Source organism: Homarus americanus, unplaced genomic scaffold, assembly GCF_018991925.1.
Source record: "Homarus americanus isolate GMGI-L3 unplaced genomic scaffold, GMGI_Hamer_2.0 scaffold20465, whole genome shotgun sequence".
NCBI classification, from domain to species: Eukaryota; Metazoa; Arthropoda; class Malacostraca; order Decapoda; family Nephropidae; genus Homarus; species Homarus americanus.
Window position 1 is genome coordinate 5894344 of NW_024756914.1, and position 60459 is coordinate 5954802.

Here is a 60459-nt window from a genome sequence, read left to right on the forward strand (position 1 = left end):
CTCACTCCGAAAAAGTTTGCCCTCACAGTTTTCTGGACTTGCGGCTTCTTCAATCTTGATCTGTGACCCCTTGTGGGGCGAGAGTTCGCCAGCTCCAAGTAAGGACACTCGAGAGAGTAGTGCCCGTTGAGATGCTTATACACCTCAATTAGGTCACCCCTTGCCCGTCTGTAGTATAAGCGTGGCGAGTTCAGGCGCTCCAATCTCTCAGGGTAGCTGAGGTGCTGAAGTGCAGGCAACAGTCTGGTGGCCCTCCTTCGAACATTTTCAACCAACTGACAGTCCCTAGCATATCTCGGGGACCAAACAGGGTGACAGTACTCCAGATGGGGAAGCATTTCACTCTTGAAGACCCAATAATTTATTTGACTGATTTACCTTCTCGCAATGGCCCGAGAACTTCAGCTCATTGTCAACATCTCACATTCAGTCTCTGCCTTCATCTGGCCACCCTATTTCTGTAATTACCCCCCTCATCCCTAATTATGACATAATTATATATCTCTTGAACATTTTGCTCATATTAGCACTTATTCATTTGCTTCCCAGTTTGTGTAACGTTTTTAACATTCGCATGGTAAATATTATAAACTCAATTATGCAGCTTGTCTGCGTGATAGTGTGGACCAATACTTATAGTAGTTCACAGGGAGACTTTTCAAATACTTAGGTGAACAATCTCATTACAACAGCCTTCCCAGTCTAAAGTGACTGGATGGGTTTAAGGTTTCAATAGATCATTGGCATTTGCAGTCTTTTTTCATTCAGTGATGACGTTCCTGTCTGATTTTCTTCGGACGCAAACCTCTTTTGGCTCTTCACCTTATGTTACCTGTATGTATTATCTGTATAAGTAAGGTCTGGCCGAAAGGCGAAGTGGCCAGGAATCACCAAAACAAATCCACTTTACTTTTATCCTCTTCACCATTGATCAGCTCGTGTGCCGCTTGGGCGATCGGTCACGTCTCTGTTACTATTCTATGAGCCTTATTGTGAATGTTTCTACTAATGAAATAACTTATAATTACTATTGATGTTGATAGTACTTTAAATATACTTAATAATCTATAATAAACTGATAAAGGGATGAAATAAACACAACTGCGCATTGAGACATTCACCTACCTCCTACTCCCTCTCTCGCCATTGGCCAGTTCAAACAGGGAGACAGTCGAGTGAGGAAGTGTTATTGAAGTATTAACAATGGATCACAACAGGTAGATTAATTCAACTTAATTCTTATATATTTATTAATTTCCAGGCCTTATATTGAACGTTGAACTAAACTGATAGTATAAGTGAAGTGAGGAAGACTTGTAGGGCCACAGTTCTTTGTTCCTACTTTAACTTATCTTTCAATGTTTCTCTGGATGATTAAATACGAGTTTATTAATAACTTTTATTTATATAAAGTTGAGGTTTTGTCTTCCTTTTATTTACGTAAAATTGAGACGCGTGATAATTAATTTAAGCTATGTTCATGAACTCGATGACCCCAACTCCATTTCACAAGACTATCGTAATTTTTAAAGGTTGATTTATTTTTTATTTATCGTTTCTGTTATCAACCTGTTTGGAAGTAGGAATTATGTTTTTCCGATTGTTTTTGATGTGTTTTGAACGAATTTGACCTTCATTTCAACTAACGTTCCATAAATCACTACTATTTAGCTAACCCTTATCCAACGGTCCAACTAATTACCCAATTGTAGCCAAATATAGCCGGAATGAAGTCAAATAATGGTCCTAGATGAATAAATCGGACTGCCAATCACTTCTCGATTATTATTTGGTGTCATAAAGTAAAAAAAAATTGGTAAACTTAATTTAATCTGAGTTGTGTTGTGTTAGGTTAGGTTAGATTAGAATAGAATAGATTAGGTTAGGTTAGGTTAGGTTAGGTACATGCACTTGATCTATTAACTCAGATTAAATTAAGTTTACCAATTTTTTTTTACTTCGTGACACCAAATACTAGTCGAGGTTAGGTTAGGTTAGGTACATGCACTCGATCTATTAACTCAGATTAAATTAAGTTTACCAATTTTTTGTGACTTTGTGACACCAAATACTAGTCGAGAATAGATTGGCAGTCCGATTTATTCATCTAGGACCATTATTTGACTTCATTGCGGCTACATTTGGCTACATTTGGGAACATTTGGGTAATTAGTTGGACCCTTATCCAACGGTAATGGGGGACCCCAGTGGGAAACAAGGGTTTTGTATGGGGGGGGGGGGATCCCAAGAAGTATAATAATTTACGATAAAAATGGTTCGAATTATCCATAACCTAAACCTAACCTATCCACCTGTGTGCTTACCTTAATTAGACTCAGAAGACTCGGAGTTGGGGGTCAGTGGGGTCCTCTTCGTCATCCACCGGTGTACAAAGGTGTTTTTCACCTTTGTATCTACAAGGATGCTTACACTTCGTGCACGTAACGTAGAGGATATTTTGCCATGACCGGCTAAGTTCCTGCTAACTATTTTACCGTGAGCGAGGAAGTTAGGTAAGGTTAGGTAGACTTCTTTGGTTGGTTGGTTGGTTAGGTCAGGTACTGTTAGGTTCTAGGAAATGTTGCCCTTTATAATATGAACATCTGAGGTAAAAATGAAGTCGAACAACTTCTAGTTAGGTGTGTTTATAGCTACACAAAGATTGACTCACGGCAAAATAAATTCCAAATGCTGCCAGAATCACTGTCACATGTCATTCTAGCGTTGTTTGCCAGTAACAGATGATTAGCCAATAGGAGCGCATTCATGGTAATATAGCATTAGTAGGAACTTAGCTGATCACAGCAAAATATCCACACTTATATGTCTTTACTGTAATAATTGATGTAAAATCTAGCAATGGTTTGGAAGTAATTCATATCACAGCCATTGCACAAGGTAGAGTAGACATCTTGGAACTTAATTCAAATTCAAGCGGGTAGCGGCCGGGACCTGTACCGAGCTGTGATTGGTTGATCCAAAATCATACCCACCAATCAACGTCCAAAGAACAACTGCGGATGTGTCAGACTAATGCATGTGTAGTGCAGCATAGTAGCAAACAAATGAACACAGGAGCTCTAGGGCGGTGGTAACATAAACAAGAACTTAGAAAAAAATACTTGCGATGATTTCCAATAATTTATTGCAATTTTCTCTGAAAGTAATCATTTGTGGATGAAATGCTACAGAAGAAACGAGTCTTAGAACTGCCTAAACTCCTGATTCTAAAACTAAACCCTAAAAATGTTCATTGATGCTTTTCTAGTCTATCTCCCTATATAAGAATCATTATAGAGTTCTGTGCTTGGAAACTTCTATATATTAGCCACAGGTACTCACAGATGACATTCTGGAAGAGTCTGTTAAGTCTCTAACTCCAGCATTACGTTTAGTACAACTGCAGTACAGTATATGACTTGTGGCGGACATTGGATAGCTACGTGCTCTGTGGGCAAGTTTCTCTGCCTGATCTAATTTATTTTATTTTATTTTTTCTCAAATTTATCTCTACTGTTTCTCATCTGATAACATGTAGTGGTAGACTGTTCCAGCAGTTGACAACGTGGTGATGACCATTCCAGCTGTTGACAACATGTGGCAAATTGCTTCGCCCGTTGACAACGTATGACGGTAGAATTCCAGCTGTTGACAACTGTTACATTGGGATTTTTCCGGTTAAAGGAAATTTTTTCTCTGAATTTCCAGAAAATGCAGCCGATTTTCATCTCTCAAACCCGGAAAAAATTCCCCCATCCCGGGAATTTTCCGGGTATCAGGAAAAATTTATCGGAATTTTCTGGAAAATATGCCCCTCGGAAAATCGTTCCCAAGGCCGGAATTTTCTGGAAAATTCCGGCTTTGGGAACAATTTTCCGAGAATTTAAATTCCGGCTATCAGAGATTTCTGGGTTTGAGGGATTCCTGCTAATGGGGATAGTACTGTATCATATCGTCAATCATAACCAGTAGCTACATCAATAAATGCTGTTTTCATATACAGGTATTATTTTATTAGTACTATCTATATACAGTATGTATAATTTTATATGCATTAAAATGTGTAGCAATGAAAAATGCAACTACTGTACAGTATATGTAAAGTTTGCACATGTCTTGCATTTCTTGAACTAATGAAAATTATTATTGTATATACCGGGTATATATTATGTGACTTGTTTAGTACAGTACTGTAAGTTTGGCTGCTCCTGCATTATATTGTTATGAGTGTGCTGTAGAATATACTTGAGTGATTTTACTTTGAGGAAATTTAATGGAATTTCATACAGCTTGAACCTTTTTCAGGTATAAACAACGAGGATTGCAGTTTAATTCTGCTATAGACTCTCGGGCATTACGGGCTGTGCAGTACCAAGAGGGACGCAGAACTCGGCGCTACGATGCCATCGCTTACCGTCGTCAGTTGGACAACTTGGATCGTGTGGTGGACACGGAGGAATCTCTTCGAAATACAAGTGTTTTGTCAAAACAAAATTTTGGTAATAAACCAAAAAAGACAAAGAAAGAACTTCCACGTAAGTACAGTAGGCAAAAGAAACTCAGACTTAGATAAACTCTGAGGTAGAGATTACTATTTTGTAATGTACTTTTCACCCTATAGCAAAGTCTGGGTTACAGAGGAGCAAACAATGTCGACTAATAGATGTGATGTAAAACATGAGTGCACAGGCATCCCCCAATCTATGATATTCTGCTTTGATGGTGGTGATGTATTAAGACCACCCCCTATCTACAGTGTAAACAATCCGCATGAACATTTGTCATCATCTGGCCAAAGCACTTTACAGTCACAAAACATATGTAGCAAAAATAACTCGTCACAAAAGCAGGGTACAATGTGAATGTTAGTGATGTCCTCCATGTTTGGAAAAAAAAGGGGGGGGGGGACACCGATAATTGTTCATTTACATGATCGCGGTTATGTGGCATCACCATAGAACATACCTTGGTACGTACTGTAGTGCACCCGGTGGTCGCTTGGTGGCGCATATATTGACAATAACAAACATGATGTGAGCAGTGACGCCCTCTATCATTGTATTTACGTGATCTTTGTTTGCTCTGTTTTTGTGACTGAAGTGAGCAGTTTTCTTAATGATATGAGTGTTGTTTAATTGTTTTATGTGTACACTATTATTAGTTTTTGTTTGTTTTGGTGATACATGTTATGGAAGGGTTACACGTCTTTTTGCAATTTCACCATAATTCTCGTATTATATACTAGGTTCTTTTGATACCAGATTGATAAAACATCGTAAAATAATCAGCTCCCGGAAAAAAAAAATCCAACAATCAACCCCAGAGGAGTCATTGCATGATATTGAATTGCTGGTCCTTGTTTACAAAGCACGAACAGCTGGTTGTCCCAACACCCTCACCACGTTAACAGCGCTCTCCATCTCTTATGTTTACCACAACCTCTGCCTTCAGCACTTTGTGATATTGTAGTGTACCGTATTATGCATCTGCATATTCCATGGTACAGTAGAAGTCCAAAAATCCAGACTGCTTGGGGATTAGGTCGGTCCGGATTTTCGGATTTTCCGGATTCTCAGGCAGTACTTTTAAAATTCAAATTTAAGGAAGAATAAAGAAGAGATGAACAGGTACATTTTGATAGTTTATTCATTAGCAAATATAGCATGCTTCATTTATCAAAACGAGCAGTTTTAAAGAAAAAGCTGTGAATTCTAGAATTTTATTCTGCCTTTTTTATATTATAAATTGTAGACTTTCCAATGTCGTATGTTTCCATTAGAACAGTACTTCTCACACCACGTTCTAGTTTCTTAATTATTTCAAGTTTGTCACTCAATTTCAACGTGTTCTTCTTTCTCTTCACACACCGAAGTTTATCTACTTTAGGAGCCATTATTATGGGCTTGTACAGTACTCTGTAAATGGAAAGAGTAGGACTCAAAATTACATACGTTGTCACAGTTTGATTGCTCGTTTTAAAGTGGCGACTGTGCATGGTCGCTTGTTGTCGCTGTGCAGCTGTGGCGCTCATGCATGTGCACGTACGGTACACACAAAAGCCAGCTTAAAAAAAATTGAGTTTTCGAAGTCCGGATTCTCAGGTGGTCCGGATTTCTGGCATCCGGATTTTTGGACTTTTACTGTATATTCATTAATCAGTTGTCTACCGTACTTTACGGCATACAAGATGCACTTTTTTTGCTTATGAAAAATGGGTAAAAAAATATCAACCTATACAGTATGTGAAGTTGCTGCCCTTCATAAGCTAATGTGACCCCCCCGTTGCTGTCTCCAGTAGGATAAATTCTACCTAACCCAACTCCAGAATAAAAAATATGTTATTGCTTATTTAAACAAATTATTTTTAATTAAATAATATTTTAAATATTAAAGGTTAATCTATAACTACTCTGTACTGTACTGATGATGACAACCTGAGACCATTAACGTCCGTACGGCAGACACCCAACTCTTCAAGGGTAATGCAGCTGTAACCATTTCTGAATTCTTACAAGCATCTATGTACAAAGAAATGCATATTCCCTTTGTGCTTGCCCTTAGGACAATTATTTCTTTTACCTGTATTTTGTGTGTGTGTGTCCTAATTGAGGTTAAGTTTGAAAAAATTGGCTTATTTCTTTTTAATACAGTAGTATATATATATATATATATATATATATATATATATATATATATATATATATATATATATATATATATATATATATATATATATATATATATATATATATATATATGCTGATAACCACAAGGAAAGAAGAAAACACGGTTCCCTGCTTAATTCATTCTTCAGGGGTGAGTACAGACTAGTATATATATATATATACACACACACATATACATATACATACACATACATATACCTGACGGCCATGGTCGTATAAAATATTTTTCACATGTATTTTTGGGTCCCGACGTTTAGTCGTATTGTGACTCCGTACGATAGCTTGGGCTGGGCCACCTCTTGGTGTACAGCATCCACGTCGTAGCCCGCTCAGTTGGTGTTTGGCCGCCGTTGTTAGTGATCGCGCTCTGTACTGACAAAATATTTGTTTGTAATTCGCTTTAAAATGGCTGGCAAGCATAAAAGTGAGAGTTATCGTGGTGCTGAGAAGAAAAAGAGTGCTATAACGAACAAGGTTCTAGAACCGATTAGATTCGTTATAGCATACCCCACTGTATATACACTCGCACTCTACTGTACTGTATTAAAAAGACATGAGGCCATTTCTTTAAAACTTAACCTTAATTAGGTTACATTAATTTTGGGAGACTAGTTTTGATTGGTGCCTTTGTACTGTTTAAGCATTAGAAATTTAGAATATATATCATTGTAAAATGTGTACAGTACTATACAGCCTTTTTTTTTTTTTTTTTTTTTTTGGGGGGGTAATGAAAAATACATCATTACTTATTTATGGTTGTTTTTACTTTTAGTGGAGCGTTATGAAAACCTTTTGAAGTGGAAGGAGGCAAGAAAGAAGAATCTTGCCAAGGAAAAGAAAAGACGTCAGCCAACATTTAAGACTGGAGTGTTTCAACCAGATGCACCAAAATTTTTGGTGTCTTCAGACATTGACATGGTAACAACTTCGGTATTTTGGTTTGAACTGTGGAGTGACTTATTATAATTACTGCATTCTAACCTTTTGTAGGATTTTACTTCATTACCTACATTTTAAAAGATCAGAATCCCATTGAAATATTGCACGGCCGTCAGCAAAGGCGGGAAATATGACTGCGAACAACTTCGTATTTCCCACCTCTGCTGACGGCTTGAACGGCCTTCCCTGCTGTAGCTATGCTGAAGATCTCACCCTGTCTATAGATTATAATTCATGATTAACTAATCTACAAACCTTTGAATTCTGGAGAGAAAAAAAAATATGCATAATCCCCACATTTGTCTCATGGTATAATTTACCGGAAAATGCCTTTTTAATTGGTTTTATGGAAAATTATATACACTGATCAATATTCTCTCTTAAAAGAATGATAAAAGTTAGGGGTGTGGCTCAGGATAGAGTACTGCACAATGCATGGGTTGGTTTATGTTGAAGTTCAGGGAACCAATGAATTAACATTCCCCACAGTGTCCTAAACCCAGTAGACCCAGCCCTTGCCACCCACAGTCTTGTCAACCATGGGAGAATTTTAGAACATTTCCTCTGTGTTTGACAATCGATAACTTTTTTCGGTTATGCTAAGAAGAATGAATCAAGATAAATATTTGAGACCTTTACTTAGGAGGGAAATATCATTTAGTGGGACAAGGCATGAGTGAGAAAAAAATAATTGTTTGTATGGGTGTAATCCAGGGTTGTCATGATTTAAATCAAATGATTTAAATCAGAATAAAAAAATCACGATTTAAATCGAAATGATTTTTTTTACTAATAACTGTTTTATCTTTTTATTCTACATGATTGAAAAGTATATGCAATGCAGCAGGCTAATAACATTATTTGGATTTACATAATTATGTACTGTACTATAGTCTGTTCTCTCCAGTTTTGCGAAACTTTGATCATATCATAAGGTCTCATTATTAATGTATATATTTACATGAAATATATTGTTAACTAAGATAATAAATACTATTGAAATTCAGAAGAACTGTAGTATTCTCTTCTTCCGGCATTATATATCAGTCAATAAGGAGCAAGGGGATGTAAATTTTTGCAAAGCTAGAGTGAACAGGCTGTAGGCACTAGTTTATCAAGATGATTAAAATGCTAAGACCAGGATATGTTCCACCTTATAGACATCGAATTGGAGGGTCTCTTTTGGATCAAGCCTACGATTCAGTGATTAAGAATTATTCAGAAGAACTTAGTGGGAAAACAGTTTGCATGGCCATGGATGGATGGAGTAATGTCCATAATGAGCCTATAGTATGTATAACTAACAGCGGACAACTGTATTTATCTTGTTGACTCTATAGACACAGAATCAAGACACACAGCTGAATGTCTGTTGAAATTAGCTGAATGTGCTACAAAAAAGTGTGAAGACAAATTTGGATGCACAGTAAGCTGTGTAACAGATAATGCTGCTAATATGACAAAAATGAGAAGTGAATTCGGACAAGATAAATCCATTATAACATATGGTTGCTCTGCACACCTGTTAAATTTGCTTTCACAAGACCTGCAAATCAAGAACATTAAGGAGCACTTTACTGAAATCATTAAGTACTTCAGAAATCATCACATCCCAGGATCTTTGTATAGAAGAGCAGGAAGAACAATGCTAGTAATGCCATCAGACACACGATGGAACACAGTGACAGATTCTATTGAATCTTATTTAAAGAACTGGGAGACCCTTGTCAAAGTGTGCAAAGAAAATAGTGAAGACATTGATAAGAAAATTGAAAGGAAAGTAATAAGGCATTAAAAAGAACTGCAGAATACTATTTAGAGAGACTTAAGCCTATTGCTGTGGCATTGGACTGTGTCCAGAGAGAACATACCCTATTAAGTGATGCTGTAGAAATCTGGGTAAAACTGAAAACTGGTATTATGGAGTATTTAACAGATAAGAAGGGTATGGATAATTTTGAAAAAAGAGTCAAAGTAGCATTGACACCTGCCCATTTTCTAGCTAATGTGATAGATCCAAGGTATCAGGGCAGACATCTGACTCCTGAGCAGCGAGCCATTGCAGAACAGTATGTGTGCGAGTCTCTTCCATATTTCCTTTCAACATTAATGTCCTTCCATGGAATAAGTGCACCATTTAAAGAGGTCTATTTTGGTAAAGTAGTTGTAAAATCTCTCACCCCTTGCTTGGTGGCAGTATTTTGCAAATATGACAGAAAATGTAATGGATGTTCCTAGGCAATTATTTACAGCTGTTGCATCATCAGCAGGGGTTGAGAGAATTTTTTCCACATTTGATTTTGTACACGCAAAGGTAAGAAATCGCCTAGGACAGGAAAAGGCATCTAAGCTTGTCACAGTACATAAGCATTTCAATGTTCAACTAAGCTAATTTAAATGTTTTGAACTATTTTTGTTGTTTACAGAATGAGAATATTGTGTTGACGAAGTTATTACTGGTAATTCTTAATACACTATAATCCTACAAATGTAAGAAAATAAACTTGTTACCAGTATTATTATTTTTTACAAAATGAGAATATTATTCTGTTGACTTGAAGTTAAGTTATTAATTTTTGAAACACTGTAATCCTATCAGAGCATTTATGTTAAATTTCATTATTACTTTTGGATTTGTGCACTCAAATGTAAGATATGTTACCAGTTTTCTTTTATTTTACAAAAAGAATATTATTGTTAAATTCCATTGGTACATCTACTGCATAAATATCTTAATGCCAATTTTCTGTTTATTATCCTGAATAAGCTTTGCTTGAAAAATGCTGTTTTATGGTTTAAAATACTATTTTAATGCAATTAGTAAAAAAATTGATTTAAATTAAAAAATCCGATTTAAATCAAATAAATCGATATATATATTTTTTTTAATCATGATTTTTTCCAACCCTGGTGTAATCAAATGACATTAAACATTCCACAAAAACTAATTAATGGTCTCAAAATCAAGTCTAAACCCTGAAAGATAATGAAGGATGTGTTGGGGACAATGGTTAGTTTTTATCAGGAAGCAGAGGTTTTCTCTGTAGAACTATTGATCATCACACATTGTATCTGAATATTGTTTTTCTCTTTTCACAAGGGGGCATCGGTGACCGAGACTCCGGGAAAGAAGCCGACTTTTAAATTCCTCGTGAGTTCGTCTAGAAAAGCTGGAAGAACTCCTGGGAGTTCGATGCGAAAGGTTCCCATATTTCACACTGGGGTCACGCCAGGAACGTCAATGCAGCGGATACCAAAGTTCCACTCTGGGGTTACACCTGGTGTATCAGGTCCAAAGGTATCCCGATCCCACACAAGTGTTACCCCCAATGAGATGCAGAAGAGAGATAGGCTTCTGAAGTTAGAAAGGAATCAGGAAAACATAGGAGGTCTACGAACCCGAGCATCATTAAGGAGGGCAGTCAAGTCTGGTAATGGTTATTTATTAATTTTTTATATTATTATTTCCCAGTGTAAGGAGACAATCTAGTTGTATAAATACAGTAATATTTCTGTTAGCCGGAATCCCTCAAACCCGGAATTCCCCGATGGCTGGAAATTAAATTTTCTCTGAAAATCATTCCCGAAGTCGGAATTTTCCTGAAAATTCTTGCTTTCGGAACAATTTTCCAGAAAATTCAGATAAAATTTTCCTGGTACCTGAAAAATTCCAGAGATGGGGAAGTTTTTCCGGGTTTGAGAGATGAAAATCAGGTGCATTTTCCGGAAATTCCAAGAAAATTTTTACAGTAGCTTGAAAATTCCGGGGATGTGGGGAGACTTTTCTGGGTTCAAAAGATGATGTAATGCGCAATTTCTGAAACTTCCCAGGAATTTTTTTAGTTTTTACGACCTGGAAAATTTCTGGGATGAGTTTTTTCTTCTCGGCTTTGAGAGTCGTCTTGTTACCCGGAAATCTCTCATTTCCGGAAGTAACTCTGCACCAATTGTTCCAGCTAACGGAGATACATGTACTGTATCACTATAACTTGATGTTTGAAATGATTATTTCTTAGCTTCCCTTTTGTAAAATTACTCCAACCAGGCATATATTTCTCCCTTTAGAATTAACGCTGTTCATGTTCGGGAGAAAGTGTTATATGTATACTGTATGTCATGATCGAGGAAGGAGTACACTGTACTGAGTGGGAACGGCAGGAATGAAACAACATTTTAATTAAAACATCTTCATTAACATTTTACTGTACGTATTTAAGATATTTATCGCTCGTATTTCACGGCTTCTTTTTGGTGGTGCTGAGAATAACGGCTGTTTGATGTTTTCAACCTCATATTTCATTGTTGGCTTCATTATTTTATTACCTTTATCTTTAGGTAATAAGTTTATTAATGAAGCAAGGTCAGGATAAAGTCTGTAACTGGAACATCTCTTCAAACATGATCATGGTGATTACAGATGTTTGAATAACTATGCTCATAAAATACAGTACTGTAGTTATCCACAGTGGCTGCTTTGGCTTCATTGGGGTTTACTTAGGGGGCTCCTCAAATATTTGGTACTAGAATCCTACAGAGGTTCCTCGTGCACTTGGCACCACCAGTCCTACGAAAGTTCCTCGTGCACTTGGCACCACCAGTCCTACAGAGGTTCCTTGTGCACTTGGCACCACCAGTCCTACGAAAGTTCCTCGTGCACTTGGCACCACCAGTCCTACAGAGGTTTCTTGTGCACTTGGCACCACCAGTCCTACGAAAGTTCCTCGTGCACTTGGCACCACCAGTCCTACAGAGGTTCCTCGTGCACTTGGCACCACCAGTCCTACGAAAGTTCCTCGTGCACTTGGCACCACCAGTCCTACAGAGGTTCCTTGAGCACTTGGCACCACCAGTCCTACAGAGGTTCCTTGTGCACTTGGCACCACCAGTCCTACGAAAGTTCCTCGTGCACTTGGCACCACCAGTCCTACAAAGGTTCCTCATGCACTTGGCACCACCAGTCCTACAGAGGTTCCTCGTGCACTTGGCACCACCAGTCCTACAAAGGTTCCTCGTGCACTTGGCATCACCAGTCCTACAGAGGTTCCCCGTGCACTTGGCACCACCAGTTCTACAGAGGTTCCTCAGATACTTGTACCAGAATCATTTGGATGTATGAGATACATCTTGATTTTTCCCACCAAGTTTCAAATATCTTGTAGCTGCTGTGAGTTATAATGTCATGTCACCAGTAGTAATACTTCGCCCTCAAAAATATCAAGCCTGCTCAGTTACTCCATAAACACCCTGGTGAAAGGATGTTCATCTGGATGCAAATTTGGCAGTTGTGAGTTATTCCCCTGTGTCTGGTAAAGGGAAATGTGGCAACAGGGGAAAAATAGATTCATATTGGTGGAAGTAGTGGTGTAGAGGTTAACTAGAGTATAAAAACCTCTCCGCACAGGGAGATGTAGTGGCCCAAACTATTAAACAGTACCGATACTTCTAAGGAATTGTAAATAAACTGCAGCAATTTCATGTTTTATGGCTTTAACATTATGATGTGTTTAGATAATTTGTAAGGACGACCCCCCTCCCCACACACACACACACACACACACACACACACACAAAACAGGCTGGGATACACAAAGAGACCTAGCTTAGGACTGAAAGGTTTAACCCTTGGATGGAATGGATTATAAGGAAGTTGGTTGATGGACTTAGCCCCCCCCCCCAATGGTACCATAATCAACTAACTACCACTTTTACAGTACTTGTCATGGTAAAGTACAGTACAAAGCACCAACAGGGGGGACTTATGTGATCAAATTGCCATATATCCAAAACCGCGCGCACGAGAATAAAATGTTCACAGTAGTGGCAGACAAAAGACTGAAGGGCCCAAAGTAACTTTGTCTTGCTGGGTAACAGAAGTCACTTGGAACTAAATGGATTGATGCCTGACAATACCAGTATGGCTGATCTAGGTGAAGGAGTGTGTGCTTCTTGGCTTTGATGGCAACTTCTAAAAATCTCTTGGGAAGTATGGCTATTCATGTACTGGGTTTATAACCTGGGACTTAGAGCTATAATATTGTGCAGTACTGGAGTTACCTAGGTCTTGGCTGAACTAATAATTAGGATTTAAAGAAAAATCCTACATTTATATTTAATTACGAAGGGATAATATGTACTTACTTCACAGTATATTGTGCATGACACCATACATTGTATAAAGGAAATCACAGATAAAGGAATAATCAGTAATTGATAACTTATATTACAGAATACAAAGAAACTGAGGTAAAGAAGTCACTTCGAAGTCGGGTAACCAGACGGAAGAAAGTTGTAGATGAGGATGATCTAGGGGTGAAACCTCTTCCAGCTTCACCAGCGGCTTCCCAAGCCCCTCTACCATTAAGTCATGAAGAAGCAGCACCTGGGGTACCTTCCTTTGCACCTAATAACTTTGCATTTCAATTTGATGTAAGTAATAGGTAACAAAAGCTAATTATTTTTATTGTGCGAGTGTGCAGGAGGTTACTGAAATGTGGGTTCAACCTTTTCTGGTGGATGGCTGGAATGTGTGTTGGGATTATTTCCAAAATGTAGACTGTAGAGTGATGAGTTTTGTATATCCTTACAGCACACAGTACCACTCATTTATACTTAAGGTTGTCTTGCTGGTGAGAAATTGGGGTTAGGTCCCAGGCATCACAGAAACTATCTGTTCTGGAAATTTTAATCCATTTTATACTATATGGGGCATATAGAGCCACTTTCCTGATTTTCCGTTTACTGTGGATTCCACAAGAATACGATAGAGGCTTCCAAGATAACGGCGACCTTGAAATGGGTTTGGTGAGGGTAGGAAATTGTGTATTTTGATGCATGATGCTGCCACACTGAGTGTGGCGGCATGAGGGAGGAAAGGGTACGAAATCCCCGGTCCACGTAGCCAGTTTTCAGCCAAGGCGAGCTCTGGGTCAATCATTCTGTCTATTGTCTCAAGCTCCTGCTCTGCTGGCGTAAACACAGTGCCCATACTTTTTGCACAGATTTTGTTGATTTTTGGCGGCACCATGAGCTCAGTGATGATAATGAGGGTGAAGCTCTGGCTATCACTAGGAAGCATCAGAGGCACCCAGAGAAGTGAAAATCGACCATTAGGAAGCAGAAAAGAAACAGTGGCCAGGCCTACATCACCAAGAAAGACCGCTATGTCACAACTCGCAGTGTGGGTGATCCATGCACCTGCCAAGACCAGTGCTTCTCCAAGAATGGCCGTGATAATATTCAGGTCATTTTTGACAATTACTGGGGCCTGCAGAAATATGGTGCTCAGGCTGCTTATCTTTATTCTAGTGTGAGTGCTGAGTCTGTGAAGAGAAGCCGAGTGAGGGACTGGTTGTAGAGGTGTGTCGCATTTGTTTTTCTAAGTAATCATGGTGTGTCTGAAAAGCATGTTCGAGTTGCTTTGGACAAAGGAACTGCAACCGGGACTGTGCGAAGTGACCAGAGAGGGCACAAAGCCCCAGGAAATAAGGTGTCTGGGAACAGGTGCCTGCTCGTGAACGAACACATCGATAAGTTGTGTATACTGTGTCTCCATTATTCACGTGCAAAGAGCCCTCACCAGGACTGAACATCAACACACCATATGAAAGTTATGTGGAATGATTGAAAAGAGAAAATAAAGGTGGGGAAGTGGTTACTAAGTGCTACTCTCAGAATGTTCTTTACTGGGTACAACATTGGCTTCAAGCTCCCAAAGAGTGATAACTGCAACAAATGCTATGAGATGACTATGGAGTTAGAAACATTGGTAGAGGGGCAGAACAATGATAGAATACGGGTGATAAATGAAAGCAAAGTTTTTCACCTTGCAATGTTGGGCAGAAACTACTAGGATCTTGTGTGCACAATAAGGGCAACACACTTGCTGTCGTTTTTATGGACCTTCAGCAGACTCTGCCCACCCTAAAATTCAGTACTGGCCTACATGTACTATAAAAGAAGTGGATGTACTACTTTGGGAGTCTTTAACATTAAAACCGAAAAGTTCACTGTGTTGTTTGGAACAAAACTGAAGTGAAGCGTGGGTCATGTGAAATTGTAATACCCTGGATTACTACATAGATCATTTGGGCCCAGACATCAAGAAATTTGTGATATTTTTAGACAATTTCAGTGGTCAGAAAAAGAACCATAATGTTTTGCGTTGCTCGAGAAACATGAGTTGAAGGTTTATCTACATTGATCATTACTTAATGATCCCTAGCCACTCCCCTGTGACAGGGATTTGGGAAATATTGAGCAGAAGATTAAAAAAGTTCCTGTCTACACCTTAGACTATTACATGTAGTTCATTAAGGACTCGCGCAAGAAGAACCCTTTTGAAGTCCACAGGATGACACGAGGGTCGTTCATGAACTATGATGCTTTCCAAGGCACTGTCACCTATTGCATTTTAACCCAGTTTGGGTTCAGGGAAGGCAGGGTTTTTCAGTTCAGGGAAAAGTTCAAACGGGTAGAGTCCACCAAAGATGCACTGACCCCACCCTGGGTCTCGTACTGGCAATTTTACCTTGCAACACAGGTACTTGGTAAAATAAGGCTGTCTGTAGAGGTGATTGTGATTGGTGGATCTGTTTTTGGCTTTATTACGGTCAGGATAAATATTAAACAATCCAAAGGTATCATTTTTATAATAAACTGTTCATCATTATTTTAGATCATGAGAAGTTTCCAAATGTTTGTATATTTGCTTAAATAATGAAGAAAATTTTATTAATTAATTGGCAACTCATCTACAACCACAGCTGCCACAAGATTCTCATCAAATTTTCTTCATTATTTGAGCAAATATACAAACATTTGGAAACTTCTCATTATCTAAAATAATGATGAATAGTTTATTATTATAAAAACTCTACCTTTGGATTTTTTTATATTTATCCTGAGTGATAAAGCCCCCCAAAAATCCACCAATCACAATCACCTTCACTATACAGCCTTACTTCACCAAGTATTGCCAGGTAAAATTGAGTATTAGACCCAAGGTGGGGTCAGCGCATCTTTGGTTGACTGTACATAGTGAAAGCAGCCTACATAGCAAGGAATCCTTCAACCTCACAAACATTGTTCTTCTTCCAAAGTATAACACTCGTGTGAAAATGTCTGCTGAGAAGTTGCAAGATGTCAAGGATCTTGTGAATTTCATAAAGTAGGATAACGACGAGTATAAGAGGTTCTACGATGACATCCTCGCGGGGTCAACCCAGATGACGTCCCCCCTACCACTGGTGCCTTCATCTGCCACCTCTATGGTGCTTATTCTCAATGAATACATCCATAATAATCCTCTTCATTAATAATTTTGTGAGTAATTACATTAAACATAAAATTATCTGTAAATTATACAATTAGCATATTTGGAGACTATTATATATTTTTTATTTACTTTCATGTACCTAATTTATATATAAATTTTTATGACTGCAAATTATTTGTGGTAGTTTGAGGGCATTTGTTTTGGAAACTTTGTCTTCCCCCCTCCCCCAGGCATATTTTCAGTTACTTTATTTGAAGTGGGCTTATCAAGGTGAAATTTTTTATATGATTCTTTGAAATTGCCCAATAATATACAAAAATGAAAGTACTTTTTGTACAGTTATCTCAAATGTCACTTTTGGCGAGTTCGTCCCTTGTGCTCTGTACGCCTCATATTACACCCTCTCATATATCATAATTTCTACAGTAAAAAATAAAAATTAATAAAATCCTTGGTAGATTAATCATTTATTTCATTTTTGTTTGATGAGGGCTAACCTTGCTAAATATGTATATACACCCCACAACCAAACACACTTGCTTCTCCCCACACGCTACTGTTTTGGATGGATTCATAGCAATGGCACTGTCAGGGATGGAAATGATAAACCACATTAAGTGTTCATAATATTTGGAGAGTTTACAAGTGGTCAGTACTGTTCCTATGATAATTACTCCATATTAACCTACAATGATTTGTATAAATTCTTAATAACACTATTGTAAGATTCACATGCATTTAGCCATTTGTGGTACTGTAGGTAATAATCATATTGTCATCAGAGTAGAGTGGGTTCAGACCATTTTAGGAGCAATAGTGTTACAGTATTTGCATAATGGTTGGGTAATTTCTTTGTTTTATGCTGTGTGTTTGTTTAGGAACGTTTTCATTTGTTTGTTTACATCATCCACACACTTTCCACCCATTCTTAGTTCACATGACGTCACAACTCTCATAATGCAACGCATCTTTATCTACAAGATTAGGGGTTTATGCAAACTAAGAATTAGTGGATAGAATACATACCCGTTAAGAGATTAGGGAAGAAAATTAAACTAAAATAATAATAAATTAAAACTCCATCATGGTTAAAGATTGTTTGAGCTCGAGGCTAACCACAGAAATAATTTAGTCAAGTAGTCCTAGACACGAATGTAAACAGACCACACCAACTTGCTTTGTATAATATATTTAACATTATATTAGTGGTATTAGCCTCGTATTTTTATTTATTTTTTACGATGCTGGTATTATTTGGAATCTAATTAGTAAATCGAATAGTCAATAAAGATATCGCCAAAAAAAAAAAAATTCTTAGTTTGCATTGACGTCACAGCTCCCATAATCCTTTGCGCGGTCCACCAACTTGTAGGCATATACGTGATGCATTGTGCACTATGTGACGTCATGTGAAAACTAAGAATTGGGTCAGCCCTAATTTACAGATAGTGACAGTCATAACTTGTCAGTCAATTATTCCAGTACTGTACTATGATTCTATCTGGAAAAAAAAGTAAGGTTTTATTTCCTTACTATCCAAGCACTGTACAACACATCTATTACAGTACTGTAATAAGAATGGGTACAAATTAAAGGGGTGTTTGTTGTTGGTTTTGGCATCCCTTCAATAAAGTGGGAGAGGTCTGGTAAAAGGAATACCTCTACCTTGGACAATACAATACAGTACAGACTACAGAGGGTCCTCAACTTATGAACACCCGCCGGTACGAACGAGGTCCCATAAGGTCAATTATTTTAAGAATCCAACATGGGTACAACTGGTTCATAGTATGTAGCGTATGAGAACAAGTTTGCACGGCGTAGCGGCGCGTGGGGAGTAATGCGTCACTCAGCTACGTGCCGTGAGGGATCGTTTGTACACTTTGCCCTCATTATGGCTCCCAAATGCATACCTGGTGTAAGTGATAGTAGTGCATCCAAGAAAAGGAAAACAGTTACAATGGAAGTGACATTTGATGTAATTAAACGTTCTGAAAAAGGCGAAACGTCCCCGGTCATTAGTAAAGCGTTGGGCTTCAGTCTGTCAATAGTTGGAAAAATTCTGGAACGTAAAAGGATCTACACCAATGCACTCAACTGTGATAACAAAACAAAGAAGTGGATTGTTAATTGAAATGAAAAGATTGTTAGTGATATGGATGAAAGATCAGCCAGCCCTAGGTTTCAATGTAAGTGTTAAACTTTTATTTTTACTTACCTTTACTGTATTTTGTCATTAAGTTTTTCTTCTCTTAATTTAAGTGATTTGAGATGTATAAAAGGACTTAGGCTATGATATACTGCAGTGCACATATGGTATGTGTCCAGACTTACATATATTTCTAACTTAAGAATGTCCTCAAGAACAGAACTTGTTCAAAACCCGGGGACTCCCTGTAGTACTTGTTTTTATTTGACTTAAAATGCAAAAAAAATTCTGGTAAATTAGTGACAAAAGGGGGAATAATGATATCTTTTTCAGGGAATATTTAAAAGTGGAAGACCTCAACCAACAATCACCAAATTGTAACTTTAGTATCAGATATATTATTGGTCACTTTTGGGGGAGTTGTAGATCGTTACACAGATAAGGTGAGATGAGCGAGAAAGGTGGATGTAAGAGATTGAAAACATGTTGGTATTGATGATAGTCTCCATCCTTTACCATATTTTCCTTCCCTTTTCAGATGTCAAATTTACCAAGAGGTTTTGATATCCTTGCTGAGAATAATGTAGCGCGGAGGTCTCGGCACTCCTTCAGTGCCCTCAAGAATGCAAGAGGTGTTGATGGTTCACCTGATGAAACATCCACCAATGTTACTGCTGATACTGATACCTCATCTATTAACCAGTCAAAAGTGCACTTGGAAAATGAAGAGGCGGTAGAAAAGGAAGTCGGTAAGCAAAGAGGTAACTCTGAGTCAGAAGATGCTAATGTTACCGAGACAGACAGTAGATACGTTGTTGAGGCTAAACCACATACTGGACAAGAGGAGATAGATGAGGTATGCAAATCTGTGGAACAAGTAGAGGAACATGAAGCTGTGGAAAATGTGGAGGAAAATAAAGATGTAGAAAATGTGGAGGAAAATGAAGATGTAGAAAATGTGGAAGAAAATGAAGATGTAGAAAATGTGGAGGAAAATGAAGATGTAGAAAATATGGGGGAAAATGAAGATGAAGAAAAAGTGGAGGAAAATGAGGATGTAGAAAATGAAGATGAAGAAAATGTGGAAGAACGTGGTGTTGAGGCGTCTGAAACTGTGGAAGAGGTACATAAATTTGAAGAACAAGAAAAATTTAATAAAGAACAGGTTCAGGAAGATGAAAATAATGAGGATGAATGCATAGTTGAAGAAAAGAGAGAGAAATATGAAGTTGAAGAGCAAATGGGGCCCATGCTTACTACAAATGCAGATGATGTTGCACAAGTTAGTGTAAATGGTTCAAATAATAGTAATAACATAAATGCAGTGAAAGTGGACAGTGGCAGAAATGAAGATAAGAGTATGCCAGAAGAGGACGCAGATCATGAGAAATGTACCAGCCAAGAAGGAAGTGTTGATGACACACTTGACACTGGCAGTATTCAGGAAGAGAACAAGAATGGTTACAGATCAAAGAGACGCGGCAATGTGGCCACTCCAGCTAAAAGGATTACGAGAAGGTCGACCGCCTGCTGTGGAGATGACTTTGTAACACCAACCATATCCAGGTTAAGGCCTCGTACACCGTGCAGTCGTAGCACGCGGCGGTCTATTTCTGCACACTGTGATTCTCCCCCTGAGATGATGTTTACTCCAAGGCTACGAGCTTCTGCCAAGAAGAGTTCTCGGCGCTCCGAGAATTGTGTAAAGCTCAATCATATTGATGAATCTCTAGCAGAGAGGAATATTCCAACGTGTTCTACGTTTTATCCTGAGAACACTGTGCTGAAGAAGAAAGATACATGTAATGAGCAAACATTGGATGACAAGGCACAAGAACATGTGACACTGGAAGAAAAACATACTGAAAAGAAATTTGAATTACCTCTGACACCCACTGAGTTGGAGACTGACTCTTCACTGTTTGTTACTCCCAGTAAGTTTAAGAAGAATTCAACTTGTATTAGATTTGAGTTATTCTGTATATATTTATAAAGCTATTTCTAGATATCTCATCTGTCAAAGAGTCCATTGATCTTACTACATGGTTTGGCAACTGCAGCAATTATCAATCTGTTTACAAGTAATTTATAACCAAGACAGTATAGGGTACATCAGAAGTATTAAGGGGTTTTTATAGCTTGTTAAATGTGGCTTAATTGTTCAGTAGGCTTGATTTGATTGGTTGTAGAGGTCTTTCATACATAGACCTTTTGCCATTGTGTCTGAGTTAGCCCCACCAACAAAGTTTATATCCATTGATGCCAAGGTAGCTCCAAGCTTTGTTTCCAGGTAATGTGCCAACATGTGGGATTCTTTAGTTCTTTCCCCATCTAACTGGTAATGGGTAATTGAGGTAGCTTGTCTCTTGCCAAGGTCCAAATGAGGTGTGATGTCATCCAAAGGCTAAGCTGTGTGTTGAGAATATTTGTGACTAGGAGTGATAATTTCTAAACTTTAACTTCACTAGACAAAGGGTAGATCACAAGGGGCTGTGTATTTGTGAGAATGGACTTCAGGCATTGGTAAAGTGAGCTTTTATGGAGTGAGCATATAACTATATATTGAGACATTAAATAATCAGTTTTTTAGTTCATTAAGGAGTGGCAGTGAGGTGGATACAGCACTCACTTCCAGTTCCATGGGTCAGTGTTTTGATCCTTGGACACTTCCAGTTCACCCAGCTTTAAATGGATACCTAAGCTTACAACTTAGGAAAGGGATTGCAGTCAAGTGCAGTACTGGCCATGCTGTCTCCTGGTGTACAGAAGGCTTAGTGTACTGTATCCACACTGTCCCTAATGGGCAGTCATTCTTATAGGACCCACCATCACTTTTTAATTAAGGTTTTGTTTATGCCAATGCTGAAACGGTATGCATTGTTAGTTTAACTACAGATTTTTAGACCTAAAAATTAACAAAAACAGTTGTAGGCATTATTCAGGTGATGATTTAATGTTCTTTCAAATAGGCTTGAGTGTCACTTTAAAGTACACAGTTCTTGTGTATTCCTTATTGCAAAACAAGTGAATTTTCTTTGTAAAAAGGCAGTGATAATTGGGCTTATACAGTAACTGTAAAGATAATATATAGGGACTAGATATATAATGGCCTTTATAAATAAAAACCATATTAGTATAGGAAGTATATTTCAGGAAGCCAACTTCATGAGTCAAAACTATCATGGCTGCTGAAGACAAGTCCATGGATTGATAATTCACGTCGTTCATCAAACAAAAAACGCAACTGCTCCACGCCAGAATTTCAGAGACTACCTGATGACATAGTCATGTCAGGTAAGAAAGAATGACTAGTAATTTTCTTCTTTATTTTATCAATATACCTTAATTGGGTTGGCATTTAACTATCCATTTAATTGCTAAATCTCCATAAATAACTTTGATGTGGGAGTGGTTACTGGAAGGGCAGACAAAGCTCTGAAAATTTTTGTTAATTTTTCGATTATTTTAAATATTTTTCAACCATTTCGCTTCAAGCGGTTTCCTTAAAATTAGCTTTAATAATGCCTATAATTACATAATGGGATAAGTGCTTTTTGTGCACACTTAGTTGGGTTAAACCAGAGAATGGCTTAATCATCCGTAACATCTACTTTACAGCACCATATTAATTATTTATCAGTTATATAACCAGTTAATTCTTTCATTATTTTGCATACTAAGTTGTAAGTAGAAACATGGCAGCCAGTGCTTTTGAATTTTTTAGAGTATCCCGTTTGTGGTCACCCTGATGGTACTAGACCAGACACACCAGCTGACCAGCCAGTAGTGGAAGGTGTTGTAGAGAAGGACACATCTGTTGGCAACAGTGTGTTTGAGGACCAAACATGTACTAACCTATTGGCTCTTCTAAAACCCTCCATGCCTGCTGCACTTTACACTCAATCTCCAGGTAAATGCTACTGCACATCATTTAATGCTATAGAGCATTTTGGCATGCATAGAACATCACTTAATGATGGGGTTGAGAGAAACCTGTGTACTGTATATAGAAAAACTGTATCATGAGAATGGAACTGAGAATTATAATGGAATAGTGATTCATGATACTGTGTGTCATTCTGTGTGTATCTGTAGAATGCTAGGAAATATAAGGTATTGGGTATGGAATGGCAACCCCCCCCCCCCACGCAGCTGCTGCCGCCAACACTAATTTTATTTAATTTATATTATTTACCGGTATTTATATATATATATATATATATATATAATAAATTTAAACTCGACCTTGATACAGGGTACAAGTTTGGTGAATACTGTGGTGATATGGGTTGTAGGTAGAAGGTGAGTTAGCTGCTGTTTGTAGATGGCACTGCTCTCTCGTGTGATATGGAGGAAAAATTGCAAGTACAGATATTCATTCGTTTGGAAGAATGTTAAAAGTGCTTGTGAGCATAAGTAATGAAATAAGATGATAGGTATGAATACGGTAGTCTATGGTTATTTTGTAAGATAGGAACCAAGAACATTTGGAAAAAAAAATCATGGTAGAGAAATGCAAAATAAGGGATTGGGGACCAGAGACCCAAAATAATTCACCAAGTAAAGCTTCGAATGTTTATACACTTTGCTATTAAACACAAGCAAGAGATATACTGTGGAATTTCAGGGTCAATGATTATTTATGTATATTTATATTTCCCTCCAGATATTGATGTTTGGGCTGAAGACAGTCCTGCTGTGTCATCTGTGGCTATCAATCCCCCAGCAGTTACTCCTCTTACCTCTAAACAATCTCCTCCTCAAATTACACCTGCCTCTTTATCCAACCACCAGGCATCAGTATCTCCTAAATCAACCCAGGAGACAACCACTAAATCTACATTGCTATCCATTGAAAATACCCCAACTGTTGCCTCTGTCTCACCACAGTGCAAGGAAAATGGTGAGTTACATGAAATTTTATGAATATGGAATACATTTAAAAGATTTCATTCTGCAGTATATTATGAGATATATTTGTCTTTTTAATCATATACTAAAAGGGAATAAATAAAATGGTGTTTCAGTGTGTTGGGGGGGGGGGGTGTAATCAATGTTAAAGTGATTAAAACTTATGATATATGAAAGAAACCTGGATGTTCTTGTCTTGAGCAAAACAGTGTATACACTGCAAGGGGGTTGGTGGTGGGGAAGACAGGGTTCAAATGGAAACATTCGTAAATATACATGGTTGTGGCATAATGCAGAAGCTAGTAGACTGTTGGTAGAAAGGAGAATGGTGAAATGTTAAGTGGCTGATGTCAATGTACTTAGACCAATGCTACAAGGGGTGTGTGTGACCATTACCTGGTAGAAGTTATATTTATAATGAATGGAGAGAAGTGAGATGAAGGTAATTGAACTCATTGAGATAGAGAAAGAATTTAACCAATTTTTTTTAAAGAAATGGTGAGAGACAAGTTGGACATTTGTAAGTAGGAGCAAAGCCATCTGCTGATAAGAGTTGTTAACCTATATTTGTAGTTTAAAAAAATATGACCTTCAGACATGGTAAACACAAATGAGGTATCACAGACACCATATATGGTACAGGAATACCCTGGCTATTGCAAATGATGCATTCCTAAGAGTCATTGCAAATAAAAAAATTTTTTATTTGGGGGCAGTTTTCCCCCATCAGAATTATTTTTAAATGGGGGGGATGTGTTCTCAGCTGGCAACTTTCACCAAATTTTTTTATATCTGCTCCTTATTATCTGAGGCTATTAGGAACCAGGGCAGCGCGTAGTACCAATAAATGTGAGGAATAAATACTAATTATACTAATAAATAAAATAAGAAAAATACTACATTGCCAGTTAGTAATATTTTCACCACACACGGGAGAGGCTAAGACCCCCAACACTGCTTGCTCCTCTTCCTCCCACGACCAGTGCGGCTAACTCCCGTGCACATAAGAAATGTTTTTGACCTAAAGATAATCATTTTTGTTATTTTTCATGAACATTCTGTATTAACAATTGTGTTCATGTGACAAAGTAAAAATTCAAGAAAATTGCGTTTATCTTCCTGAAATTACGAGTTGAAATATAACAATGACAAAGATCTTAGCTTGGCCTGGTTGGAGGAGGCTAAGATTCCTGACATTGCCCCCTCCCTCCTCCTCTCCCACGGACCGCAGATATATGAAATGTTTATTCTCTTTGTTTTTGACCTTATGATAAATTTTTTATTCACATTCTGTATAAACAATTGATTGTATGTGCATGTAATAGGGTAAGAAAAAATGTATATCTACCCGAAAGTATGAGTTTAAAAGTAACAATAATACAGCTTGGCCTGATAGGGAGATGTTGCTACAGGGACAGTCTAACTTGGCAACACACACACACACACACACACACACATACATTCATTCACTCCACACACATACACAACCACCCATGCTCTTTATATTTTTTATTGTTGATTTACAGGTACACCATATAATGCAATAAAATTACAATACCATAAAACCAATACAAAAGAACACTGAGAGTGAGTGAGTGAGTGTGTGTGTGTGTGTGTGTGTGTGTGTGTGTGTGTGTGTGTGTGTAACGTCGTCTTTGTCTTTGATATCGTGTGTTAAACTAACTCGTCTGAAGTACTGTACTCTGTTGCCATATGAAGAATTCTAGAATGCTCAGCGTGTTTTTTCACATCACGGTTTGGTAGTACAGGCATGGGATGAGCATCTCCGTTCTTGAATTTTCACACACGTGCTCCATTGAACTTTGTTGACGTCTAAACTGTGCGGGTCCTCACATGCGTAAAAAAAAACACGCTCGTATGAAACGGGTCTTACGGCAGAATACAGTATAAGAGCTGCGGCTAGCCTGCGTGGTTTGAAATATTGCTGTTGGGTATCGTGTATTTCTTTACGAATAAGTGGGGTGTTGAAATATCAATTGCACATAAGCGGGATTGCAAATAGCAAGATATTCCTATATTATGGTCATCAGTTGCTTGTTCGAAATATTATCCTGATGTTGTACTGCAGTGACGTGATTAAACTTAAGACATTTCTCCCACAATATTTTAATTATGGGAAGATTATAGATAAACACAGCAACTGCAATATACTTATAACAAACTATATTTAATATATATACTGTACAGTTTAATGTATATATCCAATTTTGCAGAAGAGCCTCATCAGAGTCTATCATCAGATGCTGCAGTTTTTGTAAGAAGGAAATCTAGAAGATCCGTTATGTTTGCTGTGCAAGAGGAAGAGAATGCCACTCCCTCGTTTAGATTTCCGGGGACACCAATTCGATCTTCATCTCGAGTATCAAGTAAGAGGAGTGTCAAGGTGTTCTGTAGTTATGTGGGTTGTTTCATGCTGCTGCCTTCATGTCCATCTCTTATATACCTGTTGTGTCCTTCACCCCATCCATCTACTTCACATTCTTCCCTTCTCCCCCTCCTAACAGCCGTCTCTTGAGTTGGGGGGGGGGGGGTTATTTCCACGTAAGTCAGTCTTTCAGATAAGTTGGACTAGCTTGAGCCCCATATATTCCGACTTAAGGGGCCTTACTGTACACTTTACCGAGAGAGGGAGAGAGATTTGTGCCATTAAATCTTTTTGGTCATATGGTAAATTGTTTTAATAAATTGGGTTATCTTTTGGGATTAATTCTGGCCTTTAAGTTGCTGTTGGTAGAACTTTATTGTGTCAAATTGGAACAAACAACTATTTCACCTTCAGTTATTAAACTGTGTTACCCAGTCTCAAGAAATAACCCCAAAAGGCTGAATATCTTGTCAATCATATTAGCTAAAGTCTTTCCAAATAACTACAGTACTGATAGTCAAATGTCACAAAGGAATGTTCCCTACGTTCTCCCTCACCTGGGAATGAAACCTTGGGCCATTGTCTGTGAGGCAGCATGTGGAGCATCACACTATTAAACATAAAATAATAGAAAATATCTTTGTTCAAATTCATACTTTCAGTACCATGTATACCTTAATTGATAAGACATACTTTCTGTAATATTTCCCTAATGTAGCTACTTTATGTGGTGAAATTAATCATTTACTTTCCTGTATTGTTGTGTTTGGTATGATACCTTAGTTCTCATAACAATAATATAATCTCTTTCAGTGGGCATCTTTGCTAAAATAGACATGAATACAGACTACGTTCCTTCACAAAATGAAGATCTCATTTCCCTGGACTCTCCACAGAGTGAGAAGAAAACAACTGGTGAGTGGTATCTGATTTGATATATATTTTATACAAGCTCTCTTCCACTACAGGTATAGACCCTCAAAACCAGACCTAAAAAAACTGGCCCTCCTTGTCCTTAGGTTAAGTTAAATTTTCTCCTGGCTACAAATTTTGCTTCCACACAAACTTGGTTAAACATTTGGTTTACATTTTGAATAACAAAATAAAGAAAATATTGTTGCATACATACAGTACCTTCATTTAATTAAAGGTTGAAGATTTAAGTTTTTGAAAGTACAGTGACCCCTCCGTTAATGAACTCAATCCGTTCCAGAAGGTCGTTCGTTAACCGAAACCATTGTTTCAATGGGTTTTTGGGTAATTGGTTCCAGCTCACCGAAAATTTCCTAAATTCAACAAAAATGGTAGAAAATTTCACTTACTTTGAGGTGTGTATGTAGAAGGCTCCTGGATGATGATGATGATGGGATTTAGAATGGGGGTGGAGAAGGAAGAAGAGAAGGCATTGGGGTGGAAGAGAAGTCACCCCATGGTGCCATTTCACCCATAAAATTTTAGCTCTCTTGGTGTAATTCAAGATTATTTTCTTTAAATCAACACTGCACTGCATTATATATTGTCAATATGTAAAATATATTTCAAAGTGACCAATAATTTGCTTGGAAACACAGAAAAAAAGCGTTTAGTTGAAGAGAGTCTCAAGCAAGATGTTACCTCCAGTGAAAACAGAGAGAGACTAACTCCTGTTTGCTGTGTTAAGAGGCTGGATGCCGTGCATTAAACTAGTCACTTTACCTTCAATTATGTTCAATAATTGTTAAAATGACTAAAAAATTTAATATTAAACTTTTAAAATTATTGAATAGTATAAACTTCTTGATATTTACTAAAATAGTAAGGAATTTAAGCCCTAGAACCGATTAATGTATTGGCTGACTGATACTAAAGCTGGTTGCCCGGTCAGTGCAAGTGAAAACATGTTGAAGTCGGTTCGTAAGAACTTCGTTAACCGAATTTTTTTTCGTTAACCGAATTGAAGATCCTTATGGACGGCAGTTCGTTAATCGAAATTACGTTAACCGAGGTGTTCGTTAAACGAGGGGTCACTGTATAAACGAGGTGTATAGGTACCATCGAATAGGACTGAAAAACAAACAAGAGTGAACAATGGGACAAGGAGTTGGTTGTACTTGGTAACTGAGGAGGAGAAATGTGAGATGGAGTCCTTAATTACCTATGTATCCTAATAATTGGATTCAAGTAAGTCCTTGAGATGAATGGCTGAGACTATTTCATTAATTAAATTTTGTCTTGTTAAAATAGTCTCATATCTGAGTGTGAAGCACGTGCACTGGATGGAGGAAGAAGGGGCACATTAGAAGGAATAGATAGGATATGTTTGAGAGCAATCTGTTGGGAAATAAGGTTAGAGAAAAAGAATTTGGGATGTGGAAGTGAAAAGATATGAATAAAGAGTGGATCAGTGTGTGTTCTCAGGTGCAAGTGTGAGTGATGAAAGGAGGCGGCGGAGAAGGGCAGTACTGTGATGGAAGAATTACCCGGTAGAATACAGTAAAAATAAAATGGTTTTAAAGGGAAAAGGCAGCTGTAGAGGGAATTTATTTTGGTTAGGAAGCCAAATGAACAAATGGAAGTAGCAGTGTAAAATGAGAGGTTACGTATGATGTACTGTAAATGCCTTATGGAGAAAATGTTCAGAGCGTCTTTTGAAAACTGGACAACAGGTGAAGTTTTCATGTTTGGCGTCATAGTTTAATAGAAAATGAAGAGAAGGTGAGACAGGCCACAAGCCAGCTTAAAAATGTCATGATACTAATAGTGGGTGGAATTGCTGTAAACATCAATGTTGATGAGAGGAAAATAACCTAGAATGATCAGTGGGTTTATAGGCCATGTATACAGTAACATAGACACATAGTTACCAAAGGAATGACAGAGTATGTATTGCTCTCCTGCATAGAGGTAAAGTTTATGGGGAACAAGTTTATATGTGGGATGTTGCCCAAAACTATTATTATTGGAATATTACAAAGTGTATGTAATGAGAGGAACAATGTAGGTTAAAAAAAATGTAGAGGATGTATGGACCAAGTTTGTCTACTGTATTTAGGAATATGATTGAAAAAAAAAATATCTGGAGAAGAAGAATAGTTTGTGGCTTTTGTGTTGGGAAAAAGTGGGACTGTCCCAAGGAAGTAAAGATGTGCAATATTGCCTTGGTGTTTACACGAAGGTGGTAGTAAGAAAAGTGACGGAGAGGGGTGCACTTTGATTGGCAAGGAAGGTTGGCAGTTTATGATGATGAGGTCGAGTGACATTTTGATAAGAAGGATGCAGTTGTGAATTACAATAATGGGGTGTAACCTGGGGAGAATGTTTGATGAGTAAAGAAGTGTGTGTGTGTTGTAAGAAAATTTTAACACTAAACATGAGTGGAAGCAAAGTGTTGAAAATAAACAGAGAAGAGAGATGGGAAAATTTATTAGTCAGAATGAAGGAAGTACAGTAATGTAAGATGTTTTAAGAATATTTGAGAGAAGTGACTAAGGTTAGCTTTAGTGGTAGGGACAGATTGGGAGATGAGATATTGGTAAGAGAGAGATGGTAAGACTAGGGAGACCGGTGGTGGGGTTGAGGGAGTGATTCATTCAGTCGCCATTTTCCACGCTTGCTCGGGTTAGCTGAGGGAAGGGGAGGGATGTCTGGGGGCTGCCATGCATGTGTATGATTTGAGAGCATAATGGTTTCTGGAAAGGGAGTACACTGTTGGAAAGGTACATGGAAAAGCTAGGAAAGAGGTACAGTACATCAGGTTGAGTGAAAAAATTAAACAAAGTGTAACAATGACTAGGAGAGGAAAATGGCCCACTCACTCTTGGAACTTTGGTATATTGTAGAATTAAATGGTTGATATATTGTAAAAGTTAAACCATGGGGATGTCTTGGGACCTTGGTACAATTGTAGAACAAGAACACCATAGTACTGTACGTAGAAAAATGTGTTGAAGACAACTGAAAGATTGAGGGACAGTGAAAGAAGTACGGCATTTGTTATTGTTGCTCTTCATTCTAGCAGCGTGGTGTTGTAGTGGGAAGGGCCTTAAAAGAATGGAAAATAAAATGAATAGGCTGTAGTTTCTGAGGGCTTTGTCTCTTTGGCCATGAATTTGATAATGTAGTGATAAGGATGTCACTGAACAGAAGAATATTACACCCAAATATCATTGAAATCCTGCTTTGTGAACCAAATGTTGATTTATATTTTATTTTTATTTTTTTTCCTCTTTCTCATGTGTCTTGTGATTTCGCAGCTACCCGGAGGAAGTCTTCACGAATGAGTTTGTTTCATGGAATGGTAAATAGCCGTATAATTGAGCAAGAGCTGCCAGTCACTCAAGATCTGATCAGCTTTGACACACCAGTTGAACACAAGAAGAGAAAATCGAGATCAACAGGTGCATAGAATTTATTTTTTCATGTCTTTGCAACTGTGTGGTTCTAGAAGCAATAAGTGTTTTTTATATTTTTGAGCGTTGGTTGTCTTGTGTATATTTATAATCGCATGAATACTTACTGATAAGCATGGATAACTACAATACCCGGGATAGTAAAATTTCACACTGATGGTATAAATTCATTGAACCATATTTTAATGTAACTAATTAGAAAAATATAGTGTATCCTTCCCTATCCTGTCCAGGTTTCCCCCCAAAATCTGCTAGATAGAGGAGTTACCATACCATAATAGCTGACAAAAATGAGTATTGCTATTGCAACAATGTGATTTATCATGTTCAACTACCGAGTGCAGTGTTTCAACTTATCCAGTTCCAATCTTGAGTGAGGTGCATGGCCTGTGTGTCAGAAGACTTAATCAGCTGTTATCTTGGATTATTCATAGGCTAAGGGTGATTTTTCTCTTCAAAAATTAAATTACCAATGGAAATTCCTTTCTAAACTGGAGGATGGCCCTCATCCAGGAAACCTGGTAAAAGCTGTTCAGTCTTTATCTAAGATTAAAATTTCTTAAATTAGCAAGCTTTGATATTAATACTTGGATAGAGCAGATCACAAGTCTCATGTTACAGCCCAAATTCTTAAATGGCGGACTGAATCTGGAAACCTATCTTATGATGGAGGATAAAAACACTGACACAGATCCCTTCCTTCCTCCCAGGGGGCATGACAAAGGCAGCTGAAGTGACTTGGTAGATCCTAGAACTTGTGTTTTATGTTTGGGAGTAACAAATGAATAGGGGGTGGGGGGATTCCTTGTGTCATTTATTTATTCCAGGACACAAATAATTCATCTTCCTTTAATGGAGACAATCATTGAGTGAGTCATCTTTTTTTAATCCTATCATTGCTCTATGGAGTCTATGCCATGATTGCAGTGCAGTGTTCCAGTAATTCATGGCTAATTTTTTAAACCTCTCATGTGGTATGTTTTGAGCTATTACACCCTTGTTAGAGTGAATACAGGCACTTTACTTATTATTAAGGTATCTAGGCTTACAGTACTTATCTAAAGGTTGGTGAGATAGTTTGGTAAATCTAATGACTTATTTTAGTGATTTTGGTCAAATAAATAAACATGGGACAGTACCCACCTCAGATATAATACATAATGAAAGGATTAAATTAATGGAGTACTTTTTTATATTATTATTAAGAATTAAGAGATGCTATTATGACTGAAAAAATTGCAGATCCATCGAGTACCTGTACCTTGCTCCTGTATCCAAACAAAGAGAGTTGGCTTGCTCTGAGTCATTAGTTGTTACCATTGATGATAAAATAAGATATCAGGATTAAATTCCACCTTTCACTCCACATTTATCTTCAGAGACTCAGCTGCTGTAACAAAAGCATCCTTCACATTATCATATTGACAGTTTTACTTCTAAGCTTTCTTTATTCCCAACTAAATAATAAGGTACTGTATAGGTGGAGTGAAATGATTGCTTAAAGAACTTAATATTAACTGAATTGTTTGTTAGTTGCTACTGATCCCTCTAAGTTATTATATCTTTTGCAAATATTTTTTCTTCCAGCTTCCAATTTGACAACCCCAAGTCGGCGATCACGGAGGCTGAGCAAGGCCCCAGTACTGTAAGCATCTGATTGAATCCTGATTTTTATAGTTAGGAAGTGTCTATCATCTGGGTGTTGTAAAGTTTTAGTTATGTGGAGCATAGCTTTAGTGTGGATACTTACACTTGATGAGAGATGAAGGTCAAGGGTCACATTTGGCAACAGGCGCATTTTGTATTTTCATACGTGTTTCGCAATTTGTATTTATATATACTGTATCGTAACCCTCGGATACCCCCCCCCCCCACCCCCCTCCCCATTACTGAGACGATGTAATAACAGCTTTAAGAAAAAATGGGTAGCATATCTAAATTGCCAAAATAACTTAATCAGATGTGGACTATCTACACACTTCTATTGCAGATCATGTGTATATAGACTGGACAGTAAAATTTTAGAAACTAGATCATTTGATTCAGTGAGCAATCCACCCACAGTATTGGTTCCATCTGCCCACCAAACTACAGTATTATATTTGAATGAAGTATTTGAGGGAGGGGGGGGTAGTAGAGGGTTCTGTATATAGTGAATTTGCTCGGTATGGAGAGGTAATGCTGGAAGCTGAGGAATGGTTTAGTATAAAGGTAATACTGTATACCTATCAACAAAAAACATGCACGAGCAATGTTATTTAGGTATAATTAAACAATAATGATAGATATTAGTATATAATATCTGAAATAATACCAGCACATACCTATTCAAACAATATATTGTTAAAGGGATTTATAAAACACATGGAATGAAGTAAACATAACATGAGAACAGTTGAATGCAGGAAATGTCTGTAACTGCAAGAGCACACGGGATCAAAATCACATATGTATACTATACTACAGTTCAATCTAAAACTCCTAAATTAAAATTTCAGAATGCAGGTCAGTCCCAGAAGGCTGTTACCACCAGCCAGCATTGTATACAAACCTTTATAAATGGTTGTAGGTATAATATAATGAAGATTTTTTTGTTTGGGGAAATATTTTGTTTCAAGGTATAGTAGTGAACAACCAAATGTGACTCATATCTTAAATAAAATCATATACAATATACTCTCAATTTAACGGAATCCGACATAACGAACTCGGTTTAGCAGAAGGAATTTTTTCCGTTATTTTTCGCTCGGTTTAGTGAACTAGTTCACTAAGTCAAAATTAATTCCGTTAATACGCTCACACCTACAGAGACACCTCAGACACATGATACAGTAAAACCTACTTCAGCCTACAGCGAATGTACTAAATGTATAAAAACGATAAATAATATAAAAACACCATATAAGATTCACCCCCCATTTTAGCAGGGAGTATTTAGGAAACTGTTACCAGTAACATATAAAACCACACAGGAAAAGGGAACACTGGAGCACCTTAACTTTTGTCATTATTCAAGGCATCTTCAGAGGCTACTGAATTTACAGAGACAGAGAGAGGCTTATATACAATGGGTGACTTTACATGACATCAGGTCAGATCAATAACATGGGATCCACTAATCCACACACCACCACCACCACAAACAAAAAAAGAGCTTATAAAAAATGGGTGACATAACAGGTCAGGTCATAAACATGAGATCCACTGGTCTAAGGTTAAACATATTTTGAAAGTATTTGAGGTGCATTTAGGATAGATTAGTGGGTCTCATGTTTGACCTGACCTGTTGTTATGTCACCCATTTTTTTTTTATAAGCTCTTTTTTTCGTTTGTGGTGGTGGTGTGTGGATTAGTGGATCCCATGTTATTGATCTGACCTGATGTCATGTAAAGTTACCCATTGTATATAAGCCTCTCTCTGTCCCTGTAAATTCAGTAGCCTCTGAAGATGCCTTGAATAAAGATGAAAGCTAAGATGCTCCAAATAGTTAGTTGATCAAGAGGTAGCAGTGAACAACACATGCAGTGGCAGCAGGACACAGACTGAGCGGATGTGAACAAACCCAATGCACCAAGTGACATGTAGCGTGTTTGGTGCAGAATTTAACGAAATCATGCATGATTTAGTGAATAGTTTGGTAAATTGAGCAAAAATAACGGAAATTCGATTTAGCAGAAATTTCGATTCAATGGGAAGGGGTGGCTCAAATTAGTTCGTTAAATCGAGAAAATATTGAATACAACAAGATTTTAAACTTTGTGGGGTGGTAATTTATTCCTTCTCTGGTTTAAAGTCATTTGCCACTATTATTATTATTCCACTACCCTTCACTTGTACTTTTATTACCTATAGTTTCTGATCTATCATAAGATGTTCATAATATCTCCTGGGACGAGCTCCACTAATCACCAGGGAAATTATGCTCTGGTTGCCATGTTTGTAAGTACCATTTTCATAAGCTGAGTTTTGATTGCCTAAGGCATGAGCCTGGGAGAGGGGAGTGAGATCATGAGGATTATTGGAAGAAAACTTGCCTTCTTTTTCCAAATGTGTACAGGTAATCCTTGGAGATTTGAAATTGGCGGATAGTAAACATAAGATGGTCCACAGTTGACTGATGAAACATAAATAATGCCAAGAGTTGATGTTTGTAAAAGGTTGGCTCTTAACAGCAAGGGAATGTTATACAGTACTGTAATCATAGTGAACAAGATTTGTAGGTGAGTAAATAAGTTGAATAATTTTTTATAAAAAGCAATCTTTTTATATTGGTGTACTAACTTCCCCATACACAAAAATAAGAATTAGGGTGTTTATTTGCCTACTCTGGAATAGATGTTAGATATACATTTGATTGCATTATCTGCATGAAGATCAGGTTTATTGAAATGTGAAAAAAAAATATTTCTTTGCTGATTGTTATAAAGACAGTATAGGCGATGTCAAAATATGATATTTTTGTTGTTTTAAGTGCATAACTGATCTGTAATGTTGCTTATCAACACCTCAAAAATGCTGTATTGTGATGCATGAAAGCATAATCTGAATAGTATTGTCTTTACTTCTCAGGAATCAACCTAGAAGTATTTTGTAGCTTTAAGCTCTACTAATAACAGTAGAGTAATTCAACACAAAGATGGATATAATTTAACACTTAGAAATTATCATATTTTTCTGGCGTGTGTTGATGGCATTAAATGCAGCATCACATGTACTAAAAAGTTTTATCTTTGATTTAGTTTAGTATATTTTACAACTTGATGTTTCTGTCCTTTGTTAATCATTATATACATAGTTATTTTAGTTTAACCTTATAACTGATAAGTAATTCCATGTTTCAGTCTTCTGGTTAAGAGAAAGGAATGAATGTCATTCTGTCTCGTTTTAATATTTGTCAATCTTGTATTTTTTCCTAAAGTACCTGACCTTAATATGTGTCCTTATACAGAATAAACTACTTCTGACACTGCCCAATTCTATGTATCATTTACCTTTTTCTTACACCATAAGAGTACATAGTGTATAGGTTGGCATGGTTCCATTACCTTACTGCTCCCAATATCACATGAATGTTCAGAGGTTTGTGTAAAAAATTTCTTTAAATGTAGAGAGATGAACCCTTCATAGTATAAATTCTGGAGTGCAGGACATCACTGCCAAGTATGAATGGTGTGCTGTATGATAATATTTTCAACCCTAAAAAAAATGTATATATATAAAGAAACTGAACATATGGTGTTGAATGTTTCTTGTTTTCTGTTGTCTTCATAATAGTATCACGAACAAACTGTATGTATGTTGTGTTGTCAAAGTAAGAGAAACAATTGAAACCCTGCAATTGTGTGTAAATGAAGCAGAAAGTCAGATCAGCCACCTGGGACTTGGTCACAATTTTTGTGATGCCATATGGCAGCAGGGTCTACCATAGACAACACATTATGCTTCCAATATCTTCTCAGGTGGTAGTACCTTCCTGTTTGCCTGTTTGGTAGCTGCCTACTACCTGCAAGTAAATTATTATTATTAATCATTCATACAATGTTAATGTAATAATATACAGGACAGGTATGCATGGGTGACTAATACTTAAGCATTTTATTGTTGGGGTCCACCTCCTCACCAACAGCTGCAGTGTCCTATTGCCTCTGTAATATATCCTAGTAGATGGCTGGGACGTAGTTCATCAGTGGCCGCAATGTCGCTGACTTTCTCGTGGGAGAGCTTGGCAGGTTTGCATACTCTGTACTTTGGTGGTATTGTATATCAATGGAGGAGAGGTCAAACAAACCAAGGGTCATAATGCTGGTCCCTCCCCTTCTGCAACTTCACTTGTATACTGTAGTAGGCACTCTGAATACTGTAATCATAGGAGTTAGTAAAAACATTGGCACTTCACACTTTCACTGTCACTTGAACTCATAATATGCACTTATGAGCACTAATTACACAGAAAAAAGGAGAATCACTCACGTGGTGTCCGATAATAGCAGGGGTCTGAGAAAAGCTATGGTTTTCCCTCCAAAGGCTGCTCACACCCTTGCATTCTGGGCCCTCATTGGCTGAGCAAGTGGTGCCACAGCTTTGTGCACCTGATTGGGTCAGGCTCTAGTGCAGGGGTTCTTAACCTGGGGTCCATGGATGGGCTTCAGGGGGTCCGTGAAGGTCAGATAAAAATTTAACATTTATCTTCAATCCAAACAACAACCACCTTCACATTGAAATTAACTTTTGAGCAGAATTAAAGTTTTGTTTTGTTTAATTTGCACAAGATGATTGTATTTCATTTTTGTATGGAGTGGCCATTATTTTTGCATAAATAAGTGTGGAACATAATTCTTTGTTAAGATTGTTTACTTTATTCATACTTTGTGTATGTCATACACTGTATGAGGCAATGAATTTTCAATAAAATAAAGTACCTTGTATATTCATTGCATGCAAAGTTGTGTTTATGTGCTATTTGCATTTTTCTAGGGAGGGGGATCCATAGCTTTCAACAGATTCCCAAAGGGGTCCGTGACTCAAAAAAGGTTAAGAACCACTGCTTTAGTGCATACATCAGTATTCCACCAGGGCCATGACCAACAACCACCACAGGGAAATTGTACCAAATTTGCAGATGAGGTCATGGTGATGGTCACAGAGAGCCGAGAGGGTTGCTGTGTTCAGCGCTTCATGATATGTGGAGTAGGGAAGGGAGAAAATTTTGCATGCCCTCTTTTGCACTTTTTCTAGGTGTTTACGCTGTGTGGCATTTAGGGAGGAAGACTAGGCAGAGGAGGCATGGGTGAGCGTGGAAAGTATGAATGTTGAGTAAACACTGAGGAGCTTGGGCACATGAACTCCGAGGGACTTGAGTCGGAGGAGGAGACGGAAACTGGAGGATTTGACAACTGTACTGATGTGTGTTATCCAATTTAGTTTATCTGAGTGATGCCGAGGAGCTTAGTGCAGTCCACAACCTGGAGTGTGTTGGGGCCCAAAGTAATGGAGGGAGATGGCATAAGGTTGGAGGAGGTTGATGTGCATAACCATGGTCTTGGTATGGTTGATGGTGACGTGGTTGTTGGTGGCCTACTTTTGGAGACTGTTCAATAAATCCAGGAGGGCGGTGTAGCCGGGAGCCGAGTTGTTGACTGATCCCAATGGTGGAGTCGTCGACATTTTTCCAGCAAGCAGAGGTTTCTCTTAGGGCATCATTGATAAGCATAAGGAAGCAGAGTGGTCCCATCTTGGTACCTTGGGGGACACTACAGGTGAGTGACTGAAAAGTGGAGACAGCCCCTCGAAAGCGTACGACTTGGCGTCCGTTGCGAAGGAAGTCTGTACGCCATGGTATAAGATTTCTTCAAAATTCGATGTCTATAGCTTTGTTGATGATTAAATTGTGGTCGACTAGATTAAATGCTGTGGTGAAGTCGATGAAGGTGGCAGCCACAGGTCTCATTTTTCCAGATGGATGTATATGTGGACTAGAAAGATGATAAGATGGAGTCCTTCCCTTACCCCTACACATTACAGTGACTCCTTCCATTCACTTCTACACATCACAGTGACTCCTTCCACTCACTCCTACACATCAGTGACTCCTTCCATTCACTCCTACACATCACAGTGACTCCTTCCACTCACTCCTACACATCACAGTGTCTCCTTCCATTCACTCCTACACATTACAGTGTCTTTTCCACTCCTACACATTACAGTGTCTTTAACACTCCTACACATTACAGTGTCTTTTCCACTCCTACACATTACAGTGTCTTTTCCACTCCTACACATCACAGTGAGTCCTTCCACTCCTACACAACACAGTAAGTCCTTCCCTCACTCCTACACAACACTGCTTGTCTTTCCCTCACTCCTAAAAATCATTGCATGTTCTAAAAACATTCTTGCACAACACTAAGTTCTTCCCTCACTCGTCAATAGGTTAGCAAGTCTTAGTAGGCCAGTAAGTCCTCCTCTCACTTATTAATATATCAGTAAGTCCTTCTCTCACTAATGCACATCATTGCAAGTACCTTCCCTCACTCATCAATAGACCAATGCATCTTCCTCTCATTCATTAGGTATACAAGTCCTTTCCTTACTCCTGCACATCACTGCAGACCTACGCAATATTGATTGTCCTTCCTTTGCTGCATCAGTATCCCTACAATACAGTAGTCAGTAGATAAACTTTCAGTACACTGTTATCGTCCATTTTAGTATACAGCTCCTACTCGACTTACGTCCACCCGCACTTAAGACCTGCCTCAGTCGTACCAAAATTTGGTCAAATTACGTATTTTCGAGTCCCAAAGTCAGTACACAGACAAAATTTTCATCTGTAATTCACTTTAAAATGGCTGTCAAGCTTAAAAGTGAGTGTTTTGTGGTGCTGAGAAGAAAGAGACCCCCATTTTAGAATTTCTATGTATTATTTAAGCTTTTTCGACTTACGACCTGGGTGTCGGTCCCTAACCCCTGCTTCTAATGCTATTTCCTTACCATGAAATATAAGTGAAAAATATATATATATTTTTTAATATATTGCTTGTGATAGGTTCTTGACATACACTACATCACACTCCTCCATCCTGTACACTATGAGACACTGTCATACACCATAAAACACACTGAACTGCAAAGTTTATAAACATGTTTGTCCAATCGTAAACCTGCACTACAATTTTGCTGAATAAATATGATTATCTTTATAATCATCGCACACATTACATTTTTAACATGCCACAAATATTGACTTTCAATAATGACCTTGACCTTTGATAAACTCAATTTCCTGTTCTATACTTTGTCTAGTGATCCAAAATTCACTCAAGGTTCCTTGCTAGATCAGTGGCATCACTACAGGGGTCATGATAGCTATACAGATATTTTTCACAGCTGACCTTGAACTTGTGATCAACTTGTACTTAACGTACAGAGGTGAAAAAACACTGATGTTTCATTGTAATATCTTATACCCCTAGGAAGAGACTTGTTTTCCCTAGCTAAATCCCTGCTACCACGACACATTAGAAACAATTATATAGTAATAATAAAGATCAATATAATTATTATTAAGCGCTGGTATTGCCCTGACTGCATAGACAAAGTGAAAGGCGATTGCAAGCCATAGGGAAACGAGTTTCCTTGGGACGAATATAGATGAAGCTGGGTCCTTGCTGATTGCCAAACTAGAGCAAGTTGGGAAAGAGATCCTTGCTAAGACTTAGGAAGTTGCTGATAGAATGGAGGTAGTGAAGAGGAGTTATGCTCAGGTGGCGGAGAGTAATGTAGGATCCGAACAAGTTCTACAGTAGCTAGGGACTCTGAAAAAGTGTGTCGAAGAGATGGCAACTAGCAGACCTACTGTTAGGGGAGAGGAGGAACAATGGGAACGTTTCGAGCTCAGGAACAATGTAATAGTTTTTGGAGTCCCTGAGAGCCAGTCGGACGAAGCCGAGAGTAGGAAAACACACGATAACTTTTAGTTTGAGAATATTTATACAGGGGTTCTGAATGTCAGCCCCCCAGGATGTGAGGAGGCTGGGACAAAAGCAGGAGGACAAGCCTAGCCCCCTCAGGATCACACTAGTGAGTGAGGAGAAGAAATGGGAAGTTATTCGGCAGGCAAAAAACTTCGCAAGGAGCGATTTTGGGGGGAATGTATTCATTCACCCAGATTGCACAGTACTGCAGAGGGAACAGCACAAGAAGCTCCTGCAGGGCTTGAAGAAGAGGGGGTAAGAGTCAAGGAGGAACGGGGATGGGTGTACTATCGTGCACCAAAGTTGTGTCCATTACCCAGCCACAGTGAGGGTTCGAATTGCCTTGAGTCTGAAGTTTCGAAACAGCTGGGGGAACCGCTATGGTCGGCCAACAGATGTCGCCCACTGTAGTGTGTGTGGGGGGGAGAATAGTCTAGTAACAGGCTGTGTGTAGGTGGAGCTTAACATCGTGAATTCCGCAATCACTGATAACAATAAGAATGTCATGAAGATAGTTAATATTATTAAGCATGGTGAGAGATGTGTAACGGGTAAATAAAAGCACTACAACAACCATATCTCTGCCGTTCATGTCTACGACGGTGCGACTGATGGGCACACCAGTAATTAATTTTCCGTGACTACCAGTATTGGTAGTCACGGAGAATACACAAGTTGTTACCAAGGTTGGCGCCACCCACACCAGGGGAAGGTGGTGATGTCGAACACTGAAACATGCCGAGGTCTCATTCCTACCATTGTCGTCACTAACAGGTAAGTCGCGTTAATTTGTCACCATAGCCCATGTCGTCCTTATACTATTGCAGGGTGTCCCATGAGTGACAGCAGATATTTGTAGAGGTGAAAGAATATGTGATATTGAGTTGAAAATCTTCTATACACATAAGCATTTTTCGGTTTACTTTAGGCGTGAGGTGCCAACTTCATGAAGCCGGGATCGACTGCCATATTTCAGCTCACAAAGGGTGGCTAACACCTACTCACAAGGAGTGTCGACTCGGCTTTGCATTGGAACACCTTCCACATATAGAAGAATACTGGAGAACCATTATATTTACCGATGAAACGGTGTTCAGGTCAGTGGGAGCCGAAGCAAGGCAGTGGGGCAGCCTCCCATCACACGCTACCATGAGAAACACATTCAACATTGCGCAGTGAGTGGTAGGGTGTCAGTGTCATTCTGGGGGTGGATGTGGGCACATGGGCCAGGTGAACCTGTCAAGATCAATGGCCGTTTCACTGGTGAGCAGTATGTAGACATCCTGTTGCAAGTGCCAATTCCTATGGCAGTTCCAGCCCCCCACACTATCAGGCTGGTTCATGACAACAGTCCCATTCATACCAGCAACATAGTGAAGGACTACCTCCAGGATCACCCTGAAATTGAGGTCATAGACTGGTCAACACTCGGATGTGATATTAATCCGATTGAACATATTTGGGCCATGATGAAACGTGATTGGGATATTAGGGAGCAGCGAACCTGTGCAGCAATAGAGGCCAAAGCTTACGACGTGTGGGAGTGTGTACATCGACGACCAGGGGTGTGCCCGAAGCTGGTCGACTCCATCCCTAATCGCCTTGATGAAGTCCCGAATGCAATGGATGGCTGGACCAAATACTAAGATGTGTGTATTGGTGTATTGTTTGGATTTTAGTATTGTTTGTAAATACAATTAATATATATTAACTCACCTACAGTGTTATCTTAAATCCATGTCCTTAATGATGTCTTAAACTATATCGCATGAAAATTCATAACAAAGTAACTTAACAGCCACAAATTATGTATTGTGTGGTATACAATGATCTGTATGACACGTCGTGGAATGTGTTGTCTTATAACACAATATAATTATATAGTTACAATTGCTACCATCATTGAAATGCTCATGATGTTCAGCACACAATATTAACGGTAACTGAGCACACTCCAAAATATATGAAGCTTGCATATTGTGGTGGGGTGTTTAAACACTGGAACTTGGAAGAATTGGAACAGTCACCTAGATTAAGTCTGAATACTATTTTACACTACTGATAACTTTTTCACTCCACTCTTTTTAACATAAGTATATAATTATATAATATTGCATATTATCACAAATATTTATTAAGCAAAGGATGGGTGGAATATAAAAGAATATTACCATAACCTCTTTGTTGGAATAACAACAAAATTGTGACGTGGTCGCTGAGTAAAACTAACTGACCAAGGACCTCCACCCTGATCCTTGCATATTTCACTTTTATCCTTACTATATTCCATTCTTTAAAGTATCATTGTGACCTGAGCAGCAATAAGCACCCAGGGCAATGCACCTGCTCCATGAATTCGTAACCATAAAGAAATAACTGAGACAAAACATGGTTAAAAGGCAGCTTGAAATTATGGTGGTATAAATAATAAATAAACCTACCTCATCCAGCCCCCACCTCTATTCCCCCCCCCCCACTCGCACTACAGTGGGCGACATTTGTTGGCCGACCATAGCATTTCCCCCAGCTGTTTCGAAACTTCAGACTCGAGGCAATTCGAACCCTCACTGTGGCTGGGTAGTGGAAACAACTTTGGTGCACGATAGTACAGTACAGGTACACACAGTACTTGTTCATATTCTCAGTTTACACGCACAGTATACCATGTGAATCTTTAATCTCCACATACAATACACTCATAGTGCTTCATAGTTGTTTTTTTTTTATCAAACTCTTAAGTGGGGCAAATTTTATATCCTTCCCCCTACAGGAATTGCCTAGCTTATACTACAGGTTGTCAAGGGGCGACTTTGAAGTTTATAAACAGCTCAGAGGGAATTACTCAGTCGAGGGTTCATACCTGAAGCAGGGGGACCTGCCCCACTAGCCTAGCAGGGCGGGTGGTCACAGCTTATGGTTAAAGAAGCCACAAGTTCGGAAAATTGTCAAGGCAAACTTTTTCTGAGTTTGTAAACTCTCGGCGCACACTGCCAGAGAGTGAGCTCATTCAAGACCAGACTTGACCAACACTGGCGCAGGTGCAGATACATTCTGGAGCCAGTTCTTGCCCAGTACTTGCCAATGACGTTCACTTCAGCAAGTCAGCCGTAAACCTCAAGCCAGCCTCAGAGAGCCAAACAATCTAAAAGAAATAACAAACCCTTCTCCATATCCACACACTCTCCCTCCCATCCACCCACCCTTCCTCCCATCCACACACCCAACCTCCAATCACACACCCTTCCTCCCATCCACATACCCTACCTCCAATCCACACACCCTTCCTCCCATCTACACACCCTAGAAAGAAAAAAATTAATATTTGATGATTTTGATATTCTTCATGAGCAAAGAGCGAGTCATCAGTCGAACATTAACTCGCGTCTCACGGCCTAAAACCCCAAATAATAATAATAATAATAATAATAATAATAATAATAATAATAATAATAATAATAATAGTAATAATAATAAAAATAGTAATGGAAGTATTACGCTTATGCTAACCGTGGAAGCCAACTGCTTGTTTGATTGTGGACTAGTTTAGTGACGTAAGAGCGGATCGTTGACGAAGCTTCGAAACTCATGACTCTTTCGTTAATAATTATCAGTTTTATTTTAGCTAATGGTGGATAGAAGTGATTTAAGAAAATTAATGAGATTATAGATGACGGACCAATCGTGTATGGTGTTCTTTCCGCCGTCCAGTCGATTATTTTCATATGAATCAGTAAAGCGAACCAATGAATTAATGAATCGAAGCACCTCGGGTTCGCCCACTAGCCAGTGATCATTACAGGTACGGCAGTGGTGGCGGCAACGTGTGTGTGGTCATACAGTATTTGATCGCTATTTCCATGTTTTACGTTTGCTGTTTGTGGATTACCTCATGTTTGTGGCGTCGTGAGGACTTCCAGGACTCTACATTGTGGTTATTAGCAGCTGAGTGAAGGTAAGGTGATAACAAGTTGTGTTGTTGTACTGTGGGGTCCAGGGAGGAGGAGGCGGTAGTGTAGCTCTCCTAACCTGTAGCGGGGTAACAGAGCCATCAGTGTAGAGGACGACCCTACCTGGGGACCAGTGGGCGATCCTGGAGAGGTGGTATTTGCAGAGAATAACAGGGTTCACGTGGGATTTCGGGAGCGGTCCACCGAGGGCAATCACTTCAGGTTGAAAATCCAGCCAGGGAGAAGGAGACGAACCAACAGCAGGGGTTCACTTGGATCTCGGGTTGTATATCGTAACGTGCGTATTTCTCTCCTACAAGTCCAGGGTTCGAATCGCCTCTGGTTTAAATGTATGTCTGACGTAGCACGATTTCCGGTTTTTGCCTGCACCAACATTGGATAAACTAACCACCCAGAAGGCTTGTGTCCCGATATCAGGTGTTCTTATATATGGTAAACAAAAATACTCAGCCTTTGGATACGCCCCTAGTAACTACGCCACTAGCAACCACGCCACTAGCAACTACGCGTGTATTATCATTTTATATTTAGCCTTTCATCTAGAGGATATCCACTGAGGGAATTAGTATGATTGAACATTCATAAATAGTAAATGAGGAACTCTGAGGTAGGTTATTATTGCACGGGGACGAAGCCATAATGTGGGGTGAAATGAAACCTAATCTAACCTAACCCCTGTAAATCAAACCAAGTGTGTCTGTAGTGATGATGAATTGTCTTATAATAACGGGATCATTCAGCAGCATCAATCATCATCATTATTCATCATCACCATCATTATCATCATTCATTGTTTATCATCATCATCGTCGTTATCACATATACACCATCATTATCGTCATCATTCATTATTTATCATCATCGTCGTCATCACATATATGCCATCATTATCATCATCATCATCATCTATCATCACACACACCACACATTACCACCCCTGAGCCTTCTCCCCCGCCCGCCTTGACTACCAGCAGTGTCAGTTGGTACAAATTAGTGGTTATTTCGGTTTGTTTACGCCATTTTGTAGATTTTCTCATAAAAATAAATATATCGTAATACCAAATAAAAATCTTTATTTGGCATATGCAATAAATTCTGATTATCTACATGACATTACGTGTAATTTATTCAGAATGTATTCATCATGCAGAACCTCTACCTATGGGAATATGTCAACCTGTCGTTTGTATCATGAGTTCTGAGTGGCTGATCACCACAAAGGAAGCCCTGAATCTGTATCGAGAGCTCTGAGTGGCTGGGCACCACAAACGAAGCGCTGAATCAGGAGTCGAGCTTGGAGCCACATTTCTCTGAACCATCTGTGATTTTTGTTGATCAGCTGAATAAAAAACGTTTCCCATTATTTCCTACAGAAGCAACACAGTTTTTCTGTTATTGAGCATTTACATGTAATATCCGGTCCTTATCATTACAAGAGTGTCGGTTAGATAGAAGTTTCGATCGGGTGGTTCAGTGTCTGGGAGTCGAGCTCTCAGTTGTCACTTTGGAAGGTATCAGTACTTTCTTATGGTGTCAAATTAAGCAAAACAATTATGAGCACGCCAGCCATCCGATTAAGTGTTATTACTAAGGTTCGCAAGTGACGCTTTATATCATGTGCTTCAACACCACAAGAGCGTATGTTCGTACTGGAGATGGTTCAGTGTGTGGTGGAGATGTGGATGAACTTTAGACCAGGGACAGCCAGACGTGGAGGGAGGGAGCCTGCCAGTAGTGAGACGGTCGAGGCGGTTAGTGGATGTGTAACGGAAGTTAACGTTTACAAAATGCTCCTAAATTAATACATCCAGTTGTCAAGGATTATAAAATACAGACGCCATCATGTGTGTGTTGGTGTTGAAAAATATAAGGTATGTCGCTGTGTATATTGCCCTTACAACTTATTTCTCTCTCCAATCTACGTCAATTCGATAGCCCATTAATTGTATAGACATGATGATGACTGGGACTTAATTATACTGAATGATCTTGACAGCTTCACTGGGGTAGAAATCCATTTCAACGTGATTTGGTTGTAGGAGTTTAAGGTTAGGTACCAGAACAAGGCGACCACCCACGCTGATTAACCCGACCTTCTCCCCTAGACCATTATCCGGTTTAGCATTTATACGGAGTCCTTTAACACGGTTTTAGAGGATTATGAACATTAGATTAACACCTAATCGTGTCCATGATCAAACCTTACAAGTGGTTGTTCCCAGTCGGCGTAATAGAGATGTCTCAACTGTGTACATTATGCCTTCAGTCTTCATTGGTGTATTCATAAGTGTTCTAAGTGGTCTATGATTGTCGGGAACAAAATGTAAACAGCACTTTTAGGCTAAAACGTATGTAACAATATAAGCAACTAACCACTCAGCGCAGCCAAACTCAGCTCGACATTAGCCATCACGTGAAGATTAGGCACCCAATCAGATTTTACTTGTTATACACAGAAGTGCCACTTTTGGTGGGGTGTGTGTTAGGGTAGTTAATCTTCAGGTGATATAAGATGGGCTGCTGCCATATCTTCGTGATTTCATAATTTTATCTTGTTTAAACCAAACACGATTTCTATGAGCGTTTTAAATCCCAGTGTAAGAGGCGGTGTTACCTTGTTCACCTGACAGTCAAATATTGTAGCCAGGAACAATCAGATCCATCTAGAGTACATCAGTTGGTCACTGTGGAGGAATGGTGGTGGTGGGGAACTGTGTGTGGTGGTGGCGGGAGGTAACTCACTTGCCAACCTCCAATCACCAGTGTAAAGGTGATATTTTCGATAAGTAGAATAATATACTTTTGTGCTATAAATTATTACATAGTCAAGTGAAGTATAATGGTCAAATAAATAGTTTACTTTCCATTATCACCGTATTTACTGTGTTGGGAAAAAATATTTGTGACCTTCGCAAGATATTCACTGATATTTAGGGAAATGAAGAAGAGAAATTAAAGAATATCACTATCAGAAAAGAGGATGTTCTTAAGAAGATAAATAAATTAAAGAAGACAAAATTCCCAGGGCCGGATGAAATTTTCCCTCGAGTTTTGAAAGAGTGTAAGGAACAGATTAGCGGACCCCTCGTAAATTTATTTACAAAATCATTAGACACGGGAGTTGTGCCAGACTCGTGGGAACAGGCAAATGTAGTACCCATATTCAAAAAGGGTGAAAGAACATCAGCGTCAAATTACCGGCCTATTAATTTGACTCCAGTAGTGGGGAAATTTCTTGAATAAATTATAGCAAATAACATCCGATCGCATTTAGAGAAAAACAAATTAATCTACGATTTTCAACAAGGATTTACAAAGGGAAAATCTTGTCTAAAAATCAGCTGACTTTTTTTTAGGAGAGTCTTCGAGGTAGTAGATAATGACGAAAATTACGATGTTATTTACTTAGAGTTTAGCAAAACGCGTGACAGTACTGCATCATAGGCTTCTGAGAAAAGTTAAGGCTCATGGTATCGAGGGGAAGTTTTAAATTGGATAAAATCATGGCTCACCGATAGAACACAGAGGGTCAGCGTAGTTGGTGTTAAATCTGAGAGGGGCTGTGTAACCAGTGGGGTTCCCCAGGGGTCAGTACTGGGCCCACTCTTGTTCATAATCTACATAAACGATCTAGATACTGGGATCAGCAGTGACATAAGTAAGTTTGCGAATGACACCAAAATAGGGCGGTAGATTAATTCAGGGAAGGATGCAAATGCACTATAGGAGGATTTAAATAAACTGCAGGAGTGGTAAGTAAAATGGCAAATGAAATTCAACACCAGCAAGTGCAGCGTACTTAATATTGGAAGAACAAATACTGTTAATATATACAGCCTTAACAACATCAACCTAGAGAAGTCGACTTGTGAAAGAGACCTAGGGGTACTTGTAAGCACGGACCTACGGCCTAGAAAACAGTGCGTTAATGCTCGAAATAAGGCACACCGAGTATTAGGTTTTATATCTAGAAGTGTAAGTAATAAGAGTGCAGAAGTCTTATTGCAACTATATCTTGCGCTAGTCAGGCCGCACCTCAATTATGCGGTTCAGTTCTAGTGCCCTTATTATAGAATGGATATAAATTCACTGAAGTCGGTGCAGCGAAGAATGACGAAAATGATTCCGGGACTTAGAAACCTTCCATATCAAGATAGGTTAAAGAAACTTAACTTGCATTGCCTAGAAAGACGAAGAGTGGCAGGGAGATGAGATAGAAGTATTTAAGTGGGTGAAAGGAATCATTAAAGGAGATATAGATAAAGTTCTTATAGTACCCGAGCAAGATAGGACTTGTAGCAACGGATTTAAATTGGATAAGTTTAGGTTTAGGAGGGAGATAGGAAGGAACTGCTTCACAATTAGGGTGGTTGATGAGTGGAACAAGCTTAGCAACTTTGCAGTAAGTGCTGGAACATTGGAAAGTTGTAAAAGGAGGCTAGATGGATTTATGGATGATAGAGAGTGGTAGTAACTCGACAGGAGATGCCATGCACAGGCCAACCGGCCTATTGCAGACTCCATATTTTCTTATCACTTTGTAATACCTGTTGTGTATCACATTAATTGTTTTAAATAAGTTCTGGAACTCTTTAGTGGCAGGGCTGAGGTAAACACTTTTTTTTCTTTATTGTTGAAGTAATTATATACACAGTACTTAGTGTGGGAGAGAATGTATTGTGAATTATCTCCATTCGTCCACCACCCTGTTTGTGAACCAGTTCCTTCCTATCTCCCTCCTAAACCTAAACTTATCCAATTTAAATCCGTTGCTACGAGTCCTATCCTGCTCTGATATTATAAGAACTTTATCTATATCTCCTCTATTGATTCCTTTCACCCACTTAAATACTTAAGTACTTCACCACAATCACTTAACCAAAATCACTTCGCCACAATCGCTTCACCACCATCATTTCACCATCACCACAATCACAATCACTTCAATTGTGTCTTATAAAAACTAATCCACATTATAGAAATATTGCCCAGGCGTTTAGTATCTTAACCGCGGCTCATAAGCTAGTTACCGTGGGTGATGTAATTATATAAACATAATGTTTGTAGCCCACATTAATATAAGTATTACGGTCTGTCTGACGGGCTAATACATTATTATAATGTACCACCCATTTCTATATTTATCATTTTTTTAAGTTGTTGTTCAGGTTTTAATCACCAGTAATTAGATATTTATTATAACGTAGATATGAGGATAAATATTGAAAAATACGATTGTGGAAATCAAATTTACTTTTAATATTTACCAACACAGGTTATACAGAATATCAATAGCCTGTCCAATGGCCTCCTTTTTATATAGCCCCCTGGAGCCTTCTTGGGACTGAGACACAAGGTTATATAGGTGGTTGGTTCCTCACAAACTGCTCACACTCGTCCTGGGTGTGTAGGAGGAGTCAGGACCAGTGTTTAGCTTGTCTTCAGGTTTCCACGCGTTCAATATCTGGGTCCAAATGGTCTCTATAGGGTTGAGGTCTGGGTAGCAGTCAAACAGTCATAGTAATCTCTTAACACAAGCAATGGCCCTATACAATATTATATTAGTGATATTAAATGTTTCAATAAAAGTACAACATTATTATTCTATTGGGTAAAGGAAAAGTTGTATTGTTTAACTGAAAGAAACTTATTGAATATGGACCTGGAGATTTAGATGGCTAGTCCAAAAGGTCAATTTCATTCGACCTTTCTTCTGACCAGCGCTTCATGTCTCGTGCCGTGTGAACAGGGCAGTTATCAAAGAAGTGAACAATATTCATGAAACATAATTTGTTAACACTTATACCATGAATTGGCGCCTTCATATTGGTGAAAATGCGCGACTTAAAAAAATAAAATAGGCGAGTGTGGAGGCACGGATGGTGGGCAGCCTCCAGCAGCTCGAGGCAAACGTCAGAGATGATGATGGGTAATGTAAACTGTTGTACACTGAAGAGGAAAAATAAGAGATAACTGTGTTATATACTGATGGAAAAAGAACAAAATATTGGTATTGAGGGAAAGGTGTTTGTTGATCAAGTAACCCAAATTAAGGAGCACATTTCAGTATTAATAGTATGGATAGATCTACGTAGTATTAGTTAAGGGCTGCAAATTGGTGGCAATTTTACTGTATTAATACAAGACTAATACCATATGTTGGAGTTTGATAAACTTTATATAGGAGCAACTTTTGTAGACTATTACAAATTCTAAATTGCAATTTAAGATATGTATGCCCTTTTTGACCCGATCTAATGTTGACACTGGTGTATATACTATTCAACACAGCATGGTGGCTCACTGGCAGGGTACCTGTTGTGGATGATGGAGGCCTCGGGTTCGACTGCCAGATGGACTGAAGTCGTGTTGAACTGGACGAGGCAGAGACACGATTTTGAATGGTTCGTAAGTAAAATTTATGTTTTACCAGTGATGTTGAGGCTGGTGCAATGGAATTACTCTACTATAGAAAAAGAAGTTGTGGCTCTGCTTATGGCACTGGAAAAGTTTAACATATATCTTGGCAACACCTACCAGAGAATTGTAGTTTACAGTGACCATAATTTATTACAGTTCAGAAGTCGAATGAAAAACAAGAATCAGAGACTTAATAGATGGTGATTAACTCTGCAGGGAAGGACTTGGTATGTTTGTAGGAGTGAGGGAAGGACTTGGTATGTTGTGTAGGAGTGAGGGATGGACTTGGTATGTTGTGTAGGAGTGAGGGAAGGACTTGGTATGTTGTGTAGGAGTGAGGGAAGGACTTGGTATGTTGTGTAGGAGTGAGGGATGGACTTGTAGAATTGTGTATGAGTGAGGGAAGGACTTGGTATGTTGTGTAGGAGTAAGGGAAGGACTTGGTATGTTGTGTAGGAGTGAGGGAAGGACATGGTATGTTGTGTAAGAGTGAGGGATGAACTTGGTTTGTTGTGTGGGAGTGAGGGATGAACTTGTAGTGTTGTGTAGGAGCGAGAGAATTTCGTAGCAAATGAGCTATCTCATTCACCAGACTGAAAATAAAACACAAGTGTTTTATCTTTGCTGAGGGAGTTTTATAAGGGACTGAATATATTTAATTGAGAGGTAATTACGCTGCTTCTTCAGTAGGTAGGACTATATTTTATATATGTTCCTCTATGTAAACATTGTCTAGTATGTTATATATATTAATTTATCATAAGTATGTAAAAAGTAAATCATCTTAACGTTGCGCATTTGTTAGGTAAAACAGTATGGTAATTGGCGGCATGGTATCCACATTGTGTGGGTCATGGCAAGTGCAGGGAGGTAGACGAGCCTGGCTGGTGATAGTGTGTGGTGCAAGTGTGGTACAATTGGTCTGGACTCAGGATATATCTATATGGAGATAAGTGGTGTATACTTTTGTACTTTTCTAGTGCATGGTGAGGCTGAGGTTCGGGTTAATTTAAGCTGTGGTCATCTGTACTGTACTTAAATTGTTCCTTTACTTGACCTTTGTTTGTGGTCTCTTAACTTTATAATGCTAAGTTATGGATTTCATGATTGATCTTCAACATGATACCTATATTTTGAGTTAATCTGAGGGTTATTATTGAGAACGTGGTGGAGATAATATAAGAGTCATTATAGTGTATACACTGCTTGTTGTTGTGACCACTCGTGTGACTTGTGACTTGACTAGTGGTAAATTCTTGATAAAGAGGAGTGCTGGCATAACAGTATGAAGAAAGAGTGATTTTAATTCTTGTCGCCCTGCAATATGTACAAAATAAAACTATTTTTGGTTAATAAAATTATAATTTCACAGGTATTAACAGAAAATACTACTCCAGGGAGGATGAGCACCATAACTTGGTGTACAGATGACGAGGCAACATCAAGATGGACAAGAGAAACGATCAAGATTACAGTAAAGGATGAACATTCTCTAAATAACTCAGTCTACCAAACATGACAGGAAGTTGTATTGTATATATGTAAGTGTTGGTTAAATACGTCCACATAAATACTAAAACAGATTTTAACAGTGTGTTGAAATCTTATCTACTGACTACTGTAGAGATACTGTAGGAATGAGGAAAGAACAAGCAATATTATGTAGGAGTGAGGGAAGGACATGCGGTGATGTGGAGGAGTGAGGGAAGGACATGAAGTGTTGTGTAGAAGTGAAGAAAGGACATGAAGTGATGTGTAGGAGTGAGGGAAGTACTTCTAGTATTGTGTAGGAGTGAGGGAAGTACTTCTAGTATTGTGTAGGAGTGAGGGAAGGACATGGGGTGTTGTGTAGGAGTTTGGAAAAGACATGAAGTGATGTGTAGGAGTGAGGGAAGGACGTGCAGGGTTGTGTAGAAATGAGAGAAGGACTTCTATTATTGTGTAGGAGTGAGGGAAGGACTTGCAGTGTTATGTAGGAGTGAGGGAAGGACTTGCAGGAGTGAGGGAAGGACTTGCAGGAGTGAGGGAAGGACTTGCAGGAGTGAGGGAAGGACTTGGTGTTCTGTAGAAATGAGGGAAGGACTTCTAGTATTGTGTAGGAGTGAGGGAAGGACATGGGGTGTTGTGTAGGAGTTAGGATATAGACATGAAGTGATGTGTAGGAGTGAGGGAAGGACGTGCAGCGTTGTGTAGAAATGAGAGAAGGACTTCTAGTATTGTGTAGGAGTGAGGGAATGACTTGCAGGGTTGTGTAAGAGTGAGGGAAGTACTTGTAGGAATGTGTAGGACTGAGGGTCGGACTTGCAGGGTTGTGTAGCAGTGTAGGAAGGACATGCAGGGTTGTGTAGGAGTTAAGGAAGGACATGCAGGGTTGTGTAGGAGTGAGGGAAGGACTTGCAGGGTTGTGTAGGAATGAGTGAAGGACTTGCAGGGTTGTGTAAGAGTGAGGGAAGTACTTGTAGCAATGTGTAGGACTGAGGGAAGGACTTGTAGGGTTCTGTAGGAGTGTAGGAAAGACATGCAGGGTTGTGTAGGAGTTAAGGAAGGACTTGCAGGGTTGTGTAAGAGTGAGGGAAGGACTTGCAGGGTTGTGTAAGAGTGAGGGAAGTACTTGCAGGGTTGTGTAGGAGTGAAGGAAGGACAAGCAGGGTTGTGTAGGAGGAGGGAAGGACTTGCAGGGTTGTAAGAGTGAGGGAAGGACTGCAGGGTTGTGTAAGAGTGAGGGAAGTACTTGCAGGGTTGTAGGAAAGAAGGAAGGTCAAGCAGGGTTGTGTAGGAGTTAGAAGGACATGCAGGTTTGTGTAGGAGTGAGGGAAGGACTTGCAGGGTTGTGTAGAGTGAGGGAAGGACTTGCAGGGTTGTAGGAGAAAAGAAGGACAGGCTTGTAGAAGTGAGGGAAGGACTTGCAGGGTTGTGTAGGAGTGAGAGAAGGACTTGCAGGGTTGTGTAAGAGTGAGGGAAGTACTTGTAGTAATGTGTAGGACTTAGGGAAGGACTTACAGGATTGTGTAGGAGTGAAGGAAGGACTTGCAGGGTTGTGTAGGAGTTAAGGAAGGATTTGCAGGGTTGTGTAGGAGTGAAGGAAGGATTTGCAGGGTTGTGTAGGAGTGAGGGAAGGACTTGCAGAGTTGTGTAGGAGTGAGGGAAGTACTTGCAGGGTTGTGTAGGTGTGAAGGAAAGACAAGCAGGTTTGTGTGTATGGGGAGTGGGGAAGACTGCAAGTTTGTGGCAGGTGTAGGAAGGACATACTGCAGTTTAATGTGGGGTTAAGGAAGGACACTCTGAGGGTTGTGTAGGGTGAGGACTTACAGGGGTTGTGTAGAGATTGAGGAAGGACTTACAGGGACAATGTAGGTGTGGGGAAGGGAAAGACAAGCAGGTTTGTGTAGGGGTGGGGGCTGACTTGCAGGGTTGTGTAGGGAGTGGGGAAGGACTTGCAGGGGTTGTGTAGGTGTGGAAGGAAGAACAGCAGGTTTGTGTAGGGTGAGGGAAGGACTTGCAGGGGTTACATAGGGTGGGGAGGACTTGCAGGGTTGTATGGGTGTGAGGAAGGAAGAAGACAAAGCAAGGTTTATTATGGGGAGTAAAGGACTTGCAGTGTTGTGTAGGGTGAAGAAAGGGCATGAAGTGATATGTGGGGAGTGAGGGCTTTACAAGTGTGTAGGAGTGAGGAAGGACATAGAGATTGTTTAATGTAGGAGTTAGGAAAACACATGAAGTGATGTGTGGGAGTGAGGGGAAGGACATTGGGGTTGACATAGGGAAATGAGAGAAGGACTTCTAGTATTGTGTAGGAGTGAGGGAAGGACTTGCAGTGTTATGTAGGAGTGAGGGAAGGACTTGCAGGAGTGAGGGAAGGACGTGCAGGGTTGTGTAGAAATGAGAGAAGGACTTCTAGTATTGTTTAGGAGTGAGGGAAGGAGTTGGTGTTGTGTAGAAATGGTAGAAGGACTTCTAGTATTGTGTAGGAGTGAGGGAAGGACTTGTAATATTGTGTAGGAGTGAGGGAAGGGCTTCTAGTATTGTGTAGGAGTGAGGGAAGGACTTGCAGGGTTGTGTAAGAGTGAGGGAAGTACTTGTAGGAATGTGTAGGACTGAGGGAAGGACATGCTGGGTTGTGAAGGAGTTAAGGAAGGACATGCAGGGTTGTGTAGGAGTGAGTGAAGGACTTGCAGGGTTGTGTAGGAGTGAGGCAAGTACTTGTAGCAATGTGTGGGGGACTGAGGGAAGGCATGGGGTTGTGTAGGAGTTAGGGAAGGACATGCAGGGGTTGTGTGGGGAGTTAAGGAAGGACATGTGGGGTTGTGTGGGTGGGGAAGGACTTGCAGGTATTGTGTAGGAGTGAGGGAAGGACTTGCAGGTGTTGTGTAGGAGTGAGGGAAGGACTTGCAGGGTTGTGTAGGAGTTAATTATTTGCAGGGTTAGTAATGTAAAGGTGAAAGGGAAGGACGTGCAGGGTTGTGTAGAAATGAGAGAAGGACTTCTAGTATTGTGTAGGAGTGAGGGAAGGACTTGCAGTGTTGTGTAGAAATGAGAGAATGACTTCTTGTATTGTGTAGGAGCGAGGGAAGGACTTCCAGTGTTTTGTAGGAGTGAAAGAAGGACTTGCTGGGTTGTATAGGAGTGAGGGAAGTATTTCTATTATTGTGTAGGAGTGAAAGAAGGTTTTGTAGTATTGTGTAGGAGTGAGGGAAGGGCTTCTAGTATTGTGTAGGAGTGAGGGAAGGACTTGCAGTGTTGTGTAGGAGTGAAAGAAGGACTTGCAAGATTGTGTAGGAGTGATTGAAGGACTTGCAGGGTTGTGTAAGAATGAGGGAAGTACTTGTAGGAATGTGTAGGACTGAGGGACGGACTTGCAGGGTTGTGTAGCAGTGTAGGAAGGACTTGTGGTAATGTGTAGGACTGAGGGAAGGACTTGCTGGCTTGTGTAGGAGTGAGTGAAGGACTTGCAGGGTTGTGTAAGAGTAAGGGAAGTACTTGCAGTAATGTGTAGGACTGAGGGAAGGACTTGCAGGGTTGTGTAGGAGTGAAGGAAGGACTTGCAGTGTTGTGTAGGAGTGAGGGAAGGACTTGTAGTGTATTGTATGAGTGAGGGAATGACTTGTAGTGTGGTGTATGAGTGATGGAAGGATTTGTGGTGTTGTGGAGAAGTGAGAGAAGGACTTGCAGTGTTGTGTAGGAGTGAGGGATGGACTTGCAGGGTTGTGTAGGACAGAGAAAAGGACTTGTAGTGTGGTGTATGAGTGACGGAAGGGCTTGTAGTGTTGTGTAGGGTTGAGGGAAGGACTTGTAGTGTGGTGTAGGAGTGAGGGAAGGAGTTGTAGTGTTGTGTATTAGTGAGGGAAGGACTTGTAGTTTTGTGTAGGATTGAGGGAAGGACTTGTAGTGTGGTGTAGGAGTGAGGGAAGGACTTGTAGTGTGGTGTAGGAGTGAGGGAAGGACTTGTAGGATTGGCCATATAGACTTTGTGGCGTTGCGATGCTTTTAACTTCTAATACACTGTTGTAAATCTATGTGGATTTGTAACTAGACAGTCAGGAAGTATTTTTGTTCAATTTAATTATTTTTGGACTTTTGTTTCATCTTCATTTGCTATGTTTCTTTCCTGGCAGTGAAATACAAGATGTTAGTTTAAGATTTTACTGTAAAATTGAGTAATTATTACAGCTTTACAACACTTGTAACCAATGAGCATTTCCTGTGGGCAAACTTTTGAAATTGTAAAAATTAGATTGTATATGTTTGTAAATGTTCTGAGGCAGTATGTCACTCCTTGGGGCTATGTAGAGGCCCCAGGGCTGTGTGCCTGAACTGTTTGGCTAGTTGGGCTGTGTGATGATCATAGGTGGTTGTGTAATGGATTTCAGGACTGTGTAAGGTTGTCAGGATAGTCTGATCAACCAGAGGCTGTTTTGGCCTATTGTGTATATCAATCTGAGATGTGTGGGTCTCTTAGAGAGCTACTGTACTTGTGACTGAGGGGTTAATTGATGCTCCTAATGTCTGTGTACAGAAAAAGATGATATATCCTAAATAGTCAGTCTACCCGACATGACAGGAAGTTGTATTTGTGTATAATATTTACTGTTGGTTCGACAGTCTTTATAAATGCTAAAATAGATTATAAAGGTTATTGAAAGTTTATCTACTGATTACCGTAGGGCTGAGGAAGGACATGCAGTATTGTGTAGCATTGAGGGAAGGACTTCAGTATTGGCAGCGATGAGGAGGAAGGACATGTAGTGATCTCATATGAGAAAGGACTTGCTGACCTCCTAATGAATGAGAGGACTTACTGACCTGTAATTAGTGAGAGAAGGACTTACTGACCTGGTAATTAGTGAGAGGAGGGTTTACTGACCTACTAAGGAGTGAGAGGAGGACTTACTGACCTACTAAGGAGTAGAGGAGGACTTACTGACCTAAGAGGTGAAGGAGGATTTGCAGTGTTTATAGGTGTGAGGGAAGGACATGCAATGTTGTGTAGGTAAGGGAAGGCTGCTTTTGTGTGGGAGTGAGGGTAGGATGCTATGTGTGTGTAGGATTGAGGGAATGACTTATGTGATTTGTAGAGTGAAGAAAGACATGCGGTGTGTGTAGTTGAGGGAGGCTCACTGTGATGTATAGGAGCTTGAAGGACTCACTGTGATGTAGGAGTGAGGGAAGGTCTCGCTGTGATGTGGTAGGTGTGAGGAAGGACTCACTGAGTTGTAGGGTGAGGAAGGACTTACTGTGAGATTAGCCAAAGGTGAGAAGGTCTTGCTGTGATGTGTGAGGTGAGAAGGACTCACTGAGTTGTAGGAGGTGAGCAAGGACTTACTGTGAGGTGTAGGAGTGAGGGAAGGTCTTGCTGTGATGTGGGGTGAGGGAAGGGTGATGTGTAGATGTGAGGGAAGGACTCCACACTGTGGGGTGTAGGGTGTGGGAAGGACTCGCTGTGATGCAGGAGTGTGGGAAGGACTCACTGAGTTGTAGAGTGAAAAGAGACTCACTGTGAGGTGTAGGAGTGAGGAAATGGATTTTGCTGTGATGTGTAGGAGTAGGAAGGGTCTGGCTGATGATGTGGCAAAGTGAGGGAAGGACTCCTGCTTGATGTGCAGGAGTGTGGGAAGGACTCACTGAGTTGTAGGGTGAGGGAAAGGACTCACTGTGAGGTGTAGGTGAGGGAAGGACTCGCTGTGATGTGAAGGAATGAGGGGGGGTTCGCTGTGTGTGTAGGGTGAGGAAGGACTCTCTGTGATGTGTGGAGGTGGGAAGGACTCTGTGTTGTTGGAAGTTTGTGGAGACTCTCTATGATGTGTGTGAGTGAGAGGACTCACTATGATGTGTAGGAGTGAGGAAGGACTTCTGTGAGGTGTAGGGGTGAGGACGGACTCACTGTGTGGTGTAGGAGTGAGGGAAGGACTCTGTGTGAGGTGTAGGAGGTGAGGACTCCTGTGGGGTGTAGGAGGGGGGGGACTGACTGTGAGGTGTGGGGGGGGGTGTGGGTGTAAAGTGAAAGGGGCTTCTGTTTGGGGCAGAATACTGGTGATAGACGTCATTGTGTTGTGGTCTTGTTTCTACCATTGACGTGAGTACTGAGTGGTGACGTTGCTGCTGTGGTCACCAATGGAATGCCTAAAGTGACTTGCTCTTAAGTTGAAATGCAAACTTGTGACTGATATTTTAAGCGAGTGTTGTGATGGTTTGACAAGAATAAAATTTACAGTATTTATAACAAATAGCTTTTTGATCAGTTGCTTGGCATAAATAAGTCGTTATGCAAGTGTGCTATAAAATGGAGTGCAAATAATTAACAATGTCGTATGGCATTTATTTGAAGTTTAAATTTTGTGCTGTTGTTTTATATTATTTGTATATGTTTATCTAATGGAGATGGCTAATTGGGGTTAGATTTGTAATGTCAGTTGTTTGTTCGTGTTCTAAACACTTTGTAACAATGAATTTTCTCTGGACAAGACTTTTGTATTGTTTTTGTTTTGTTTTCAAATTTTATACATATTAAAGAGTATTAAAAGGCAGTGTATCTTCGAAGGGGATAAGTGATGTTTGTGGGATGGGATGTGTGAGGCTCTAAGAGCTGTATCTGTGCTTGGGGTTATAACTAGCTGGTGTACAGCTAGTTAGGGCTGTATTTGACCTAAGGCTGTATGCTCAGGGACAGTGTGCTTCCAGGGCTGGGTGCAGAGGCTTGTCAAAGGCTACTATAGAATGGGAGAGGGCGTCGACAAGGTTTGCTGGTGGCCTTGGTTCAGGAGTTGGGTCGTTTGCTAGGACCCCTGCGTAGGTTGTTTGTGCCTGGGGCAGCTGGCACCAGTAACCTGGTGTCTTTGATAATATTTGTATAGTATTATTGTCTATAGTGAAAAATGTCTTTTTCTTTGTTTATAGTATTCCTATGGTTTAGAAAATAGGTTCAAAAGTAAAAATTATAAGAGCCAATTTTTTATACTTTTTCGGTGAAAATCTGCGTCTTGAAAGTAGATACTTGTTTTGGTGGTTTGATCTTTTTAATTGTCGTAAATTCGCTTGAGAAAAATAACTAAGTATATGTGCTGATCTTTTCAGAATTAGAAAAATCGTAAGTTATTTTTTCCTCTTAAGTTCAGACACGACTGATAAATAATGGTCGGATTCAAATCCATAAGCATCTTTACTTTTCTAAGGAGTAGGATTATATAATTTTCGGGAATTTATCGACTTTTTGGGGAAGTAGATTATCAACAGGAATTATTAGCCTACCTAATTTTCTGAATTAGTTATCATAGAAAACCCAGGAGAAATTTGTATCAGAAAATGGGAAATATCTGCTTTGCAGGAAAGTAGATTATCGACTTCAGGAAACAATTATCGATTTTGGGTAAAATATTACCTACTTTGAGGTAGATTGTCATGAAAACAGGAAATTTGTATCTAGAAAATGGGAAAAATCTGCATTTCCGGGAAGTTGGTTCTGCTTTCTAGTAGATTATCTAACTTTTCGGTAAAGTAGATTATCGACTTTGGGAAGTAGTTATCAACTTTGGGAAAATATTGCCTGCGCAGAAGTGAATTCTAATCATGAAAACCGTCATTGTCACAGAAATGAAATATCTACCTACTCTACGGGAAGTTGGTTATCTGCTTATCATAGAAACAGAAATTTATGTCATGAAAAATGGGAATATCTACTTTGGAAGTTGTTATTTGTTTTCAGAAAAGTAGTTTATTTTTTTTCGTGAAAGTAGATTATCGACTTTTTTGGGAAGTAGATTATCGACTTTTTGGGTAAATATTACCTAATTTTAAGAGTTGATTATCATAGAAGAAGGAATTTGTATCACAGAAAATGGAAATATCTGCTTTCGGGAATTGTTTATCTGCTTTCCGAAGTAGATTATTTGCTTTTCGGTAAAATAGATTATCGACTTTAAATGAATTATCCTTTGAAATATTACTAGTACTGCAGATTCGATTATCTTATAGAAACAAGGAAATTTATATAACAGAAAATGGGAAATATCTCTTTCCACAGGAAAGTTGATTTATCTGCTTTACTGCAATGAATTCTATCTGCTTTTCGGTAAAATGCGTTATCGACTTTTTGGGGAAGTAGATTATCAACTTTGGAAAATATTACCTACTTTTCTGGGTAGATTATCATAAAAAACAGGAATTTGTATAACAGAAAATGGGAAATATCTGCTTTCCGGGAAAGTTGGTTATCTGCTTTTCAGTAGATTATCTGCTGAAGTGAATTATCGACTTTGAAGTAGATTATCGCTTTTTGGGGAAAATATTACTTTTAAGTGAATTGTCATAGAAACAGGAAATTTGTATCACAGAAAATGGGAAATATCTACTTTCCGTGAAGTTGGTTAT

The 60459-nt window shown here is 39.2% G+C and overlaps 1 protein-coding gene across 2 annotated transcripts; it reads left to right on the plus strand.

Annotated features, from left to right (window-relative positions):
• The first annotated feature begins 545 nt into the window (after window positions 1-545).
• On the plus strand, window positions 546-33597 carry LOC121857250. Of its 2 annotated transcripts, XM_042353230.1 has the most exons (13): window positions 548-1217; window positions 4306-4535; window positions 7459-7604; window positions 10726-11056; window positions 13852-14051; window positions 19587-20982; window positions 22202-22342; window positions 22773-22958; window positions 23715-23951; window positions 26194-26346; window positions 27159-27260; window positions 30578-30721; window positions 32321-33596. In XM_042353230.1, the coding sequence occupies exons 1-13, from the start codon at window positions 1204-1206 to the stop codon at window positions 32380-32382; spliced, it is 3342 nt and encodes a 1113-aa protein (XP_042209164.1). In that variant the 5' UTR covers window positions 548-1203; the 3' UTR covers window positions 32383-33596. The 2 variants fall into 2 exon arrangements, with proteins under 2 accessions (XP_042209165.1, XP_042209164.1); XM_042353231.1 differs by lacking the exon at window positions 22773-22958 and having other exon boundaries at window positions 546-1217; window positions 32321-33597.
• The last annotated feature ends 26862 nt before the right edge of the window (window positions 33598-60459 follow it).

Bases quoted from the DNA above. Each gene is read 5' to 3' on its own strand.
- LOC121857250 (XM_042353230.1), top strand. The intron at 11,057-13,851 runs GTAATGGTTATT...CTTATATTACAG, and splicing joins AAGGAGGGCAGTCAAGTCTG to AATACAAAGAAACTGAGGTA. The intron at 22,343-22,772 runs GTAAGAAAGAAT...TGAATTTTTTAG, and splicing joins TGATGACATAGTCATGTCAG to AGTATCCCGTTTGTGGTCAC.